The sequence below is a fragment of the Strix uralensis genome, chromosome 27 (assembly GCF_047716275.1).
Source record: "Strix uralensis isolate ZFMK-TIS-50842 chromosome 27, bStrUra1, whole genome shotgun sequence".
Classification (NCBI taxonomy): domain Eukaryota; kingdom Metazoa; phylum Chordata; class Aves; order Strigiformes; family Strigidae; genus Strix; species Strix uralensis.
This window is the reverse complement of record NC_133998.1, coordinates 1,783,240-1,844,187: the sequence shown is the minus strand read 5'-3', so window position 1 is coordinate 1,844,187 and position 60,948 is coordinate 1,783,240. Positions and strand designations below refer to the sequence as shown.

Here is a 60,948-nt window from a genome sequence, read left to right as displayed (position 1 = left end):
GATGAGGTGTCCAACACCAGGTGAGCTACAAGAAAAAGAACATTTACTGGTGCTCCCAGGCTGCTGTGTGATGGGTGAGTCAAGGAGTGGCAAAAACATGGCCCCCAGGGTGGCATCTGGTCATCGTAGCCCAAAATTACAGCTGACATGAATCTGCTGACTCCAGACCATGCGGACATCTTTAGAGAAGAGTGAGGGGCTGTTTGGGATCTTGTTTTAAGAGCAGTTTGTCACAGTTGTTCCCTTCCCCCTGCACACACTCGGGAAACATCAGAGATGTACGTCCACTGCATTTTTTTCATTTAGACACGTATGCCCAAGGGAACCTTTCCTTGGTTGGCTACACGTTGAAAGACACTGTTTTTCTTACGCACACATGTGCACCAGACACAGTGCCTGCAGGTAAGGGCGTCCCATAGAACAGGAAGGCAGCGTTAAAAAGTCATGTCTAAACGAGGAAAGTTGAAAGGACATGTAACTTTGGCAGACTAATGTGAACTTGCAATAAAGCAGGCCAAGAAATATGTTGAGAAACAATACGAAAGGCAATACCAGTCTCTGAAACATTGGAAAGACTGCGGGAGTCACAGAATCACAGAATCATCCGGGTTGGAAAGGACCTTGAAGATCATCTAGTCCAACCGTTAACCCAGCACTGACAGATCCCAACTCCACCAGATCCCTCAGCGCTGGCTCAACCCGACTCTTCAACCCCTCCAGGGATGGGGACTCCCCCCCTGCCCTGGGCAGCCCATTCCAACGCCCAACAGCCCCTTCTGCAAAGAAATCCTTCCTAAGAGCCAGTCTGACCCTGCCCTGGCGCAGCTTGAGGCCATTCCCTCTTGTCCTGCCGCTGGTTCATTGGCTCAAGAGACTCCTCCCCCCTCTCTGCACCCTCCTTTCAGGGAGTTGGAGAGGGCCAGGAGGTCTCCCCTCAGCCTCCTCTTCTCCACACTAAACCCCCCCAGTTCCCTCAGCCGCTCCCCATCAGACCTGTGCTCCAGACCCTGCACCAGCTCCGTTGCCCTTCTCTGGACACGCTCGAGTCATTCAATGGCCTTTTTGGAGTGAGGGGCCCAAATAGTCATAGATAATCGAGGCATATAGCAAGAACACGGAGACAAGATCAGGCTAGAACCAAAAAATTCAGTGAGCTGCCTGCATGTGACTTCCCTGCTTAGAAGCCCAGAGAAGATCCATCTCAGGCTGGTGGGTGAGAAGATGTTACATAGCAAACACACTAACTGGATAATAGCAAACCTGCCTGGCGTTCACTCAGGTGTCAAGAGCAAACTCGTACTAGAAGGAGTTAAACTGCCAACTGCAGAATGCCATTTTTTGTTTCAATCTTGTTACCAGAAAAATCTAAGTTTCCAAGTGGGAATGTGAAGAGGCACAGCCAGCTGTAGTCTGACATCAGAGCAGTGTAATAACCAGCAGCAGCGCTACAGGCTTGGGGAGGAGTGGCTGGAGAGCTGCCAGTCAGAGAGGGACCTGGCGGGGTTGATTGCCAGCCGGCTGAACAGGAGCCAGCAGTGTGCCCAGGTGGCCAAGGCGGCCAATGGCATCCTGGCCTGTATCAGAAATAGCGTGGCCAGCAGGGACAGGGAAGGGATCTGACCCCTGTGCTCGGCACTGGTGAGGCCGCCCCTCAATGAGTGGGTTCAGTTTTGGGCCCCTCACTCCAAAAAGGTCATTGAATGACTCGAGCGTGTCCAGAGAAGGGCAACGGAGCTGGTGCAGGGTCTGGAGCACAGGTCTGATGGGGAGCGGCTGAGGGAACTGGGGGGGTTTAGTCTGGAGAAGAGGAGGCTGAGAGGAGACCTCCTGGCCCTCTCCAACTCCCTGAAAGGAGGGTGCAGAGAGGGGGGATGAGTCTCTTCAGCCAAGGAACCAGCGCCAGGACAAGAGGGAATGGCCTCAAGTTGCGCCAGGGAAGGTTTAGACTGGCTCTTAGGAAGGATTTCTTTGCAGAAGGGGCTGTTGGGCGTTGGAATGGGCTGCCCAGGGCAGGGGGGGAGTCCCCATCCCTGGAGGGGTTGAAGAATCGGGTCGACATAGCGCTGAGGGATCTGGTGGAGTTGGGAACGGTCAGGGTGAGGTTCATGGTGGGACTGGATGATCTTCAAGGTCTTTTCCAACCTAGATGATTCTGTGATTCTGTGAATAAATGATGGAATTTGTGGAAACACATAATATTAGAGGAAAGAGTCCCCATGGGTTGTGTATGAGAAAATTATGTCTCACTCTGCTGGAGTTATCCCAAAGAGTCAGTGAGCACATGCAGAGGAGAGAACTTGCTACCTACTTCGCTTTACAAAGGCATTCAGAAAGGTCCCTCACCACAGACTTAGAGAAATCTCTCTGAGGCGTTACCATGAGACCAACAGGGATTTTTTTGCAGCTCTGTATTGTTGTAGGTGCCCCAAAAAAGGGGGAGGGAAAGGCAGATGGCAAAATTGGCTGATAATGAAAGTTACTCATGCTGATGATGCAGAATGACTGCGAGCAGAAGGTTTTATGGTACTGAGGGACTGAGTGACAAAACCCAAGTGAAACAATACGGAGGAGAGCAACGTGGTGCACCAAGAACGTCTCCTGAAGTGCTGGGCGGAGCGTCAGCACTTCAGAGTAGTTTTGGGGAGCGGCATATCCACTTAGTGCTCGGTATGTGATGGTTCAAAATGCAAATAGGATACGGGACGTTGCTGGGCAAGACGGAGGAACCAAAACTGAGACTGTTGGGGCCCTGAGGGTGCAAGAAGATCTTTATGGCTGTGGCCAGTCTCACCTGGGACCACACCCTCTGCCAGGTGTCAGAGCTGATTAGTAAGTGAGGGCTTCACAGCCTAAGGAAAAGGCTGGTGGAGCGAGCAAGAGAGAAGCCCCTGTTATTACTGTCACCAGGTGACAGTCATCTGCGCAGCAGAGTGTAATTGAAGTTAGCCACCTCCTTGACACCCACTAAATTACTTTCTTGTACTAGGACATCTTACCCCACCTCCAAGCTCACGGGCAGGTCAGAACAAGCGATGCTATTTCAACTAGTCTGAAGTAATGGGATCAAGTGAGAGGTGGGGAGTGTGACTGATGAGCTGTTTTGCTGGGATTCCTGATTTAGGAGTGAGTTTTATGCCTTACTGCTACCTGCTTGCTGAATCCCAGAGGCTCTGCTTTCTGTGCCCGCCGTCTCGACCAGGATGGGACTATCAGAGGGGTTCTGGCACCACGAATATTGGCTGCCGCCTGGAGCTACCTGGGAAGACATGAAGGAGTCTGCAGATGTACACTACCCACAGCCTCAGAACCTCCTGCTCTGCATCCCTGGTGCCCTGCTCTTGATCATTGTCCGATGCATCTTTGAAAGGTGAGTGCAGCCAATCTGGTTTCTCTTGCCACCAGTGTCTTGCAGAGTTGCTCCAGACTAATCCTTACCTCCTTCCTGGCCACTACAAAACGGATTGTCCCCAAGAATACTGAATCTCTCTGCTTTTTGTGACATGTGGTATTTCCGTGGCAGCTCTTTGCCCTGCCCTCCCTCTCTCCTGTACTTGTAACCTGTACCAGCAGCTGTGTAAAGACAAGTCAGTCAGTCACACCTCAGCTGTGGGTGGAGGGTCCCTCTGGAGAGAGGCCAAGTGGGAGCTTGCAACACAGATTTGCCGGGTACGTCAGTGTTGGGATCCCCCAGCTGAGCCAGGGCTCAGCCTGATCCTAGAGGATGCTCCCAAGTGAGCCCCCATTGTCAGCACAGAGGCAGGAGGAGGGGGTGTCCATGGCTCCTGGGGCTCACTGTGGGACCGCTTTGCTCACACCGCTCCTCCTTGCCCAGCTCTGCCCTGCTGTCTCCTCCCAGCACCAGAGGTCCCCAGTTCGATCAGGGGTGATGCACCCCAGTTGCCGTAGCTGTGGGCATTCACTTGGCTGAGGGAAATGGTACTGCCCAGGGGAGCCTGAGGACCCACTGGCACCTCCCCAGGACTCGCCTGTGGAAATGAGGCAGTTCCACATGGCTCAGCACAGGAGATGGACCCAGACTGGGCTTTGGGCCCCTTTTCCAGACCAACCCTCACGCACAGGAGCTGATGAGTTGAAGCAGGGCAGTGCTAGTGTGGTCAGAGCTGCTCAGATGCTTCCCCACCAGGCAGAGCAGGACTTTGGGCAGGGGGGGTTGTGAAGTAGCAAGGCTGTGCTCAGCAAACATCCCTCAGCTGGGACATGGGCTTTCTCCTGTGGCCTAATGGAGCTGGGGGAGCACTAGCCCATCTCCCTGGAGAGCTGGCTCCTGCCCGCTGCGCACAGCCATGGGAGAAGCTGTGACAGACGGGCTGGAGAAAGAGCCAGAATTAATTCTGGGGTCATCAGGTCTTCCCTCAAAGGTGTTGCACTTGATTGTCTTCCTAGAAACAATGAGATTTTTAGAAACCAGTGTCTTCCACTAGAGCCTTGCTGGATTTTCCTGCAAAGCCAATGTTTCCTGCAGGAACTAGGATGTCCCCCTGTGCTCCGTCCTTGGCTCCTGCTTCAGCCAGTGGGCACAGCACACGGGACAAACACTTGCAGACTCATTCACTCAAACACTTGCAGACTCATTTCATGGCACGGTCTGGACTGCTTGGGAACGTTGTAAAGGTGACCACCATGCACTCCAACGCAGAGAAATGCAAGGTGTCTCAGGGCCTTGGCGGAAGAATTAAAGTTTGCTTACTTTGTAGTTGTTATTGTTGTCTCCACTGCAGATCCAGCATGCCTCACCTTTACTTTGGTGCCATTGCATCTCTCTCAAGAAAGAGCATTGACCTGACAGAGGCGCTAGGCTTTGCGTGTGCCCCTGGAGCAGTACTGGGTCCCTTGGGCTGTGCATGCGTAGTTGGGGTGTGCTGGTGCCCTCGGGCTGGGTATGTGAGCACCCAGGGCAGGGCTGGGCCCCTGGTGTGGTGAATTCGTGCACAGGATACAGCGCTGGCAGGATCTTGCTCTTGGCTGACTCTGGCTCACAGCGTGGGCACACACGTCCTCTCCTGCCTGAACTCTCTTTCCTCTTTCAGAACTGTAGCTCTGCCCTTGGGCAGGAGGTTGGGTGTGAGTGACAAGCGGAGGCCCAAAGTTCAGCCCAATGCCACGCTGGAAGGCTTCTACGTTCTGCTGGGCAGGACCCCAAAGAAGGTGAGTGTCCCCTGTGTCCCGGTGTCCTGAGCGCTCAGGCAAGTAACACCTTCTCTCTGTCCAGATACCCCAGCCCAACCAAGACAGCCTCAGAGGCAAGGCCGTTACTGCTAACCAGCCTTCCAGGGAAGAAAAAAAATATATATTTATACACAAGTATCTCAGCATCTTCCGATATGTTCAACAGCTGCAGTCCCAGCACCCCCGGAGCTGCTGCGTATCGAATACAGCAGGTGGTGGTATGAGAGCTGCTGGCTCCGCTAGGGACGCAGCCATCGCCCCGTTTGGGTACAGTCTATGGATAAGGCTCTTTATTTTTAGCAGAACTGCAAGTCCTTCAGAATCATAGAATCATTTAGGTTGGAAAAGACCCTTAAAATCATAGAGTGCAACCATAAACCTAACACTGCCAAGTCCACCACTAAACCATGTCCCTAAGCGCCGCGCCTACACGTCTTCTAAACGCCTCCAGGGTTGGTGACTCAACTGCGTCCCCGGGCAGCCTGTTCCAAGGCTTGACAAGCCTGGCAGTGAATAAATTTTTCCTAATACCCAACTGAAACCTTCCCTGCTGCAACTTGAGGCCATTTCCTCTCGTCCTATCACTTGTTACCTGGGAGAAGAGACTGACACCCACCTCGCTACAACCTCTTCCAGGTAGTTACAGAGAGTGATAAGGTCTCCCCTGAGCCTCCTTTCTTCCAGAGTAAACAACTCCAGTTCCCTCAGCCGCTCCCCATCAGACCTGTGCTCCAGACCCTGCACCAGCTCCGTTGCCCTTCTCTGGACACGCTCGAGTCATTCAATGGCCTTTTTGTAGTGAGGGGCCCAAAACTGAACCCACTCATCGAGGGGCGGCCTCACCAGTGCCGAGCACAGGGGTCAGATCCCTTCCCTGTCCCTGCTGGCCACGCTATGGCTGATACAAGCCAGGATGCCATTGGCCTTCTTGGGCACACTGCTGGCCCATATTCAACTGACTGTGGACCAACACCCCCAGGTCCTTTTCTGCCGGGCATCTTTCCAGTCACTCTTCCCCAAGCCTGTAGCGTTGTGTGGGGTGGTTGTGACCCAGGTGTAGGACTCAGCACGGAGCTTTGTTGAACCTCACACAGTTGGCCTTGGCCCATCACTCCGGCCTGTCCAGATCCCTCTGTAGAGCCTTTTGACCCTCAAGCAGATCAACACTCCTGCCCAACTTGGTGTTGTCTGCAAACTGATTGAGGGTGCACTTGATACCCTCACACAGATCATTGATAAAGATATTAAACAGAACTGGCCCCAGTACTGAGCCCTGGGGAACACCACTTGTGACCGGCCAACAACTGGGCTTAACTCCATTCACTGCAACTCTTTGAGCCTGGATTATGACTCACACTAATCCATGGATTTTAAATTTTTTTTTTTTACTTAAATTTCTATGAAGCTTTGTCAGAATGATTAAAAAATGCTCATGAGCTCATTTTTACATTCATTTTAATCTCAGTTTGTAAATCTTAAGGCTGAGTAGTTTTATTTGGAATGCATGCATAAAACAGAGCATGTTAGAAATTATGCTTTTCAGCCTGTGAATGTGCAGTCACTCAGATGCTTTTTCTGACATTACTGAGTGAACTATGTGCTTGGGTTTTTTTATCATCACAAGCTAAAACTTATCTTGAAGTTTGCTATCTGTAGCTGATACTCAGTCAAAATTGCATCAGAGGTGGAAAAAAAAATTATTTAGACTTTTTTAGCAAAGACATTGAATCCCATTGTGTAAGCTGGCAAAATTTAACCAGGGAGAGCCTGTGCTTACTTCTGAACCTGCATTTAGATACGACTGAATTGCAGTTTTAACATGGCCAAAATGATTTGGGGGTTCACATATGCAAATAGAGCTGATACAATTATGGGTTTTTTTCCAAAGAAAGGTGTTCTTTGGGGAAACATGGACCCACAGCAGCAGAGGCAGCCTGCAGGGGCACAGCTCTTCCCCCTTCCATGGGGGCACACAGCCTTAGGAAGGCTGAGTCCTGCTTCCCTGCTGTTTTCTAGGGGGACCTGGTTTCACTGGCCAAGCAAAGCGACCTGCCAGTCAAAGAGGTGGAAACCTGGTTCCGGCACCGGCGGGCCCAGGACCGGCCCAGGCTGATGAAGAAGTTCTGCGAGGCCAGGTAGGTGGGCCAGCAGGGGCTTCTGGTGATGGAGACCTTCAGCAAGGTCTGCACTGCATCACCATCCCCTGCCCTGTCCGTAGCCCCAGACACACCCCCAGAGGAGCCTGCTGCCAGCTGTGGCTGCGAATGGAGACTTTGTACCACGAGACTGGGTCCCACCCCTGCACGCTGCCAGCTTCATCCTTCCTTCCTTTCCACTTTTAACTTTAAAAAGTTAAAGTTGCCTCAGAAGAGTCCACTGGCCTTGATGGAGGTCGGGTTTAAATCTCAGCTGCTGGAGGGATTTTGAGCAGCATTGCCATTTGCAAAACGTGTCAAACTTCTTCTCAAGATGATACGAAATTAAAATTTTAAAATATTCTCAGCATGGATCATAAAATAAATCCATAAAGTGCAGTTAGTAGGCAGTGCAAGCCGTGAACAGAGGGAGGTAAAACTGAAAAACGCCAGAAAGCATTCCTTTTCCTCAAGTTATTTGCTCTCTTGTATGAAATCTTCCTGCATATCTCATCCATACGTGGAGTCAGAAGGGAGAGAGGAGTCACCAAGTGTATTGACCAGAAGTCAGGTTACCTCTGGTTCTCAGCTTGAGGTCTAATGCTGTATGTACACAAAGACCCCTATCAGGTGTGAGATCTACTCTCCCTCCCCCTCTGAAAAATAAATTATTCAGTGCTTGAATCCTGTTGTTACGCTTTTTAAAAAATATTCTCCCGAAAAAACTTGCTTAGTGCTTCACACTGCAGCATTTCTGAAGAAACTCCTAAGACCCCTGGTATTCCTGTGCCATCACTGGGAAAAGTTAGGTGCCTTCCACAGGCTGTGGCATATAAACATTTGCATAGGTGATCTACAAACACCCACATAGCAAAGGGAGACAGGTAGAGGCATCTTGGTAGTCATGCTGCATCCTGTTTAATGCTGATGCAGTACGGCAGGAATTTGGGCACCGCGTGGGCCGCAGCGGAGCCTGGGTGGGCTGTGGATACCCTGTTGCCTTAACAACACACACGTGCATGTGCAAAAGGAGCTGAGGTTCTGCAAATCCCCGCCCAAACAAGCGTAGGTTCCCCTGTGGGCTTTGCAGCGTCCTGGGCACGGGCTGGGGAGCTGCTCCAACTCTAGAGGAAGTCATAATTTTTTTTTTTTTTTTTTTCTGTTTTAGCTGGAGATTTACATTCTATTTCACCTCATTCTTCTCTGGGCTGGGTCTCCTGTATGATGTAAGTACGTGAGCAGAGTGATGCTATGGAGTGACCCTGTTCAGGGCTTCCTCGTTCATGGCAAATGAGGCCAATGGTCCTGGGCCATTTCGGAGAGCCCATCCAAAGATCATGTGTGGCCACAGCTGTGGGTCCAAAGCCAAAGAAGGACAAATTCAGGGGCACGGAGCAGAACCATTCCCAATTCTGATTCAGCAGAACAGTCCCCCTTTCCCTGGGTGAACCTGGCCAGGTGTCTGTGACGTTACCATGGCTTTCCCTGTCTTAGATCACTGTGTGATTCCTCACCGATAACCCACAGACAGCCCCTGCACCTCAGCCAAAACCAGACCCTGTCCTGACTGTGGCTGCTGCCCACTGCATGTTGAGACCCTCTATGTGACATCCTGTGTGTTCACTAATGACAAATGCATTTTGCCAACCACTTTTTCCAAAGCTCAAAGGCGAATTGGATCTAACATGGGCACGCTGACTTCTTAAAGTACTTCTTCACATGGTCAATACGTGTCATTAAAAGGCTACGAGTTCTTACCGCTGCCTTCTCTCTGCACAGAAGCCCTGGTTTTGGGACCACACCGTGTGCTGGCTGAAATATCCACAACAGGTGAGCAGCAAGTGCATGGAATCACAGGATAATTCATATTGGAAGGGGGACCAGAAGGTCTCTTGTCCAACTTCCTGCTTGCAGCACTCAGCTGTGAGATCAGACCAGGTTACCCAGGGTTTTCTCCAGTCGTTTTGAAAACCTTCAAGGATGGAGAGAACACAACCTAGCCCACTGTTTGACTGTCCTCATGATGAAAAAGTTTCCCCTTGCACCCACCTCTCTTATTTCAACTTATGCCTGCTGTCTCTCATCCTCGCACCATGGCAAATGGCTTTGACTCTCTTCTTGACAAGCTCCTCATAGGTGCTCCGTATGATAGTGGACAGAGAGTCTCTGCCCTGAACAGGCACCTCCTCTCGATGAGATTCTCTGTAACCCAAGCCTGGCTGGAAGCAGCTCTGTGTATGCAGCCACAAAAGGGACCAGACAGTCAGGACATCCCTCAACCTCTCAAAGCAGGGATGGAGATGAGAGATGTCCCAACCCCCTGCAGAGGGGAGACCCCGACTCCTCTAAGTCCCTCTGCAGACTGGCCAGGGCTGGTTCTGCTTTTGGACCAGGTTTGTCAGCACATCAGCAAACAGTTCAGTCACAGGGAACATGAAAATTCAAGCCCTGCTGTCCCAAACACGGGTTGAATGAAGGGGCCTTGCCTGGGAAGACCCTTCCCCTCTCCCATCCCCCAGGGCTAGGGAGGGATGTCATGCTGCCTGTCGCTTGTCTCACAGCCTCTCCCATCTGCATTGGACTGGTTCTACCTGCTGGAGCTCTCCTTCTACTGCTCACTGGTGGCTACCCTGCCCTTCGATGTGAAGAGGAAGGTGAGTGACAGCAGCACAACTGCAACCCCCTGCCAGGAGGCTTTCCTCTCCCTCTGTCAGCTCCCCAGGAATACAAAGGACAGGGCACACATGCTGCCACAAAGACCCCTGAGCGCATGAGCTCCCTGCAGCTCTCGTATCCCACCATTGCACCTTGCGCTGGGTCCCACGTGTGTGTGGTGTGGCCTTCCCACCTGCTGGGCTGGGGAAGCACCGGGGGCTAATATGGGGTCCCCCCGCCTGGCCAAGGGGCATCATGGCCCTTCCCAGCTCTGGTCTCAGGTGTAGCCTGAACCAGAGGGCTGTGTCCTGATGTGATGAGGGTCCTGTAGATGCGTGGCTACATCTACATCCTGTAGATGTGTGGCTTTTCAGCATGTGATGAGGTGACCTCCTGGGACCCATGGACCCAGCACCCACCGTTGCCCTCGCCTCGTTCTGCAGTGGAGACTGCACAGAGCTGAGTTCAACTGCACAAGCTGAGGTTCAACCTCAGCTTCATTTGGTTGTTTAGTTTGATGATCACATCTCTCTTTGGAGATTTCATGCCTTTCCCCAGAGATGAGCTCTGCCCAGCTCTCACAAAGCATGTCTTGAGTCCCAGAGGACCCACAGAAACTCTATCAAAATTACCAACACTGCAGTAGTCTTTGTAGACAGGTCAGTTATTGGACACCTGCAATGCTTCCAAGAAGCAGCAGGAACCCACTGCCTGGCAGTGATTCTCCGTGGGCCAGAGCCAGAGCTGCCCTTCCCAATCCCACCACAGAGCACTCGGAGGTCATCGTCTCATCCCCCAAAGCACGGCCTTTTTGCACACACAGATTTGTTCACGCAGGCATGAACCACCCAGCAAGGTCCTCCCTTTACGTGAGGCATGTGAGAAGGCATATTCACTGCCTGCAGCACCTCCAGCCCATCCCATTGGTCCCTCTCCAGGGCCAGCATGGGGAGGTTGAAGAGCTGCCTCTGTTATGGCTAGTGGGTAGGACCTGCCCCAGGCCAAGGGCAGTCTGCTGTCATTATTAAAAGCTCTTCAATACACAATGGAGGGGTCTGGAAGGAAAATATAGGGTGTTAAGAAAGGAACTTTGTAAGGGCAGATTGATTCATGGAAAATTTATAAAATCTGTCTTCTAGCATGTTTGCACCCATGTGTACCTCACTGGTATTTATCCGTGTTTCCATAAATTGGGCATTCATTCTTCTTGGGAATGTGTGGGACCTCAGAGAGCTGTAGCACAGTGGGGAGGAGCACTGATGCCTTGTGGAGGTATCTGACACATCCTAGTGAGGCAGCAACATCCAGGAACGAGTGCTGCCAGGTCAAGGTAAGCCTGACAATCTCTCTTCTCATGCCAGGACTTTAAGGAACAGATCATCCACCACATCGCCACCATCACTCTGATCTTTGTCTCCTACTGTGCTAATCTGATACGGTTTGGGATGATAGTCATGCTGGTCCATGATGCCTCCGATTATATTTTAGAGGTGAGTTACCCTCACCCAGAAATGCAGAGCTGTGCTTGTGTCTGTGGGTAGCACTGGGCACTGTGTGCCTTGACACATGTGGATGTGTTGGCCCACACAAGTGAGCCACTTACGTTCCATAGTGCCAGAGCATTTAGGAAGTATCAGATTTATTGCTCTTGGGGAAAAATAAGTGAGTGCGCAGGGGCTGGAACACATCCCCACAAGCCTGGTAACCCTTGCAGGACGTGGGAAATCCCTCAGCCCCCTGGAAGGAGAACACAAGCACATGGGACATACGGCAATTTGTCTCTCTACAGCTTGCCAAGATGCTCCATTACATGAAATGGAAGCGGGTCTGTGAAGCAGTCTTTATTGTTTTCGCTGTGGTTTTCATCATATCCCGGCTTGTCATTTTCCCGTTAACGTGAGTTACGTTTTAATGTTCTCTGAACATGGGTGTTACGTGCTATTTGAGCTTCTGGAGAGATGACCCTCCATGCTGAGGGGAGGGAAGGCAGGGAGCAGGACACTACAGGGAAGCTCAAAGATTAATCCAACTGGAATTGAGGAACCCAAGAAAAAAAATCCAGGGTTTTAGCTATATTAATTATTTAATTAACTATATTAATTAATCCAGAGACACAGCCTCTGTCCTTCCATTCCCACACTCTCACTGTCTCTCCCAGGCAGGGCCTGTCTCACCAGGGGCTGTCTCATGCTGTGATGAGATGTTTACATGCAGCCCCAGCAGCTGACCTCTCACGAGCTATTGTGGCACTGGGAATGTTTTAGGTCTGTCTTTCTCCATCCTCCTAAAGCCAGCCCCACCACAGTCTGAGCGTAATCCTTCTCCTCTACTCCTGCTCAAGACCTGGTGTGACTCTTCCACTGTGTAGGAAGTTGCCTCCTTCTGTTGCAAATGCTGGTTCCTACAAGAGAAAGAAGGTACAAACTGTACTGGTTAGAATTTCTTAGCAGACTAAGAAAGGCCTGCTTAAAGCTCTCTTAACATAAAATTAATATAGAAGCAATGGCATAGTAATTTAAAGTGACCCATCATCTATTTGAAGTAAAAGAAGAAAATCATGAGTGCAAGCTAAGGATTCAGGAGGTAGGATACTCGACGTGCCAGGAGAGTATCAGCAATGATACCTCCAGCAGCCACACACAGTCTTGGAGAATGGCTGACCACACCCCTGACCACACTCCCAGCCTTTAACTAGGCTGAACTTGTTCCCCTTTCTTTACCACTGCCAAGTCCCCTGGAAAAGCTGATTCCAATGAACTTCCCAGAAACTCATTCCACAACACTTGTGTTATAGTCTAAGGTTTCTGTTTTCTTTCAAAACCAAACATTTCATTTATTAAACCCAGAAGAATTTTTTGAATGGGACATGTTACACACACATAAGCACAAGTGTGCATTGCTGTCCTCTGTTCCTGCCCTGGCTCCATACCAGCGCTGAAGATGCTGAGTTTTGAGTTTTGGTCCTGCTACCATTTAGTTTGGACACCTGTGAGGGTGACTTTGCATAACCAGTCCCAGATTCTGGCGGTGAAATGGCTCCCTCAGCAAAGTAATAAAAGCTTGAGGCAACTTTCCTGAGAAAGAAACTAGAATAACCATGACTGCAGTTGTCTCCACTGCAAAAACACCTCAATATCTCAACCTGCTGTATCGTAACATAAGGACAAAGAAGGTAACAGATGTCCCAGGTCAGACCTAGGGTCCATCTAGAGCAGCACCTGTCTGCATCAGCAGCAAGAAGCAGATGTTTAGGAAGGCAAGAACAGAGCAAATAGACGTAGTGTCTCTCCAACAATCCAGCTTCCAATGTGTCTTAGATTTCATGTCTTAGATAACTTGCAGAGGAGGACACATACTAGTGGTCATCATTCCTCTCCTGCGTTGAACTGCTCTCTGCTCTGTCTGCTCTACATTTCCAAACCTCCCTCCTTTCTGTCCCCATCTAACTGATGATAGTTTCTGCGACTTCTGCCAAAAACAATGCCCTGCCCAACTGCTCATCTGTACCCTCAACTCTTCCCTAACTTCAGTTAAAAAATTAATTTATAATCTTTTTATTTAAGTGCCAGTTGCCAGGTCCCCTTATGGTTTAATTTTTGCTCCTCTCCAGACTCATTTTAGGAGAAATGCTACCTGTTCCTGCTGCTTCTGGGAAGCATTGCATGTTTCTGATAACCAACCTGTCCTCAAAGACGATCGCATTGTTAGTGATTTTAATAGAGAGTTTCTGCAGGTCCTCTGGGAAGCGGGCCACGCTTTGTGAGAGCTGGGCAGAGCGTGAAGCCTGATGGTCAGTCCTAGCACAGCTCAGCTCTGCACTGGGGTCACACGAGCCAAGTAGTTGCCCAGAAAGACATTTGACCCTTGTAAGAGTGAAGGTAAATGCCCTGCTTTAGTCTTGGGTGTCCTGATTTGTCTCTCTTTCTCTCTTACCCACAGCACATACTATTACTTTGTGACAAAATTTCCGTTGTTCCTCATAAGCTGTCTGATAAACACTTTCCTGCTGATCCTGCAGTTGTTACACATTTTCTGGTCCTATCTAATCATCCAGATGATCTTCAGTGTCATCCTCTGTGGTGCGGTATGAAAAATCTTTGTCTCCTTCTGTGCCACCACTACTCATGAAAGACCGTGAGATCCCGGGTGACTCCTGCAGGGAAGGGGTGGGAGAAATGGGACCACCCAACAGGCAGAGCTTCTGAATTCATGTGTTGGGAGTTGTGTGGATACCTCTGCTCACAGAGACCAGAGCAGCAGCTCACTTATAGCTTGTGGCTGTGTGCTGGTGACATGGGAGCCATCCATGGTCGTTTCTCCTCACGGCCTAAACTGTATGCAGTTTGCAAGACTGGGAACCTGTTGGTATGGCCAAAGCAGAGTAAGGAAGGAGCAATCAGGTAAGCCTGGTAGATTCCATGCTGTGTATTTGCACCTCTGAGTTTTGGGTGCATTCCACAGGCTTTTGATGCATGCCAGAGTTTGCATAGGGATCATGGAAGAAACCTTGTCCCCAGAGATGCCCGTTCCCTGGCGTGCTTTGCTAACGTAAGCTGGTGGCATCTTGGTAGGCTCTGAGTAGTTTTGTGAAGGCTTTGGGGATCTGTGGCCAGGAGAAAAAAAAACACCAGTGTTGGTGTTACGCCTTCAGCTTACCTTGAACTACCCCTTCATTGAAGCTAAATTAAGAGAAAAACAGTTTTTCTGGAGGAAATGATGGAACATACGCTCATCAAGTTCGTAGATGACTGCAAAATGAGGAGACAGTCAATACGCTCACCGGGCAAACACGTGTTGACTTGCAGAGCTTTGACAGTAACAAACTGCACAGGGAAACATGCAAAATAACTATGTGTAGAATAAATACTAACTTATTTTCAGAAGGTCACATTACATTATGATTTTCAGAAGGTCACATTACATTATTAGGGTGACCAAAAAAGTGTCCAAAAGTTAGGTGAAACCATAACAAAGTCAACCTCTGGCAGTTTAAGGCAACCTCCCAATGCAGGGACAATTGCACCACTGGCTTCAGGGACGTGATCGCGTGTTATTTTTACTCTAGCTGTCAGGTTAACACACCAGTGCTGTGAATGAAAACAGGACTAGTCCCCTGCAGTATATACCATAATATAGGTTTTGCAGCTCATTTACATTGTCTTTCTTTCCTACAGAAAAGAAAAGATGCCAGAAGTGACACTGAGGAAAGTGACAGGAGCGAAGCAGAGGATCTGGCAAAGAACTAAATGTAATATGGGTCTTGCTGCAAAACACCAAGAGCTGGGCAGAGTCTTGAAAGCAGGGATGCTGAATCGGACCTGGGGGGAGAGGCCACACAAGCTCACAGATGGCTTCATAGTAGTCTGCCTGAGGCATCATCCAACATCTAGATGGGAATGAATTCCATCATAGCTTTTACAGGCAGTTATAAATCACTCTAGGAGATGATTTCACTTCTCCTCTTGCGACCATTCTTTTGCTACTACTCTTATGATCACTTATCCAGGGAAAAAAGGTCTACCAGCCAAAGTCTCCCTGTAAACAGAGCAGGGGTTGAACAAGCTGCTGAAGGTGTGACACCTAACTGGTTATCTCAAAAACTTCCCAAAGGTTCATGAGATAATAAACTGCAACTGCTGATGATTTAACTAACCTGGCATTTCAGAAGATACTAGCAGTTATTGCCAACAGTTATTGTCCTCAGGAAAGGCCTTGCACGTCAAAGACACTGACTTAAGTGGCAAACAAGTTTTCAGTTGTATAGTATAAAATGGACAGGCTTTGGGGAAGAATAAACCATTTCTGCAAACAAGGCCTGGCCAACAAGCTGTGTTTGCTGTATGAATTATACAAGATAGCTTGTGTGTCTAAAAGATTTTGCTAACGGAATGTCTACTTGGGGAGAAGGGTCCTAAAATTGAAAGAAACTGAAACTCTTCCAAATGCACACTTTTCCACCAGAAATTATAATTTAGTCTAAATGGCAACTTTCCATAGGGATGTATTCATTTTGTTGAGGTTTCATTTTGAAAATTGGAAGAGTGTTACAATACAAACATTTTAATGGGATAGTTTAGGGGTTGGATGACTTTTCACCTTGTAATATATTGTAATTATTGTAATAATTACATATTACTGATGTAATTTTCAGAATTTATCATAGAACATAAAATCAAAAGTCAATGTAAAAATGAATTTTACCTAAACCAAAGACTTGGCATGATGCTGCAGCTTTTTAGAATATGTTTATGTCAGTAGGAAAATCTTCTTAGAAACTTGCTGGAGGTCTGACATCACTGCTAATTCAAAGGCTCAGAAAACACAGAGGACAGATAAATCTACATATATGGATGTAAACAGTGTACAGAAACCTGCAAACACTGTCTTTAAAATGTGTTTTCTACTCAGGTTTTGAGTATGCTTCCAAGGGGTCTGACACATTTTACACAAATACTGGGGGAAACTGTTTCTGAGAAATGTAGAGAGGTGGAGAACGAAGGATGGTGTAAGTAGAACACACTGCTGTGAAGAACCGTGGTCCATCTCCCACGCCTGACCTATGCAAGGCAAAATAGAGTCAGGAAAGGTGCACGAGAAAGGCAGGAGGAACTGAGCCAGCGTTCCCTTGAAGGGCTTTGACATTCAGATCTGCTGGAAGCAATGCTGAAAGGCAGCCAGGCGCCTGTCTCTGCGGGTCGCTGGCCTTGAGGAGGATGCTGCCTAGCCCCAGCTAGCTGTACTCCGCTGGGCGTGCAAGACCCTTCATCAGGATACCTGCTGCAAGGGTTTGCCCAGGAATTATTTCACTGTGTCCATCAAGGATGATACTTTCTTTTAAAGTGCCAAATGATACATGAGAATCTCAGCTTTTTAAAGATTTATATCCAGGGCACAATAGTACAACTGGCCACTGGACTCAAAGAACAGGCCCAGCCTTTCATTGCCACCAGCTTCATCACAGGGGAAGCACCAAGTCTGCTCTCAGCTCCTGGAGCTGGCAATGCCACCGCCTGGCTGGGGGCTGATAGATGGACTGGAGTCAAGGAGTGGAAGCCAGCCTGAATTGAGAGGACTCCACATTTGCAGGCTTGGACAGAGCAGCTCCTGCCATCCTGACATAGTTCTCACAGTGGTAGGATTGCTTTTAAGCAACACCTCTCTGTTTTTAAGGCTTCTCCCCTTCTCCGGAGATCATGATCACTCAGCTCAGGAACTCTGAGTACGTTTTCCTTTCAGTGTTGCTGCATCACACCAGACTCTGCTGACATAGGTGACCGATAACACTTGTAGTGCAACCTCCCAGGTTGCACTCTCCCCTTCTCGTCCAGTCAAGCAGTCTCACAAGGCAGCCACTCCCTCAGCAGCTCCATCCTTGGGAAGCCTGAGCACCCTTGGAGATCCATCCCCTACTGCTGTCCTAAGGCCATAGTTCTGCTCATCAAACCCTCTTCCTCATACACAGTCTTTAATTAAGGCTATGTTCAGGTCCCTGCTCCTTGCACCCTCATTTCAGTGCTTTGGGATGGGAATTTTTATTCTGGGTCTGTACAGGAACAAACCCAAAGGGGACTAAAGAAACTGAAGCAAGACTTTTAAGTGCCCCCACTTGCAAATGGTTATCATCACATACCCGAATGCACAAATCCAGAATAGTCTCCCTCCTTCTGTGGTGTTCTCCAGCCTGGAATAAAGGTAATTTTAGCCATAATTACATAACCTGGGAAACTTGCTGAGTTCAGGCTAAAATGATACTGCGTATGGCTTGACTGCAGTGGTTGTCTGGGGTTCTTTTTTTGCTCTGTCCTACAGCACTAAGAGCTCATACACCCTGCTGAAGATTCCCTTGACACACACTTGATTTATTATTTCACTCCTACAGCATTTTCTAACACTGATGCAATTACTTTCCTGTCTCTGCCAGCTGTTCAAAGGACAGAGAGCCACAAAGGTCAAAGGTCAGACCAGCCCTTTATTTACGATCAACCCTGAGGAGTTTATGTACCATAACAATGCTGACCACTATTTCCAGTAATGATCTGAAACCTTTGTGTAGACATAAAGGCTTCACTGGCTTTTGCTTTAAGTTCATTTGCCAGGTAGGAAAAAAGACAAAGTTATGAAGGAACAGATTTATTTTCAAAATGAAAAAATTTCACAGACCAAACTTGACACGATCTAACTCCCATCAGCTGTAAAGCACGCGACTGTTTAGCTATGCTGGATCTGGCATCTCTCATGCCCACGTATCAAATCTTCGCACAGAGACACACCCATGAATAGGAAGGGGGCAAGGGAGTTTGTTATCTATGACCTCACACATATCAACATAGGGATCAAAGAGGACTACAACAGGGAGGGCACTGTTCCCCTTCCTCTGTCCAAGGAGATAAATTCGTCCATTCACAGTGCTGCATCCCATGAAGAACTTCCGAGTCAAGCATTCCTCATCCACCTGGGTCCATTCATCCGTCTCCACATCAAACCGAAAAGCTCCCCCTCCTATGGTGTACAGAGCACCGTTCAGTGGTGTGATGCAGAGGTCATACCTGGGAGGGAAGATCAGAATCAATAGGAAGATCTGGCCCCTGAAATATTCAGTGTGACCTTGGTCCTCATACCGAGTCCTGTTTAAACAGAGAACCACACAAGTGTTGGTGGGACAGGACTTCTGGATTTCTCCAGCCCAACCTCTTCTTGGAGCAGGACCAACACTAGAACTTTTTTTCTTCTGCCAGGTCTCAGAATATTATTTCTTACCTTGGAAGTGGGGAGAATGAGATGACATCCCAGCTGTCTGTCTCTGTGTTCAGCCTTTGCACTCCATCGTATACGTGTCCATTTTCATCCAGGCCACAGACCACATAGATCCTGGTTCCCACGCTGGCCGCATCTCCTCTCTCCACAGGCTGAGCCATAGGACTCATGCTTTCCCACTCTGACTCCACCAAAGCCATGCGCTCCACCGCTGGGATTATCCCTTCATCTGTGCTCCCTCCAAGGACGTACAGGTAGAGCCCTGCTCCTACCGCACAATGGCTATTGCGGGACTTCTTCATGGCAGGCCCTTCCAGCCAGCTGTTGTCCAAGCAGTTGTAGATGAGCACCCAATCCACACTATACCACACAAACTCATCCCGGAAATATCCTCCTGTCACAAAAAGGAAGCTCCCTGGAAAGACAGGAGAGAAAAGTATCAGTTACACAAAGGCTGAAAATCGCTCCTGAGAACTAGGGTTCTCATTTCTCCCTAGACTGTACTGATGAGGTGCAAGATGAGCAGAGAAAATTACTGCTCTTGATCAGTTTGCAGTATTTGACTCCTCATCTGCACATACATGCTGGGCCTACAGGATGCAGTAAGTCCTTCCAAGTCTGCTCCTTCTCTTGAACAGAATCATGGAAACAGTGGTTGGAAAGAACCTCTGGGGATCTCATGTCCAAGCTCCCACTTGAAATGGGACTGTCACCAACACTAAATATGGGAAGCCATTGTATTGAGCTGTCTTCAAAGTCTCCAAGCATGAGAATGTCACAACATCCATGGGTAAGTTTAACTTAACAGCAACTATAAACCAGAAGTCACCATCTGTCAAAACCACATGAAAGAGAAGGCCAAACAAATACGCTGCTTAAAGTGAAGCCGTTAGACTCACTCCAGATAAAGCTGATGTAAGGAGTTCAATAGTTTCTGCTATATGAAAAGAAATATTCAGCCTCGTCTAACGTTCTCCCAGGACTAAGGAAAACAAGACCATTCTTTGAATGAATAGGAACACAAATATGAATGAGGTTTTAGCAACACTGAACAACGCAGTTTTACAGGAGAAGCAGCTGAACTCCCTGCATACGAGTCTCTAAGCTCAACTTCTACTTGCATTTGCTCAGTCCCACTTTTCTGTGAGTTACCTACTGCTGCCACTGCATACTGGGTGAGGTTCCTGCGCTGCAGTGGAGAACAAGCCTGCCAAGTCCCTGTTTTCGGTTGAAAGAGAAATAATTCTTGCTGTTCCTTTTCATGCTTTCCGCCCAGGACATATAAGGTGTCATAGCTCCGACCAGCGTAAGGACACAGTTCCATATTTTGCCAGCTGGGTGGAGGACAGCTGTCTAACTTCTTTATTAGTCTGGAAAAGGTATCTGTCTCTCCAAGGCGCTTGCTGCGTTTCACCAAGATATCGAGGAAGGACAAACTCAGAAAAGTGACCCTGACTTCGCCCACCAAATCCAGAAAGTCTTCCTCTCTCGTTGCTGGGTCCTCCATTATCCACCTCATAATACTGTCAAAAACCACATCTTCTCGTGAAACGAAGAGGTCATCGCTTTTTAGGAGCTGCATCAGCATTTCTTTGGGTAGGGCCTTAAATTCTTCCTGGCACATCACATCCCCCCAGTGAGTGAGAGCCACGTTCATAGCAGACACATGCAGCTCTATAAAGGCAAATTGCTGCGAGTAGGTCATCAAGCCCAGGCAGTTGGAAACATGCAGCTCCCTCTCCAGAAATTTCTCACACAACAGTTTCACCCTGTCAAACTGGAAAAAATCAGCTGTTTCCAGTAAGCTGATCACATTTTCTTGACCTATAAGCACCTGGGCTGTGCGAGTGAACTCAAGTAGTGCCTGAAAAGGCACCGCATCAATCCCTCGGATCACTATGTGGTATTCAGAGCTCTCTCTTGCCCCCCCAAAAAACATGGCTTCAAAATAACGACTGTGTACTGAAAGTACCCTACGGCTGACCTGAAAGAGTCTCTCTCCAACCTCAAGAACTGTGTCTGTGATCATTTCTGTCTGAGATCCCAGCTCCTCTGGGTCTTGTGCAGGCTCCATGCTTGCTGACTGCCAGGCAGTTAATTTTAACTCAGCCCTTATGCAGCCTTTACTCATGCGAGGTCTCTGGAAACATTATCCCCCTAGCTAGGATAAATACAAGATAAGCCAATCTTGTCCTAAAAATAGAGCATGTTTTCTACTCTCCTGTTTTGCTTTTCAGTCTTTCCTGCTGCTTTCAGAGCAGCAATAGTGGGAAAGCTGTATGACCAAAAAACCACAGATTTAATTGGCATCTACCTAAGCCAGGTAAGACTACAGTGAATTAGGGGAGCTGTGAGCCACTCAAAGAGCCTGGACTACAATGAGGACAAACAGCCAAAACCTTCCTAAGCACTGACTAAATACCCAGAAGTTGTAGAACACTGAACCCATTTCTAAAAAAATATCCATTTTACAACACTTTTCACTTCTGCAAATCAAAACCAGGAAAGCTCGAGACTTTCTGGGAAAAAACACTGATTTCCCCAAAGCCACAGTGTTCATCAGTTCAAGTTTAATATCAAATTCCAGATTGCTCACAGCATTTAGTATATATTTAACTTTATACTTTAATAAGAGACAGGGGGAAGGAATGAGCCCCCATGCAAACCCAGATAGCTGTCACATATTCAGTCCTCCTCAATCTCGATGCACTACATAAACACTCATAGTACAAGCAACAGCTCACTGATTCCACATAGTGAATTTTTCCAAAGCGTTTAGACCAAGCTATTAAGGGGAGAGATTTGCACAGTGACCTTGAACTAGTGCCCCTTATCCCCAAGAGCCCATCCCAGCAAGACTCAGTCTCATCTCTCAGTGGAGCTCAGCAAGCAGAATAGGGCTATCTGGATTAAGAGCACCTTTTTTCCTCTAGAGGTTCCCTCCTGCATTTCTGGAAGAGGCTTCTGTAAAACTGCTGTTACAAATGGTTTTATAAAATGAGTCACATTTAGGAATTAAGTCCAATAGAAAAACATATACATGTTTAAAATTCAGCTATAGAATCACAGAATAGTTTGGGTGGGAAGGGACCTTTAAAACTCGTCTAGTCCAACCCCCTGCCATGAGCAGGGACATCTTCAACTCGAGCAGGTTGCTCAGAGCCCTGTCCAATTTGGCCTTGAATGTTTCCAGGGATGGGGCATCTACCACCTCTCTGGGCAACCTGTGCCAGTCTTTCACCACCCTCAGCGTAAAAAATGTCCTCCTATCTAGTCTGGATCTACCCTCTTTTAGTTTAAAACCATTACCCCTTGTCCTGTCACAACAGGCCCTGCTAAAAAGTTTGTCCCTTATCATTTTCACATTCTTATTTTCAGGTACTCGATTCCCAAATACAACCCACAAGTCTGCATTGCACAAAAGGACAGCCATGCATCATGCAATGAAGACTGAGCAACCCCTTAACTGAGCAGGAAATGCTGAAAACGTGCCCTTCTCCAGGTTGTGCACTCGAGACATGACTTCAGTCAGAGCTCTGTCCCCTCTCTGCATCCAGAGTGTGGAACCCACTCAGGAGCTCCAACACATCTGTTTCTGATGCTACACTTGGAAAACAAGAGTGCAGAGATGGTGCAGCGTGTTATTGGTACCAACAACCAGCACCCGCTCCCACCTGAGGGACAGTTCAAGACTACTCAGGCTGATGGTGAGCAAGTTCTGCTCCAAACACTAAATAAGGAGCCTCTTCTGAATTGAGCCATTGCATGAAGAACAAGTGTTGTAGTGTTAGGAGAAAATTATGTTGGAAGGAGCATGACTCTGTGAAGCACTCCAAGAACGAACCCCTAGGAGATTAAAATCCAGAAGCACTCAAGTTTACACAGGCACAGGTCCCTAGTTTCACAGCCTCCTGGAGAAGTCAGATATACTGAACTGGAATTTATTTACTTCAAGTTCCCATCCATTTCAGAGCTGACCCAGGAGAGGCTCTGAATGGGAGGACGATGCTGCTGCCAAAATGAACAGCCAATACAATCTGTCCTTGGCATGTTTTCTTGACAACCTCTAGGAACAAGACTGCTGCTGCCACCAAAACAATTTACTCTGTCACAGCCTCCTCACAAAGGGTCCTCAGGAAAAGCAGGTGGCAGAAGCACATAACAAGCAGCCTAGGGGCACGTATCTCCTACTAGTTAGTCTTTAAAATGCCCAACAGAAACGCACGAGTCCTCATCTAGGGACAGATGCCCTCAGTCATTCCTCACCGATTTTCTGTCTTGAGTGGAACACAGCTTCTGATCTGGTTCCTTCCAATTTTGCTGTGTGTACACACCTCCTGAACAAATTTCATTTACAACTGTGGAGAACTGCGATGTCAGCCATAGAGCACTTTTTCAGACTAAAAACCAGGACATTTAAGAACAGATTAATTTGTATTTATTCACTCAAAGGTCCTCAAATCTTGCTGTTTCTGCAGTATAAAAGAAATAAAAATGTTTACTTACAAATCAAGTTATAACAAGCATAACCACAAGTGGATAGCTACAATATAAAAATATGCAGTATTTCCAGACACTGCCTACAACTGAACATCAGGATCTTAAATATTCTTCCCCTAAAATTCCAAGTATCAAATAGATACTTCCATAAGGTTCATGTCAGCCAAGAATCGCCCTAGAAGTTAGTCTCCAGTTCTTCTGCAGAAGTGTGGGAGCATTCTGATACACAGATCACAGCCCACAAGATCTGGAACAGATGTTACGAAAGAACTTCTTAGCTTGTAAAGGTGATGACAAGGTACTATACAAGGAAAGTAATTTTCCTGCACACCCCAGAGCAAGCAGGCAGGAGACTGAACTCAACAGCAGGAAGACTACAACACAATGCTTCCCAGCTGAGTACTGACATTAAGAGGAAGAAAACATGTTCTAATGTATTTAGGCTTTAGATTAATTTAGGTTAAATACATTTCAATGTATTTAAAAGTGTAAACAATATAACCAATATTGAGGGCATTCTTTACTAATTTTATGTGGTTGTTTCAAAACTCAAAGATCAAGAGGGTCTCAGACAATTCCACAACATATTCTCTCCTGTCGGCTCTAAACAATGTAGTTACATATTTATTTGGCAGGGGTGGCAGGAATCAGAACTTACTTCTTACACACCATGCCCCATCCTCTCATCATTTATGGAAAGTCACAAAAATAGAAGTTGACTGTTCTTTCACACTAACAAATACACATTCAAACTCCTCCTCCAAAACAGGAAGTTTCTCACACACTGATAGTTTTCTCAGGTGATTTGCACCCTTGAAGTCTTCAGAGACAATCCAAAGAAAGCATTAGCCATCTTGCTGCTGAATGAAAGGGTTTGGAATCGCTTCCATTCCATCCTGTGGACAAATAAGAACCACTGAAGTCCCTCTGCAGACCACAAGTCCCAGCTGACGTGTGTCTTCTGTTAATTTGTATTGATCATCTGGATCTGAAAAGCAGAGATTCACAGTTACAATGGCAACATAAGGAGAAGAAACCAAATTCCATCAACTTCAAGAGGCACAGTCATACAGGTTTTTTCCAGGCATTTCTGCATTGTTATATTGAATACATGGACTATAAAAGGGATGCAGCAGTAATATCTGATGCCTTCAAGGCATTACTGATTTACTAATTTTCAGAAATAGCACATGCCACAGTGAGCAATAAAGAACTTCACTATGTATGTGAGGGAAAACACGTATCTTTTAAAGAATTCAAAGGTCTTTGATTATCTAACCAAAAGCATACATACAAGTGATTGAAAAAGCTCCTGATCCCATTTCAAATACCATTTTAGACAAACATTTTGGGAACAATGCGAATCAGAAAAAGACCCTGACTTCAGAATGCACTAAGTATGCAATGCACTGGTCCATTCCCAGACCAAGCCAAACCAGGCTGTGGAGGGGGACAAACACTTGACACAGCAATAGCCAATTCTACCCTCCAGGAGATGTCAATATATTCAATAAAAATGCACTACACTCATCTTTTAAAACTCCCTTCTAAGAGTAAAATTAAAGCTTCAGGTGCTTCCTTGTAAGCAGGCAAGAGAATACTCTTCAAAAATGGTGTCTTATCGTAAGATAAATTTTATTTCAGAGAGGAGAAAGGGAAATGAGAATATTTATCCTTGGATGGGAAAAAGAAACAAGTAAGAAAAAAACCCCTACAGCTCTATTAGCTCTAAGAAGCTAAAGAAGGCTGTAGTTCCACAAAAAGGCAAAGATGGCATTTACAGAGTTTAAGACAGTAAGATACTAGCTCTTGCTGAGATGCTTTTCCTGCTTTGAGCAAATCAGCAACCCTTGAGCAGTATAAACAAAGGCAAAGGCAACTGCCTTATCTGAAGGGACACACTACTTTGTCCAAGCTTTAGAGGACAAGAGCAGTAAAGGATTTATAGAGGAGCTCAAGAAAGGACTACCAAGAATGTTCGACCACAGGGAACGTGCTTAACCTAACTTCTGTTATCTTATCCCTCCCTTTACAACTTAGTTATCATGAACATGTCTCAGTTTGGATGATGTCAACCTGCAGTTTCTGGTTATTCACTCACCGATCTGTAAGATTTCTGTTAAGAAAATCATTCTTAGGGAGCGTTTTACACAGATAGCGCATTACTTACCTCGCATATATTCAATGGTACCATCAAGCACAAGGTTCAGAAGAGGGTCAAATCCCTTCAGGACACCACTTGCTATTGAAGAGCACACACAAAACAATGATTAGAGACCAAAAACAGGTACAAGACCACGTGAAGGACACGTTCAGTTCTCTGGCTCTTTTCCTCCTTCAATCAAGGCTATCAAGCAAATGAGACCAGAGATATTAAACAGTGCCCTCTTCATCACATGCAAATGCACAAGAACTGGTTTGTGTTGTGCCAACTGAAGCTTACAGGCTTTTTAACCAATTCTGCAAAATGCTCTTCAAGACATTGACATTTCTGTTTTCACCAATTTCTGGGGCATTTTAAGAATATTTCAGCATAACAAATCAATCAAGTCACATCACAAAAAAAAAGAAGCTAACCCCAAACCAAATAAATACCATTAGCAAAGGGATATGGCAAAAAATGAGGCAAGACTGCAATATTTTGAAGTGCTTTCCTCAGACAACCCATTTTCCAGGTGCCCTCCTGGAATATAATCTCTTTAGCATAAGCACTGCCTCCACAGGAGTGCACTGCAGACAGCCAAACACTTTGTCCTAAAACAGAACATGATTCCACAATTCTGGTCACTAAATAAATTGCAAGACTACACAGAATCATTCCCAGTTTGAAAAATACTTGCTGATTACCAGCATTACTATCCCTACTAACAGCCCAAATGTAAGAAGAGACTCCCACCATCCTATGTGTTACATGAAGATCATAAAAGAACTTGGCATGAATTTTTTGAGAAGGAAATCTAAACAAATGGATTCAATGGAATTGTCAACTGCCCCAAAACCCCCCTCCAAAACCCACATTTATCAGCAAGGAGTCCAAGTAACTTCCAAAACCTCACAAGCATCAGGTCCCAGTAGAGTTTTAAAAGAGATTTTTAAAAGCAGAGCAAGCTTGCTTTGGAAAAGCTTCTGCTGAGCATCTCCCACGCAGCAGGCTGTTAACTTTCAGACAAACAAGTGGTCTGCAGGATGGAGATGGCAAGCTGGGATGGAGAGTGCAGGTACGGCAAGGGAGCAAGAAAGGGGTGGGGGGCTGGAGGGGAATGACGACGTGAGAGTCTCGAAGGGGATGAAAAGCCATGATGAAGTATATTAAAACAATCTGTGAACTCCAGGCACATTTAGTATGTTAAGAGATGACAGGGGTATTAATCATAACACCCATAAAGGTTTCTTTGCTGCTTTAAGTGCACCCTTGCAATGTGAAAAAACAGTCAAAAGAAACAAGACAGTTGAAGACAACCAATAAAAGAAGATGAAAGAAAGGTGCACAGATGAAGCATAAAGATAAAACTGCAGCCAGAGAATTAATGGAAAAGTTGAAGAAGATAAGCTTCACACCGGTAACATCAAACAGTAATGAATAAAACTCATCGTCCTTCCTTGAAAGACAGCAACGACCACAAAGGACACAAAAGCCAAGCAAAGAGCGAGGAAAAACGCCAACATGCAAAGTAAACCTCACGCTGCAGAGGCACAGGCCGCATCCCCGGCCCGGGGCCGAGCCCTGACTCACCTTCTCTCCCACCTTGGAACTTCACTCGGATCGTTTTATCGATGTATTTGGAGAGATCCAAAATACTCTCCTTCTTCTTCTTCTCCTTATCCTAAAGGAGAGGAGCACAGGCAATCTGAATTAAAAAGAACCCTCCCCTGCCCCACCCTCCCCGCCGGTTACACATATACTCAGTAACGCTTCTTTTTATTACGCTGTTTGCAATACAGCTGCAGAAACCGCCCCAAGAGCTCCACGCGAAGGCAGAGCAGGAGGACCGGGCTGACTGGCGCGGCAGCGGGCCGGTATCCCGGGGCGAGCGGGTCCCTGCAGCACCGCCACGGACCCCGGGCCCAGCCCCAGCCCACCCCGTGCGGCCGCGATCCGCGGGAGGCGACTGGAGCCCGAGCCGCAGCCGCCTCCTCACAGGCGGCCCCGCGCGCCCGCCAAAGCCCCACTCCTCACCGCCATCTTGCTCGCGCCCCCTCCGCCGACGCTCGCCATTTCATTCGCCGGTGCCAGAAGTGACGTCGCACCTCGGCGAAGCCCATTGGCGGCTCACGGCCGCGTGGGCGGGACTTCCGGGGCGGGTTGCTGGGTTACCTGGTGCGGAAGGGGCCCAGCCCGGCCCGGTCGGAAACAAAGCGGGCGGGGCGCGGCGCGGCGCCGCGGGCCCGGGATGGCGGCGCAGCGGGCCCGGCTCCGCGTCTGGCTGCTCCTGCATTTCCTGTCGCAGGTGAGCGGCTGCGCCGGCCCTGGGAGCTCCCGCGCTCTGGGGGTGGGGGGGATCCCTGCTGGGATGGGGAGCAGCAGCCGGGCGGGGAGCGGTGACGGGCAAAGCCGGGTGCCGGCCCAGCGCTGGTCCCAGGACCCTGATGGGGTCTGTGGGGCCTCACTTGGTCGGACGGTGCTTCTCGGTCTGAGAGTCGCCTTTGGTGGCTAGTAACGGTGCAGAGCTGAGCCCGGGCTGCGCGGCAGCAGCGGGAGGGTGCCGCAGCCCTCCGTCCTGGGGGGGGACTCCTGCAGGGTATTAATGATCAAGCCGCGGCCCGCTTTTTCTGGAGGAAAGAAGACAGCATCGTTCGAACCCCAGGCTGCGCCCCCACCTCTGTGCTGTGTGACCTCCGCGATTTAGCGGTATCTTTATAGGAATATATCTGGATTTGCTTGTAGGGTTTTTTTCCTTTTTTCCGTAGTTAACACCGTGTTCCTCATAGTTCTTAAAACAGAGTCCCTGTCAGGCCAGCAGCCTTCTCCAGGCAGCCCTTCGGGAAGGGGGTGCAGGCCAGTGCTGGGATCCTCGCAGCAGGGACGACTCTTGGCTTTGGGTTCATCCCAACTGACAAGCTCGTTCTGAGAAAGCAGCCAGCAAAAAAGAAAGGCGATTTGTGCTGAACCTGACCCCATAGCCTGTCTGGAGTCTTGCATTCTCATTACTTACAGTACTAATAAGTTTTGTGGGATAAATATTTAAGGGTGTGACAAACTAGGTATATAATCCTGATACAGGAGAGGGTGGATTTTTAGTTATTGTATTGCATGGTACATTGTATTTTAAATTCAGGTGTTTTGTGTTCTGAAAATGTTGAAGTGTAATTTAAATTTCTTAATGGTTTATTAGGTAATTTGGAGGGTACTATGTCTTCTTGAGTATTATTGGTGTAACATCTTCACACAACAGTCTTAGTTTTTCCCTCTTCCATACCTGTGTCCTTACTGATTCCTTTCCAGTGATCTTTAGTTGCAGAACAGTCTGGTTGCCAATTAACTTTTATTTCTGCATCATCCCCTTTTTTCTTTGTCATCGTTTCCTGTATCATCCCTTCCTTATTCCCCATATGCCCTGTGCATTTTGGCACCTCTATTAATGCTTCAATTGGACTGGTAGTGCCAGCACAGGCCCCACAAATTAATAAGGTATAAGAATGGTCAAGGACTGGTATGGAACCAGTTTGATCCATCAGCTTAGAAAAGGTGAGCACATCACAGTGTGGAAGGACAGCAAGTAAGACATGGGTAGATACTTGGAGGTCTTGGCTTCAGCTGCATGCATTGCAGCATCCTTCCTTCTGTAAGCGAGTCATTTAGTATGTTTGTGCAGTGGAACAGTGTTAACATGCTTGAAGGAGCTTTGAACAGGCTGGCCGGAGTGCTGAAACAGTCCTGCCGCTGCAGCAAAAAGTGAATTTACTGTATGCTGCTAATATGTTTCTGTTACTGGAGCTGGCTCCTTTAAGATTTGCTTGAATACCTCATATTTCGCAATACATCTCTTGTACTTGCTCTTGTCCATAGGTAGTACATCATCCCCAGCTTGAGGCAGAGAGGAGTGCTGTGATGCACTTGTACTACCGTGATACACCAGTGACTGATGGATGGGGTTATTCTGGAGGACAAAGCTGACAGCTCTCACAATAAGCTGTTGTGTGCATTTGCTGTGTACCAGCTGTACTCATTATCAATGGCTTACTCCTGTCTTAGTGCTGTTGGGCATATTTGGAATATATATTTGTCTCCCTCCTTGAGATAGGATAATAGGATTGATTTATTTTTTCCCTGGGGCAGGGGGACATAGTGTCCACATTTGCTTCTAAACTCAGATTTATGTAGGGAGAAGGAACAGCTTGGCTAGTGAAGCATGGCTCGCCCAAATGTGGGCCCTCATTTGGGAACAGCTAAAGAGGGGTGTGATCTTAGAGGTCCGAGTACAATCTGCACTTAGATCATGCTTTGGTATCCAAGTCCTCACTTTTCATTTAACTTTCCTCTCATTCTCACCATTCCTTCACGGCATTGCTGCCTCTCAGTTGTCCTGTAACAATAGCAGATACACATGAGCCTTTGGCTAATGAAGAATACAGTAATATGATCTACAGGGAGCATGTTGGATCTAGCTGGTCTTTACTATGCTAGCTCTCCACAGAATATTGAATTGAGGTGATGATTTCTGTATTTAAAATCAGAGTGCTCTGATGTAGGTCAGAAGAGTTGAAAAGACCGAAATTCTGGATTAAGGTGCTGGTTGACAGTTTAGTCTCATGGAATTGTTGCATTCTGAATATGAAACTGTCTCTGCTGTACAGTGCTGTTAAAGGAGCGGTTTCTTTGTGTGCAAATTTGCTGTCTGCTGTTGATGGTCTCCAAACTGATCGGTGCGGTTTATGGGAAAGAATGCACCCCAGCTCTCGGGAACTTTGCTATGTGTTTTGTGCGATACGTACTGTAAGAGAAGGCATAGCTCGTTCATTCCTTCTTCAAGGAACACAGCTCCTAGTGCCTGTTAAGTCTCTCCAAGATTCAGGTGACCAAATCAGCTGATAGAGCTAATGAAAGTGGAGAAAGTGTATTGGGCATCCAGGTGAGTTTGGGGACAGAGGCAGGAAGGAACAAACAAGAATGAGCCGCTAGGTTGGCTCGGTCACTCACATTGCAGTTTCTTGAAATATGGGTGCACTGAATTCCTCCTCTCCACCTTCTTCCATCACTTAACTTGCAAGCTCCAGTGCTTGTCTCTGAGCTGCATTAATTCTCTAACATGACAAAAAAAAACTCATTAAAAAAACTGGGAAGTGTTCTGTTCTTTATATGCATTAAATAAACCGTGGAAAGGCCTGATGAGGTTCAGGGCAAACAATTAAATTGGCTCAGTTGCCTCTTAAGTTGTGCCCTCAGACTTCACACTTCTGTTGTGTAAAAGCCTTTTCCTTGTTTTGCAGCTATAAGCCACTTCGTCTTAATTATACAACAATCTTCATAAAGCTATGATTCTAGCAGATTTCCAGCTTTGCAGAAGTCTTGCTTGTGACATGTCACTGTTGTTGAATATGGATGTCTGATGGGTAACAATGTTTAAATGCAAATACTCTCTCCTTATTCATACAGGGAAGAGAGATAATTCCCTGCTTAACTGGGAGAAGTTAATTCCGCTGTTTCAGGCTGGGAAGCCCATTCCTGTTGAAGCTCGTAGTGCTTTCTAAATCATATGTGCTGTAAGAAGCAAGCATCAAAACACCTTATCGTCACAACAGCTGTTGTTTTTCTGTCAGTGTTTGAAAAAAGCTGGGCTCGATATCCAAACACTTGGAAAAGAGCCCTTCAGGGTTGTAAGAACAGTGTGTAGGATCTGCACAGGAGATTACATTTTCCCGTGGGTTAATCTAGGATATGGAGTGATCTCTAGGAACTAAGAACTGCCATAAATGTTGCCATCATCCCAGTGCATCAGCTGCACGGCTTTGAACTTACTTTTGTTGTCTGATACCTAGTGAGAGAAATAAAAACAAAACTGGAAGCATCAAAGCCCTATGGTACTGAAACAAGAAACTCCAGTGCCTATGGCTCTGCTTAGGTGAGAGGATAAGAACAAACTTGTAGTGGCTGTTAAAAGACTTCAGAACAGTGCTTTGATGCTGAGTGATAATTGCTTTGTAAAAATGTCTGTTAATCCACATTCTCCATGGACTGCATTCTGCACAGACTTTCTAAAACTGTACGCTCTCTTCTGCTTTTAGCCCTGCTCATATTCCCTTTAATTCCTCTCATCCATGATTTTTAACTTGGCTTTTGGCACACAAAACCACATAGCTTCTAAAATGTTCGGAGCACTTCACATTAGGAACCTTTTACTCCCTTAATATTTATTTAAAGAACATCCATTAAGTTGCTCAGAAAGCATAATTGTGTATTATTGTCTTCAGTGTGCCATTTGGGGATTATTACTGAGTTCCAGTAATGGTTGTCTAAATGGAAATGTAGAAACACACCTTATAATTATTCTCGTTTTAAAGGTGTATAGCTTATATCTTATAAATATAAAACTTTTAACTGCACAATGCATAAAGCTGTTCAACTACAGGTAGCAAAACTACCTGAAGATTTTGGAAGCAGTTGACATGTAGCATTCAAAACTGAGGTACTTGATGTTGGGATTTTTTTTAAGCCCAGTCAGACCATGTAACAATAAGCAGGAAACACTTCTGTTCTGGTCTTTTGTCTGTGTCTGTATTTGGATCTCTGTGGCTTCTTCCTCATGAAAGTAAAGTTCAAGATAATAATAATGGATTATTTTTTAATACTTCTTCCTTTTGTTGAAAGGGTTTTACGTGCTGTGGTTGAATAGCGGAGACATGAGTTGAAAAGCCCTCTGTAAGAGGACCGTGAGGCTCTGAAGCAGTAATTAAAGACCAGCAAGACTCCTTCTTCAAAAAGAAGCACTGATCTAGATTTGTATAATTGAATTTAGAAAGAAAACAAACACAAAAAAACCCCCCAACCCTCAAAAGTTAGTTTTTGCCCTACTTTCCAAGTATTTCTTTTGTATCTGAACATTTATTTTTTTTTTATCTGAAGCATTTAAAGCTTTCTGCAGCAACTCTGTAATGCTCAGATATTAGATTGATTTCTTAATGTGGTGGTGTCCAAACCTGACCCAATGGGTCACAGAACGCACATGAGCAAGTTTGGTACCAAGGAGCTGATGTTCAGTATTTTCCATGAAGAAAAGAGTTCTTGAACTTAAACTTTAACAGTTACTGGAGATGGTGCCTGACACTACTCCCAAGACAGTACCTGCAGCCCTGAAGTGTCCCATAGAACTTAATGGTGATGTTAAAATTAGATTCTGCAAGTCTTTTCGTTCCAGTGAGCAAAAGACCCTTTTGTCAGGGTGAAGCAATGCAAGGTACCCATTTGCCACTTACAAATGGGAAGGAGGATTTGCATCAGCACCCTTAGTCTGTGAATTTTGGTTCGCTTAATATGAGAATGAAGTCACCACTAATTAAAGTTAAATAAAACCACTAGTGGTAGGGAAGTTGCACATACTTCCACAGTTGCTTTGTTTGTCTTCCTGATTTCTGGTTGCCTGGATAAGTACCTACTAGCGCTTGGTGTACAAGCAGACAATGCCTCAATTCCACAAAAATACTTACTTTTGCAGATTCTATGTATGGTTTTGTAGGTGGTTTTGGTCTCTTTTTTGGGGGGGTAGAAGATGAGGAATATATCTGGTACTTAGAAAACTGTGTCAGTATACATGGGGAAAGGAAGAAAACATTTAAAAGAACAGAGCTCATCATGAAGAATAAGAAGATTGGTGAATAACTCTGTAATAAGGAAGTGCTTGCTTGTACCTGCTTGTGATGACCCTATGCTAGCCCCTAGGTCTTTTAATTTTGCTGGAAATTGGCCTAATAAAATTGATATAACCAAAATAATGAGGATTACTATGTTTGTGTAGTAGTTTAAGCTCAGAGGGCAACTGAGCACCACACAGCTGCTCGCTCACTCCTTACCCCCACAAAAGGCTGGGGGATTGAGACAAGGACAGGGAGGGATGATCACCAATTATGGTCACAGGCAAAAGACAGACTCGATTGGGGAAGAAAAAGAACATCAATTTAATTTGAACACAACCACCGCTAAATTTATCAATCAGAGTAGGACAGCGAGAAATACAACCACATCTTAAAAAACACCTTCTCTCACCCCTCCCTTCTTCCTGGGATCAGCTTTGCTCCCAATTTCTCTACCTCCTCCCCCTACCCCCAGCAGCACAGGGGAGCAGGGGATGGGGGTTGCGGTCAGTTCATCACCCCTTGTTTCTGTTGCTCCTTCCTCCTCAGGGGCAGGACTCCTCATGCTCTTCACAGACTTCTCCAGCCGCAGGTCCCTGCCGCAGGTTGCAATCCCCCCAGCAACAAACTGCCCCAGCGGGGGCTGCCCTCAGCATCCCGGCCTCCTCCAGGCACAGCCCCTGCTCCGCCGTGGGGTCCTCCCCGGGCTGCAGGTCGGCATCTGCTCCGCCGGTGCCCTCCATGGGCGCAGGGACAGCCTGTCCTCTCCCCACGGGCTGAGGGGGGTCTCTGCTCCAGCCCACCTCCCCCCCGCCACCTCCTCCTTCCTTCCACTGACCTCGGTGGCTGCAGAGGTGTCTCCCTCACAACTCCTCCTCGCAACTCCCACTCCTCCTCCCAGGTTCTCCTTCTTAAATACGTTATCACAGAGGCACAGCCGCCATCACTACTTGGTCGAGGCAGGTCCGACTTGGAGCTGGGAGAGTTTCGAGAAGCTTCTCACAGGAGCCACCCCTGTAGCCCTCTCCCCCCCTAACAAAACCCCGACATACACAAACCCAACACAGTTTGCTAGCTGTTATTTTGCAGGGATGGGAAGCTGAAAATATTTGTGTTAAAAGGAGCACTTCTTGCAAATAAATGTGGTTAGAATGCTTAGCTGAATAAACAGACTACATACAGTGTATCACAACAGAGAAGATGCCTTAAACTGGTGTATTTGCTGCATGTTACTGTTTACTTTTCTCTGCAGTCCTTATTCTCTTTCTCCAAATTCCTGCAGGAACTGGGTTTTGTTGCTTCAGTTTCCTGGAGTTCTTCAGGAGAATCTTGACATTTCTATGATTAAACCAACTAGGATTACTCTTGCTAGCATGGGCTGCTCCCAGTGTGGAGGCAGCTGCAGTAAAGGCTGGTGTAGCTCCAACCTGAGGCTGGGCTGCGTATGAACTGGAAATAATGTGTACTGCCTTATTAAGTAAATACTCAGGGTTTACGTGGAATCTTTTATTAGGTGAATACTCAGGGTTTGTGTGGAGTCTTTTTTATTTTTTTTGTACCTTTTGAAGCTTTGAGGAATTAATAACAGCTTTAAGAGAGCTCCGAGTGAAGAATGGTAGGGCAGGGTGTTATGTTTGAAACCCAGTCTGTGACTAACTGTGCCTGAGCTTTGAGTGTAGCATTCCTAGTTCTTCAGCTCAGGACTGCAGCCTGGGCTGTACTTGGGTGTAGAGTTCCTACGGTCTTCCACTGCAACTCAGCTCTGTTCCAGAGGCTGAACGTCAAGTTAAAGGTGGCCAGATCTCATGATTCATTATTCAGGTTAAGGGATTTTAGATACAAACAACCAGAGTGAAAGTGGTGTCTGCCTCTGACCTTGTTGTGGGTTAACCCTGGTAGGCAGCTAAGCACTACACAGCTGCTTGTTCACTTCCCCTCTCACACCCAGTGAGAGAGGGAAGAAGAAAGAAAGAGTAAAAGCCAGAAAATTTGTGGGTTGGGATGAAAATTGTTTAATAAGCAAAGAAGAAGAAGAAAGAAAGAAAACAAAGCAAGTGATGCAATCGCTCATCACCTCCCATAGGTAGACCAATGCCCAGCCAGTTCCTGAGCAAAAGATGGGTAACCTCCTTAAAAAAACCCTCTTTTCACTTTTCATTGCTAGGCATGACGTTATATGGTACTAATATCTCTTCGTTTAGTCATCTGCCTGGTTGTGTCCCCTCCCAACCTCTTGTGGACCCATCAGTCTATTCACTGGGGGGACAGAATGAGAAACAGAGAAGGCCTTGGCACTGTGCAAACACTGTTCAGCAATAGCTAAAACATTAGTTTATCAGCATTGTTTTGGTCAGAAATCTAAAACACAGCACCACACCAGCTGCTATGAAGAAAATTAACTCCATCCCAGCCAGACCTAGTACTACAGGCCTGTAATAATAACTTAGATATGTAATCTTGTAGCAAATATTGTTGGAGTTTTGAGAGCAGTGAAAAGTATATGCAGTATGTAGTCTTGAGAATCTATGTGTGCTACCTAGGGCGTAAAAAGAGCCGATGATGCTGTGGGGTCTTGTCAGACCTACAACAAAGGTGTCCTAGGCTGAGTTTTGGAGCAGTGTGACTCTGGAATTGATCATTGCTTCAGGCTGTGCTTTCAGGGCTTGGTAGGCAGCAGGCCTCTTGTTCTAGCTCTTACCTGTTCTGCAGTAGTCCAGCTTCTTTCTCTTGCTCTGGTTTATATACTTATATGCACCATTCTAGCTGTGGTGTTTGGACTGGTTGTTTCTTTTGGGTTTTCTTTTTTTATAAAGACATCCAGTAACATTCAGTGAGGTTTCATTTGATTCTTTGACCAGTTGCTGTGTAGGAGGGAATCTGCCTAATGTATCCAAAGTCTTTGTTTGAAGTATGATGGAAATAATAACAAATGCCAGTGTACTCCCTGCACAAATACTGAAACTTTGTAGAATCTTGTTTTTCTTTGAAATACAAAGCAGGCTAGTCAACAGCAAGTTACACCCATCACTTCTGCCATTTCATGTGACCTAAAATTCTCCTAGTGAAATTTTTGTTGTGTTTTCAGGTGTACTGTGAGTATGGGATGGTACATGTCCTTTCAGAGAAGGGAAGCAGCAAAGGAAAAGACTACTGTATCCTCTTCAACTCTCAGTGGGCCCATTTGCCACATGATCTGGGTAAAGCTGTAAGTACCTAGCCAAGCAATGACAGAAGAATGTATTAAAAAATGCCTTTGTTACAGGGAAACTTCTAATTTCTAACTTGGATTAGTAGAATTTGAAGCAACTCAGAAAATACCTTTATCTATTAAGATCACCTTAGGCAGTGCTGTGATGGCAGTATTCTTTTCCAGGCAGCATGCAGAGGCGATGACTGTTTCTGGTCCAAACCAAAAATCTTCTTTTTGCACAACGTGATCAATTAAATTAAAATGGCACTTACCTGTGGTTGGAAAGGAGTTTTTGTATGTCAGTATGATACAAAAACATACCACGTGGCCTTGCTAATATACTGAATTGTGACCTTTAGTGCTTTCTCGGTGGTTCATAGTTCTGGCAAGTGTAAGAATAAGTAGTCCCAAACTGTGTCAAGCTTTTGCTTCATTATCCAAAGCTGACAATTGAGTCACTCTATTCTGTGAGGAAAAAGTTACTGTCACTGAATCAGCAAATACACTTTGAATGAACTACTAATTGAGGAAGATGTGGAATAGTTGACTGATACTCTGTTCATTTTATTCATTGTATTCCTTAATCTACCAGCTGAGCGCTACACAGAATTATTAATGTTCCTTATCAGTGTATAATCAGATCTTAACTAGCCATGGTGGGATTATCACAACTGCAGATTACTCCCTAGATATGTAGATAGCTCAGATGTGGCAGCTGTCTTTGCCTTGCGTAGACCCAGCTGATAAACTCGTGCACTTGACCTGACTGTAACGTGAAGTCAGCGCATGGACACGCTGTATCCCTTTGCTCCAACAGCAGAAGTGGGAATGCAGAAGTGGGTGAAGCTGATTTGAGAGGCTTAGGGTCTTGTTCGACTGCATCCAGGCAGACTTCCCACAGAGTCTCTATCATTCTAGACTCTAGGATTTGTGAGAGCTGGGGACTCTACTGTAGGCATCTTGTTTCAACCAGTCTCATAAAAATTCACTGGAGACACGTTTCAGTAGCTCTGGAGGAGCTAATATAGTCTAGAACAGCTTGCACTGAACTGAAACACTCAGCAGGTTCTGATCTGCCTTCCACAGAGCACTTGGGTTGCCTATGCTATATCCATTGCCTATCCCTGTTTCTTTCCTCAACTCTCCTCTGCCTTTTCCTTCTTTCACATTCTCCCTCCTCCTTCCCTCCAGTACTCCAGCAGTTCAATTCATTAACTGAGGTGATGCAGTGTGCCAACCTGAGCTCACTGTGCATTTGTGTTACGCTCTGATAGAGCTGATAAGCTTTCCTCAAACCTGCTCAGCCTGCAACACCTCTGAATTGCAAGCAGCTTAGAATCCAGTCTGCAGGTGCTTAGGATCCAAAGATCTCAGCTAACTGGATATGGTTGGTTTCAAAATGGAAGTTTATTTTTGTACTTTACCCCAGCCTGTGTTTTTGTTTCTAGCTGTTCATACATCATCTCAGCCTGCCACCCTAGAATTATAACACTTTGCTGTACTCCTCCTACATCCTGGATACGCACATCGGAACAGCAACAGTGCTGAAGAAAACAAATGCAAGTGCAGATCATAAGCCAAATTTTTATTATCAGCAGAATTCTGTACAATAAGGTGAAGCAAGGCAGGACCCTGTGTAATAGAGAGAACAGCACTGTTTCAGCTTTCAAGTCTCTCTGAGTATACTCTATCACCTTGAAAGTTCTAAATTACCCTTTAGAAACTCTGTGGTTTCTGCTCTTGACTTCTTTTCTAATTTTATTTTATATGTATGTACTTAACTAATTATTTTTTTTTCAGTCACTCTTGCAACTACAGGATCAGACAGCATCTGTTTTGTGTTCTCCTTCTGATGTACCCGATGGGGGATTTAATAATCAAATCCCCATGGTGATGCGAGGGAATTGCACCTTCTATGAGAAAGTGAGGCTTGCTCAGATAAATGGAGCTCGTGGGCTGCTGATTGTTAGCAGAGAGAGACTGGTAGGTCTCCTATCTTTCTATATTAGATGATATTAAATATATTTCTATATTAGATTATATTAAATATATTTCTATGTTAGATGATATTAGATATTGTCTTGTCTTCAGTGCTCATTGCTGGTATTTGATGCTCCTCTTCAAAATATACATGTGTGTGTTTATGCATGTACATACATCACATAGTTATGTATGGAAATAATACATCTGAAGGAAGAATTAATGAAACGAAAGGAGGTACTCATTTAAGTAGGAAGAGTGGTGCATAGAGCTCATGTAACGTTCAAGTCAAGGGCTCAGAATTATCCTTGTGTCATGAAATACTGGAATCAAAGAAAGAGGTTGGTTGTTTCTTGACTTATACTACTACCTTTAATGAGATCTAGAACACAGTGAATCTGGTGCTTTAGATTTAGCTGGAGCATCACCAGTGTATGTTTTGTAAAATTAGTGGTTTTGAATACTGTAGTCAATACTAGAGGCACACATTGCTCATAAAACCATGACCCTGATATGCAAAAGATACTGCTTGAAGTTTGGTTGCTGCACTTTGCTGTTACAGTCTGTAATGACTTCTGTTCTACTGGAAACAGGCATACATTTTGACTTTGAGTTTTTGCTGTCATTATGTTCCTTTCTAGAGTATTTTCCAAATTAACAGAAACAAAACTTGCAACTTTAACCCTTTTGAAGTAGTAGAAGTATTTGCAGAAATTAATATATTCTTACCTGGTCTGAACTGTCTTTCAGGTTCCTCCTGGGGGTAACAGGAGTCAATATGAAGAGATTGATATTCCTGTGGCTCTGCTCAGCTATACCGATATGTTGGATATTGGCAAGGTAAACGTGATGCTAAATGCTCTGATTTATATTATCTCATTTAACTGAGTCACTGCTCAACAGTGTAAGTCTATCTTAAGAGCTTTGAATCTGTAGAGAGTTCTACTCATGAAAATTGCATTATTATATTTTGAAAAAAAAAATGCAGATCTCTTAAGAGGTTATTTCTCATCTTCAGAATAAAATCAAAATGGACCTGGTGCTGGAAATAAATATCACTAATAGTAGAGCCAATAGATTGCTCTTAAGCATTTATAATAAAGCTTGATTCTGAGGTTGCTGAGTGAAAACTAAATAACTGAACCTTTGCTAAGGTAGCTTTTTGGAAGTCCTTCATAACCTGTACTTACCTCTGCAGAGTTTCGGCAGCTCAGTGAAAGGGGCAATGTATGCACCAAATGAACCTGTGCTAGACTATAACATGGTGATTATATTTGTCATGGCTGTTGGGACTGTTGCAATTGGAGGCTACTGGGCAGGAAGCAGAGATGTGAAAAAGTGAGTAACTGGAATGTAGTGTATCAGTTTTCTTGTATTTTTCACAGGAAAAAAAAAAAAGGTATTTATCTAAAGATCACCCGGTACCTCTGCTAATGAAGTTTGGAGACGATATAACCAGAATGGGAAAATGTTGATGTGAGGTTTGAAAGGCCCTGAGCCTTGTATTGGCTTAGTCACTGTGTGAAATTATTAGAATATAATTTGCATGTAGAGTGTTTTAGTATTTTGTCTTGTCAAAAAGCCAAACATTTGAAAAACTCAGAAGATTGGGTAGTAATAGGTTTCCTGTTTGGGCTTTTGCAAAAATTCACCATAAAAGTCTTTTGCAAAAAAATACTAAAAATTGGTTTTACTAGTATAGTGCAAGACAAACTGATTAAATGCCTAACATATACTATGTTTATTATGAATCTTTTATTGAAATTTTATGGTTACTTTTTGCCCGTAAGTGGAGTTGGGGAGAGGAGGTCGTCTGTGAAACACTTATTTCTAACATTTGCTTTATATACACAACCTGACTGGGCTTCTTCTGAAGTCAGCAAATTATTCTGTGGTAATTTTTAGGATTCTGTTGAGTTGTTAGTGAATGAAAAATAGTGCTCTTGATAAACTAACGCAGCGCTTACTGTTTTACGCATTGTGTTATATCTGATATTCATACATCCATGTAAAATGTGGAGTTCCACTGACTTAAGTGGAAATCAGTGCAGACATTGGTGTCGTGTCATGTTTTCCAGCCCCACGTAGTTCTCTCAGAAGATTCAGTGACCTTTTACATCGTATTGCAGAAGGAATGGACTGATTATAGCCATGTTACTCTTTCAGGCGGTACATGAAGCACAAACGTGATGATGGGGCAGAGAAGCATGATGATGAAACAGTTGATGTGACGCCAGTAATGATCTGTGTGTTTGTAGTGATGTGCTGCTCAATGCTGGTCCTCCTTTATTTCTTCTATGACCACTTAGGTACTCTTAAAGTTGTGTTTGTATTGGTGTATCTTTACTATCACAAGGCTGCTGTCATTTAAAGATCATTTTTACTGTGAAAATAATTGAAATGGCTGTCTTCTGTTGAGTTTCTTTGTCCCAATATGATTTAAAACCCTGGAAGAGAACCCACCAAGTAGATTTCTGTACCTACTTTTAGTGAGGTTGGATTAGGTGATCACAGAGCTTCTCTCAAACATTAAAGCCTATTAGGTAGATACAGACTTAGTGTCTTCCACCTTCTATTTTTGTCAAAGATGTTCTCAAACCTATACTTGTCTTTCTACTATTGTTCAATTTGAAGTTGAGTTATGGAATCCGGGATCACTTATCAAATTGATTAACAAAAGAGCATGAGAGCCTCATGCGCTGGAACTTCCGTCCTCATATTTCTGAGGAAGTTATGAAAGATGCATCCCATCTGTATTAATTCATTTTGCTACTGAGTGATTTTAAGACTTCCCTGTAATGCTTGTGTACTCATAATGAGAAGATAAACACTTCACCATAAATAGCCTTTTTAGGCTCATGATTTAATGACTTTAAGAATATTAGTGCAAAGGTTTTGATTTGAAGTAGCTATCGCATAAAATACACCTAGTAAAATGAGCTAGAATTAGATGCTTAAAGAGCATAATCAACAATCCTTTGAAGTCTCTGAATTTAACTTTCCCTGGTGCAATGTAAGCCTCATTTCTCATTCATGCTTTTTGATTGTCTGGTTTTGATTCAGCCAGGATATGAAAAAAAACATCTCTTACCTTATCCTACTTGCACTTACTACTTTTTCTTTCTCAGTCTATGTTATCATAGGAATATTCTGCCTGGCTGCCTCAATTGGTCTTTACAGTTGTCTGTCTCCCTTTGTAAGAAGAGTCCCCTTGGGAAAGTGTAGGTATGTGGCAACTTCTAAAATTTTAATAGGCAAAGTTAATTTTTTATAACGTTGGGTAGGTGTGGGATTTACAAGGTGGTTTCATACTTCAGAATGTTTATAAAGGAGGAGGGTAACTACATAGACACTGTAGCTTTTGGTGTGTTTCATTTTCAGAATCCCAGACAACAACTTGCCTTATTTTCACAAGCGTCCGCAGGTCCGGATGTTGCTGTTGGCGGTGTTTTGTATCTCTGTCAGCGTAGTCTGGGGAATCTTCAGAAATGAAGATCAGTAAGTGTATATTTTAGTTTCTGCTCTACAAATTGTAATATGCTTTATTGTATAAGTAACTGACATCCGTAGAAGCCCAAATTTATCCAGAATTTAGGAGTGACAGGAAAGAAACTAGAGACTTGGGCAGAAATTCTTAATTGTTTCTTGTGTATTTCACCTTTGTCTTGTTGGTTTAAGTTACAGAAAACTGTCTCTTGTTAAGCTTGAACTTCTCTGAGTCCCAGTCCGTATTCTGATCTCTGACTGAAGACAGCTTTTCAGGAGTGGTGTAGAAAGTTGAATACAAGTTATCTAATTTATTTCTCCGTGGTCTGCATGTGCATTTGCTCAGAGAGAATAAGAGCTGTGAAGATTGTTACATCTTTAGTTTCTTTCAACTGTCTAGTAATAATTTTCTATGTAAATAATTATCTAGTAAATAACTCTCTATGTCCAGTATTGCTGCAGTACCCAATTATAGCACGTTCTCACCACTTTTGTTAGAGTTTTTTGTTGGTTTGGATTTTTGGGGTTGTTTTTTACCCCTCACCTCACTCCCAGATGCTCCAGTTTCCCCATATATACATGATGTGTTCACCTTCTTGGTCCCTCTATCAGGGATTTTGTGTTGGAACTGAAATCCTGACTTGTTTCTGCTGATGGTACCAGAGATGTCTTGCTTGTGCCCTGAATGCCTGTTATTGCCCTTGTGGGATCCATTTTCTGTGTTAAGGCTGTGGATCATTCACTGACAGAACTTATAAATCCAGGAAGCATCAACTCTGAAACACCTTTTAGAGAAATAAGTGTCAGTCTGAGGACTACAGAAGTACTAGAGAGCTATTCCAACCTGGGATATTTAGGACTAGGAATTCCCTTTTCTGCCTCAAAGCTGGCATGGACCTGAGTGTCTCCTGCACAAAGCTTCATCAGCAAGTGCTCAGGTATTGATCACAACAACATAATCTCTTGTTTGCATCTAGACCTTAGCGATTTTCAGGAAACCTTAGTGTTTTGTATCTCAAACCCTACTTCTCTTTGATCATAGCAATTGAGAATAAAGCAGAGAGCATTGGTACTTCTATACCTAACTTGCAAAACACCATCAAGGAACAGCTCCAACTGCAGGTTTCCCTCAGCACACGAAGGTGTACACATACACAGGCTGAAGGACCCCAGCGCTTCCTATTTTGGTACCCACTGACCTAGTTCAGCCAGTTCACAATCCACCTCACTCTCTGCTCATCTCTCTACAAGGATCTTATGGGAGATTCTCAGTGGAAAGCCTTACTGAAGTGTAGATAGACAACATCCCCGCTGCTCTTCCCACAGCTACCAAACTGTCATTTCATTGTGGAAGGTTAGCAGGTTGATCAAGCATAATTTCCCATTTGCAAATCCGTGCTGACAACAATGTTGACTTTGAGCAAGTACTTTTAATAAATTTTTTAGTCCCAAGGATGTCCTTAGTGAGGACAAGGCTTGGTTTGGCTTTCCTATTGTTTCCTGCAAAAATGTTACTTTCTTCTTTCTCTAGGTGGGCCTGGGTTCTGCAAGATGCTTTAGGAATCGCTTTCTGTCTTTACATGTTGAAAACAATTCGCCTGCCTACATTTAAGGTATGAAAGTTAAACAGATGTAAAAAGAGGATGTTTGCCTGTATATAGTTGAACGGAGGAGCCACTGACAACGGAGTACATTGGCTTCGAAATGCACTTCCCTTCATATGTAGCTTGGAAGAGAGTGATGTAATGGGTTATAATGTAGACCAGTAAGTGGCCAGAGTGCTGACTATTAGTAAATCACACACCACACACTCACTTGTGAGGTTTTTTTGTGGTTTGTTTTGTTTTTTTCCAAATTTGACGCACAATTGATGCATCATTCTGGTGGTGTTTCAAATCTTCCAGAACTTATTCAGTATCCTAAGATAAAAATCAGTATTAGTCATTTAGTTGCTCCTTAGGCAGCTCTTCAAACTCTGTTTCAAGTTATCTTCATCTATAAATTTGTTTCCCTGTACAGATTGGCCAAAGTAATGTGGATACTGTTTCAAGCTATGCCTATCATCCTGCAGAGAAAATGCAGAACTTCTTAATATTTGCTAACAAATTGAAATGGCACCATTTCCAGATTTTACATGATAAAGAATTTAGGGACTAACACGTAATTTTGTGTCTAAGAATTCCTTTCTTTTATATAGCGCAAGTGAGACCAATTCCTCCATCTAAAATATTTAGGAATTAAGAAAAATACATGGGTGACTTGTTTTAGTCCTTGTTAGCTTTTGCCTTGAATAGTCTTAAGTTGCTAATTATTAATTCTTTGCTGTTTACTAATGCATAGTATGTAAATACCAAGCATCTTGTCTCTTCCTTCAGGGTTGTACCTTGCTCCTCCTGGTTCTTTTTGTGTATGATGTATTCTTTGTATTTATCACACCTTTTCTAACAAAGGTAAGTGAAGTACTTCTCTGCTGCTCACAGAGCAAAGTGTAATGACCTGTTTCTCTGTGTGTTCCTAAATGATCCCAGACCTGCTGAGAGAAGTGCCAATTGACAATTTTCCCCTTTTTTCTTTAGACTGGGGAGAGTATAATGGTGGAGGTGGCTGCAGGCCCGTCTGATTCTGCCACTCATGAAAAGGTACTGTATGTAGTCTAAGAATATGGCACTAACTTCCAGCTCTTACACTTTCAACTTCTTTAAAATTCAAAGACCACAAAGCTGAAACGGAGATGCCAGTCTGAAAAGAATTTAATGTGAAAATAAGCACTCCTGAACTCTCTGGAAATCTACACCAAACACAGGGGTCATCACAACAGCTTTGGTCTTCCTTTATCTTGCCTTGAAAGGATTTCAGTATAAGGAAGCTGGTTAGCTCAGCTTCACAAAAACATGTGGCCATATTTGTAAATATAACTTACTGCTAATGAAGCGTATCCATTTTTACCTAAAGAGAGAAAACTCGTATGATTAGTCTCTCACTTTCTCCTCCAATCCTATTTTGATAATTGCTTTATGAAAAGCTGAGGCTGTAGGCAAAGGAGAGAAACACGAATTGGAGACAAAGCAAACAGAGGTCAGTATTCAGCGGTTCTGAACCGTTTGCCAGCAGCCAGCTGTATGCACAGAGCTGTACAACATGATGTAGCTGACTCGGGAAGGGAAGTACGTGAGGTGTAGGAGATAGTGAGATACAGTGTGCAAAACAAATAAGAAATTAATCTGTAGGAAAATGGGGTTTGTTATTTTAAGGATGATGGGTCTCTTTTCAGCAATGATTGTAATGCTGTCACGTGAGAAAATAGTAAAGAAAATAGTTGTTTGCAGGTTGAACTACGAGTGGATCAATCCATACTAATTTCTTTATGTTCTTGTATTTTGTACCCCTTTAGCTTCAGTTTTATGCACAGACTGAATTGTATAAAACGGTGATAGTATAAATAGATAAAATTTATTCTAGCACTAACATAAGAAAAGAAAAAAGTTTCTTTAACGTACTGTCTTAAAGAGAATATGTGTTTGCAACGAACCTTGCTGTACTGTGCCTCAACATTGCAACTTATGTAATAAATAGGAACACTTGGAGGGAAAAAGAAGTCTTTTAAAGTGATTTGAAAAATAACTTTTTAAAATTATTCAAGTCTACTCTTTTTGAGACTTTTATTACAACCAATAGAATGAAATATATATGGTTATTTCTTATTCATGTGGCAGCCTACCTAAATTTTTTACGTTCCTGCAGTTAAAGCACAGTTGATACCCTACTGCATGGGAGGACTTTGAAATTAATATGCTGGTTTGAGATTTCTGTCATGCAGAGTTGTCCTGGCTGTTTTTTTTAGAAAGTATTTCATCACTCCTATCTTAAATACATTTTGTTAGTTGTTGGTAATATTAATAAAAGATTTTAAATATAAGATCGTATTTGAAGTCTGCAGTTTCAGTACAACAGGAACAAGTTCTGGTAGATGGTGTCAGTATAGAGTGGAAACAGCTTTTCATAAGGCCTATGTCTCTCTCATTCCAAGCTCCCAATGGTTCTGAAGGTTCCACGACTGAATTCCTCACCATTGGCTCTGTGTGACAGGCCTTTTTCTCTCCTAGGATTTGGAGACATTTTAGTTCCAGGTATTTCTTGTTTAGCATGTTAAGAATTTTACTTGTTGCACTGTCATATTAGTTTATTCCTCCTGTACTTCCACTTCAACTGGGAAGCTTGATTTGGCTACTATAAACCTGATAAATTTGTAAGCGTATCCTTTATGTTCTTTTTTTCTGCACTATTCACTTTTTCCATAAAAAATTAATGCACATGCTTACGGTTCAGTTTCACAGGCAGTGATGTCAAGAAATGTAGAGAAATCTCAGGAGTTGATTTAGCTGATTTTTTGATTTAGTTGATTTTATAGAATAAAACATCTTTAATAGAGGAAATTATTTGTCCATTTGCACATGATTTGAGTGCACACATACCTGACCACTCAAAACTTCATAATTTTGTTAGTCACACAATATCTGGTGTTTCTGTCACACCTCTCAAATTTGACTTTAGGTAGTATGTAGAAGTATGCCTGGCACCACTGCAGGTGAAAACAAGTATGTATCTTCTGGCTTTCAGATTTCTTCTGAGAAATCATTTGTTTATTTTCTTGTGTTTTGGGAAATATGAACTGTGTCATCCCCATCTGTGTCCCATCCTCCCCCTGACCTATAATAGGTCATTATATAATAGTCGTTAGCCATAAATTCCTGCTGTCTTTACTAGGAGCTGGAAGGGATGAACTCTCACCCTTATTCTTGTCGTGAGCACTGTATTTTTACAACTGTTTACTAGGGATGGGATGATGTTTTGTATCTAGGATCTGTGTATTTGTAGAGGTTAATTTTATTATTAGAGTGCTTCTGTTGTACTGGGCTTGTGTTATCGTGTAACCGTTCTGTAAGCTGTGCAGCCTCCTGAACGATGCTGTCATAGTACTTAAACACAGGGATGCTCAAGGAAGTGTTTGGAAAAAAAATAATCTTGAGATAATTTGATAATAATCTTGAGATAATTTGATGGGTTTGTGTATCTTAATGCATGAGTGGGTTGAAAGCATGTTGTAATTGTTCTTTCCTTTCCTAGGCTTACTGGTAGCTTATTGCCATAGATTTGATATTCAGGTGCAGTCATCCAGAGTCTATTTTGTAGCCTGCACAATAGGTACGTGTAACAGTGACACCTGAACACAATACCTGTAGAAGTTGCTCCCTTTAAAAGCATACCATCGATGGTGTATTACATAGTTTGGGGTTTTATTATTCTCCTCCTTTTATTACTAAACAGAAATATTTTTAGGAAAATCCTTTCGAGGCTAGACCTTCCATCACCAAGTTATCTGTTGTGATTTTTCCTGAGCTGTTTTGTCTGCCTTATATAAGGGGAGCTTCTTCTTACCATAGTTTCTCACTATAACCCTTACATCTACACTATCTTTATACATACTTAGCTACTCATTCTGGTTTCTTGATTCATGAATCTTTGAGTTTATTGCATATGAGAATTCAGGTTCAGGGGTATCTTCCTTTGACTTTGTTCTTTTTGTGTATTCTAAAAATCTGTGACCTGTGATGCAATGAATGGTATGAAGGCTGTAACACCTCTAAAGTAGTTTTCTTTAGTTTGTAGGATTCACAGTTATATGCCATGGACAAGATGACTGATGAATAGGATCTTACAAATTACTGTTTGCTTTACAATACAAAGTATTTATGCTAGCAAAGACTTAAGATACTTGCAGTTAATATCATGAAAAATTTTAATGAAAAACTGCTTTAGAAATTCTTTTGAAAAAATAGCTAGGTTCTTGAAGACTTAGAGCAGGGTTAGAGAGATGCTTTTATACCAAATCTTAAATAATTTCCTCTTGTATATACTTAAATGAAACTGTTGTCTTACCCAGAACTTTCAAAACACATTTACAGAAATCGATAGGAAAATGTTGTATCAATGAAGAGTCAGCACTACTGTTGCAGCAGTGAAAACCACATACAGGGTTGTGTTAGTGAGATTGACTCAGCAGTATGAGAGAAGTGATTATTCCCCTCAGTTTGGCAGTTGGATCAATTTGGCACCAGGATGCCTGGTGCAAGACAGACACTGACGTACTGGAGTAAATCCAGTGGAGCCCATCAAGGTGGCTGAGGGCTGGAGCACGTGGTTTTAAAAGAAAGCAAAGAGGAGATTCTGTTGCTGTTCACAGCTACCTAATGTGAGGATGCAAAGAAGATGGAGACTTTTCTTACAGGTGCACAGGGATAAGATGTGAGGCAATGGATTTAAGTCACAAGAAGAAATATTTAAACCAGATATAAGGAACTCTCACTAATAACAACATGTGCCCTGAAAAAAACATTTTTGAAGAACTGTAGAAAGTTATTGAGTATTCTAATCATAGAATCATTTAGGTTGGAAAAGACTCTTAAGATCATTGAGTCCAGCTGTAAACCTAACACTGTCCTAACAAGTCCACCCCTAAACCATGTCCCTAAGTGCCGCGTCTACACGTCTTTTAAATACCTCCAGAGCTGGTGACTCAGCTGCTTCCCTGGGCAGCCTGTTCCAGCGCTTGATGACCCTGTCAGTGAATAAATTTTTCCCGATATCCAATCTAAACCTCCCCTAGTACAACTTTTCCTCTAGTCCCATCACTTGTTACTTGGGAAAGGAGACTGACACCCACCTCGCTACAACCTCCTTCCAGGTAGTTGCAGAGAGCAATAAGATCTCCCCCGAGCCACCTTTTTTCCAAAAGAAACCACCTCAATTCCCTCAGCTGCTCCTCATAGGAGATGGATTTAGCTTCATTGTTCTGAAAATGTCATTGAAAATAATCACAATATGAGATCCTAGCTGCTTCTGTTCTACTTAGTAATTTTTGCAGAATATATGCAGAAATTAAATAGAAAATAACAACAAATTGTAACATGCAGCTGGCTTGTTTTCTGGGTTTTTTTAGTGGTGTTGCAGCATAATAAGAAACAGCCAAAGCCAAGCCAAACAAGAAGGACATGTTATAATGGTCAAAATAATTGCCTGTATCTGTTGAATTCATTCAATATGAGGCACAATATTTCATTTGTTTATTTTGCCTTTCTCAAACTGCTTAAGGCAATGATTTAATTGCACAGTATGGACTAGGCCAATCACACTACTTTCACAACATGTTACTATCGACAGAAAGACTGCAGTACCTCTGTTAAGTAAAAAGTTCCTGTTAGAATGCTCATCTAGCTAATTATTTAGTTGTTCTTGATCAGACCTATATCTGAGTAACTGGGTTTTGCTGGTTTTGTTTCCTTCCAGCATATGGCATAGGCCTTCTTGTGACCTTTGTTGCCTTGGCATTGATGCAGATGGGCCAGCCTGCTCTCCTCTACTTGGTGCCCTGTACTCTCCTCACAAGCTTAGCTGTGGCTCTTTGGAGAAAGGAGCTCGCAATGTTCTGGACGGGCAGCGGCTTTGCGGTGAATACCAGTTTGATATGAGTGTCTTCAAGAAATACTAATATTATAAAAACCTAACTAAAATTAAAGTTGAGTAAAATACTGTAAAGTATTATCAAACAAAACCAGATTTTTCTTTTGCTTGATTGTTTGCTTTTTTACATACTTTTTTGCCTCAGTAAGGTTCTCTGTTTTTAATGTTTATGGCCACTTAAACTGGCTAGTGAAAAGTAATGTAGACCTTGTTTATCCTCCTTTATTCTGCCATAATTTTACTCATTTGATCTCTGTTGAAATTATTATTGAGTAAAATTAAATAAAACATTTTTATAATATATAAAGTATATCCTTACAATATTTTTCTTCATATTTTTTCATAGCCTACTGCTTATGAAGGTAGAAATCTAGTTCAATATAGTAAATTATCATTTTGTTTCACTGTCGTACAAGTGAAATTAATTTGATTCCAAAAGGAGTAATTGTTACTGTGATGCATGTTGATAGATTTTGAGTAACTACTTGAAGGCCAAATCTCTCAAGCTAGAGGTTCTCTGCAGTGAGTGTTTTGTTAATCGACTATTTGTGATAACCTTCACAACTTTCCTTTAGAGAACTGAATTTAATTGGTGGGAAAATATTTGAGATCATCTAAAATGTGATGAAAAGTTGCCAGTTGTACGCTGATAGTAAAGGTGGGCAAAACCAGAGCGTGACAGAGTGCCAAAGTGCTGTTTGCCTGTTCCTGTGTAATCAGCAGAGCACATCTGAAATCAGTGAGGAATGATCAGGCAGAAAGCAATTAAACACATTTCTGGAAGAAAAATCCCCTTGTGTACTATAAACACAAAGACGGGATAGCTGTATGCATGTGTCCACTACTGGAGAATGAGAAGAGATGATGGACTTTTAATCTTCATCTTGTATGACCATCACTTCTGATAACTGGACACGATAATTCTTGCTTTCCAGCTTTCTGACTGTGATCTTCTATTTACAGAAAGACCTACCTCAGCCTCCCGTGGTGATAGCTCCTGTCAACTGCTCTGAGCTTCCCAAAGATAGCAGTGTACCAGCCTCTCAACAAGACACAGAGCAAATGACCAATCCTACCCTCCATGTGAAGGAGCTGCATGGCCCCACCTCAGCTGCAGAGGAGCTGGCTGATACCGACACAAAGATGGACCAGTCAGAAATTTCTATTGCACAGAGTGAGGAACCAGCTGGTCAGAATAAGGACGACCTTGAAAGCAAATGCCTAAATGCAGAGCAAAAACAGCTGGAATAAACAATGTGATAAGAACTCCTTATTTTCCCTCACAAACATATCCATCAAAAACCAGTATGTATTTAGGACTGGTTTAGTAGTGTTTGCATTCATTGAAGAACCTCACTGGGAGTCTGATCATCAAATCCAACAACGAATGCTCTGCCTCCAGCTTCAGTACAGCTATACACTTCAAACATCTTTCTGAAATATGGTGCTCTATAAGGGTTCTGTTGTATGGATTTCAATGATCATTTTATTAGGGAATGCCTTTGACCGTTCCATTTTCATTATGTATTAAGAGTCTTTATTTACACCGTACTGAGTGCTTGTGTGGCTATTTTGCTGCTTTAGCATAGTGTAGGTTAACATGGAGGAAAAGCATTGAACAAGTCTGCTACAATGCTTAGTTGAGAGAAATATGATAGTTTTTTTAGCACTTTCCCTATTGTCACCTTTTACTTTACTTTTCCCTACTTGTCAAAGCCATTGATAGGTTAATGGTTGGACTGGATGATCTTCAAGGTCTTTTCCAACCTAGACGATTCTGTGATTCTGTGATACAAGGGAATGCTTTAGTATAAACTGACATTCAGGAAATGCAGAGAATGGTTAAATTACCAGCCTCTGAAAGGATTTATACTACCACGGTGCATTAAATGCATCTCTTAACTTTTTTGTCTTTGTTTTTACTTCCAGGTACCTGGGTTGGCTACTAGTCTAGTTTAAAAGGCAGGATGAGTGGAGCTACAGGAAGCTTTCTAAGCACTCGTATGAACTCTAGGGGCTGTCTCTGAAAATAAACAGTGTTTGTCACAGAATTCTGTCAGGAAGCAAAAGCATATTAAGAATGTTTAATGTTTGAGAAATAAAATACAAGCCAAACGGGTAAGAAAATAGGTAGTAGCACTATATTAAGCTTAACAGGCAGTATTTTTATTGGGGAAAATGTTAAAGCATTAAAAGTTCATATGTTTGGCGTTTTGAGCTTCTACTTGTTACTCGTTTAAGGAATATAATTGCAATTTCTAAATCTGAAGAATATCTAAGTCTGAAGAATATGTTTTCATTCCCAAGGGAGCACATATGGTGCTATAGTCAGTTGTGATTTCAAACTACTTGCTGCTCAGTAACTAATCATCTGCCTCAGTCATGTTTTGCCTGTCCCAGGAGTAGCCAAAGCATGGCTTGTCAGGTTCTGGAATGAGGCTATGATCTAGCCTATTATTTTGCTCCTCTTGCCACGTGACATTGGGAAGGACTAAATTTGCGAATTTAAAATTTTTTGGGGTGCAGCTGGTCTTGCTTTGTATTCCTGAAATTGTGCATTTTCTTGTATAACATAATTGAGCCTTTTATGCATCAACTTTAGTACACATAGAGGGATGATGTGATTTGCACATTATTTATTCCATCTAAGAACATTTGGCTTTATCAAAGTTGTCTGTTCTACACTTAAATTGCAATCCCAGAAAGCCTCAAACACTTCACATTAAAACTGAAATAGGAAATGGAAGTATTCTAGGATCCTAGAATATGATTCCAATTTGCATGGAAGAAATACTCTTTGGAGTATACGAGAGCCCAAAATGTCATTTACAGAAGTACCATCACAGTGACTTGAGCAGAGGCAATGCTTTTAAATTAAGAGTCTCCAGTTGGCATGATGAGTTGGATTCGGAAGGGCTCTTTTTTAATGTCTGTCTGTTAAATTTCAGCCATTGTCTCTTTGGCTGGATCTTCCAAAAGTTTGCCCTTGTGCTTTTTGGATGATAATTTCTGTTTTAACCTGTTTCACATTGGGTGTATACTGTTCTTTCTCTAGAACGTGAAAGGCTTTCTGTAAAACCACACTATGGCTTCAGAGTTTTACCAGCTTCTGCTTAAAGCCTCAAGCCCTGTCTGATAAGTTGATTTAATGGTGAGTTTCTTGAAAGGCTTCCCTAGTCCAAAGGCCTGCGCTGCATTTAATTTAAAAATCACACTAATGGAAGATAGTAGTACTAATCTGTTTTTCAATCTCCTCTTTAATGGACTATGTTACTTTTGCCAGCAGTAATCTGAACCAATTATTACTGATAAAAAGCAACAGAGACATTTCACTGAAAACTTCAGCCAGCTGGATTATGCCTTAATTTAAGCCATTGTATAAGTATGTATATTAAATTAAGAAAACAATCTTGTGTTTCAATAATGAACTTGACAAATAGCAAGAAAACAAATTTGGAGACTGACTCAAAGTTCTATGGTTTTTTGCCTTGATTGTCTTTCAGTCATAATGTTATTTGGAATAGCTTTTTATATACTTAAAAGCTAGTAGCTTTCAGATGATGAAAACATTAAGTTTTATCATATACTTGAAAGTGTATTTTAATTGTTCTCATATGCTGTGGGTTAGGAAACAGTTTATTTCTGAAATTGTTTATAACTCAATTAAAATGAAAGAATTTATAACACTTAACTTGTAGACATTTAACAGTTGCTTTGTTCACATTGCATCTAGATAGGTCTGCTTGGAGCACGTCCTTCACCTTGTTTCTGGGGGTTTTCAATCTAGTTTTCAGTGTGACTTTTTTTTTTTTTTTTCCTCCAAACTACAAAGATCAATGTGGGGGGAAAAACCCAATCGCTACTCAACGCAATATCTCCAGTTAAAGTGTGTAAACTGGCAGTGAGTTGCATACTTTGACTATTCCAGTACTGTACAAATTGGGTGACCCTGGTGCACCAGTTTGGCTGCGACTGTTTGTACCATGATCCTGGGCAGTTCAATCACTTCCATCAAAAAACCAAGGCTGTGCTTTTTTGTCTTCCAAAAACCTCCTTGACCAGCTTAATGTAAGACTTAATGTTGTGTAGGAAGATGTGAAGATGTGTTTAGTGTAGCTGACTCCAATTTTATTTGATGATTGCAGATATACATCCCACACCAGACTTGAATTAAAATGCTCAAAGTAATGAAAGTCATGTTAAAAGTAATGTTGATGTGCTTTTTATTTACATCTTTCACATACTAACCTTTAACTAACTATCTAAAATTCAATAATTAGGATTCTATTTCTCAAAACTTGTATGTGTTCAGGGGGAGCACCTGTTCTAGTCAAAAAAAAACCAAAACAAAACACCACAAAAAACCCAGCAACAACCAACCCCACTTAAAAACATTTAAAAAAACCCAAAAAACAACCCGAAAAGCTCTTTCAATCACAGTAGTGAGGAGCAGATTCTTTCCTGGGTCTGAAATTACTAAATATCAGTGTGTTGGACCAAGTGTTTGTTCTTGACTGTGTCCTCCTGAAGGGTTGCACAAATGCAGCTGAAGGTAGAATGCGACCTGAAAGACTTTACTAAGGGTGACAAGGAAGGAAGAATTATCCAAAATTCTCTTTTAATTTTGGTGATTTTTTTTTTTCTTGTCACAGATGAAGAGCATTTTAAATGAAATATATCCAAAAAAAAAGGACAGAAAAAATATATTCAAAAATGTATTCTGTTTTTACCAGTGGCAGTAAAAGAGCACATCCACATATGCAAGTATTATACTTGTGAAAATATTTAATGTTTTCTGTAAACTTGGACAAATGCCAGAAGACAGAAAAATCTGCAGCACAGCATGTTTTCCAATAGGTGGTTTTAACATGTCTAAAAGAAATCTTCATTTAGAAAATTGTTGGTTTCGCTTTTTCCTCTTCCTTCTTTCCTATTAACCATACCAAATTTCTTGAGCTTTTACCTACGTCTTGACCTCAGATAATCAGTCAAGCTTTTCCTTCAGAAGCTGCTCTTTTCTTACAGTAGCCCTCAGTATGTCTGTTGTTAAGAACGCCTTGCAAGTCCTGATAGCATTTTTCAGACGTGCCCGTTTCTGTGTTGCAGATCTGGTTTTTGCGTTCATGGTGCATCGCTCAGACTGAGAACATACCATGACTGCAATGGTAGTGCCTGTAGACTTCTAAATATGCTGGGAAATAGCACTGACTGTGGAGCCAGAAAGAAACTATCTAGTGAACTGCACTGAAATAATATCATTTTGAGCTTTAAGAATGTGGCTGCGTTCATTAATGAATTAATATGCTGTCTGAGAGATGCTGTGTATTTTACCTGCAGCTCTTTGTTCTCTAGGGTCTGATGGGCAACAGAACGCTTAGAGAATTTAAGGGTGGTTTTCTACTTAACCACAAACCATGTTCTCCTATAGGTTCTTGCTTTGAAAGCTCTTTCAAAAGAAGACCTGAGTCCAAATATATGCTCAGTCTCCTGGACATCTCACCCTACAGTTTGTAGAATTTTTCCTGGCTAGACAATTTAAAAGAAAAAAAAAAAGCCTATATTGGGTGTTTGGTAACAGTGTTGCCTTGAAGTAAATGCTTACATGCAGCTATTTTAGTGCAAGATCCTGCAGTTTTGTTCTTGTCTTTCTCCTCCTTAGCCCCATGGTTGGGTAGTGCATTTCTGGTTTCTTGTACTACACTGGATGTTGAGGATGTAAACCCCTGTAATATTTCTTTTTAATGGCGGCTTTGCTGATTATCAACTAACAAAACAGTATTTTGTTTATGTTTTCATGGTTTGGCATGTTCTTGGTAGTATGTTCATGGGTAAATAAGCTGGCTGAGCAGTAACCTGCAACTAGTGCATGTTGACACTTGACACGCATCACATTGACACAAGTGTTTGAAATACAGACATACCAGCAGATACAAATATTTGTCAAAAACCTGCAGAGACAGTGCCTTCTTCCATGACAAATGTAATCTCTGATGTTTTAAAATAAAATCTGTAAGGGCTGCGTCTTCAGGAAAATGAGGACGTTATTATTAGAGTCCAGAAGAGAACAGAAATTCTGATCAGAGGTCCAGAAAACAGCAGCAGCAAGGAGAGATTAATCTTTAGGTATTTTATCTAGAGTGTGGTTTCCCAGCTGGTTGGCAGGATGTGAAGCATGGCCTCAAATTGCACCAGGGAAGGTTTAGACTGGATATTAGGAAGCATTTCTTTACAGAACGGGTAGTTATGCGTTGGAATGGGCTGCCCAGGGAGGTGGTGGAGTCCCCATCCCTGGAGGGGTTCAAGAGTAAAGTTGACTTAGCGCTTAGAGATATGCTGTAGTTGGGAGCTGTAAGTGTTGGGTCAGTGGTTGGACTGGATGATCTTCTGGGTCTTTTCCAACCAAGACGATTCTGTAATTCTGTGAGTTGTTCTAACAAGCTCTTTGGCTCTGTGCCAGCGGTGCTAGGTAGGATGGAAAGGGAAAGGATAAGAAAAAAAGGTGGCTCAGAAAGCGTGAGGAGATGCTGAAAAAGAATGGCAGTGGAAGAGTTTACTCCAGAGGGGTCTACTACTCCAAAGAGAAGACTTAGGAGCTTGTGTGATAAATATCCAAAAATCTGAAATGCTGTTGCAAATTGGAAAAGCAGACAAACAATTTTTTTCTTTTTCAAGTAGGGATGGCATTAGAATTAAGAGACTTAAATGACAATAAGGTAGTTTTGGGGCTGGTGGTAGAAAATTCTCTAAGAATGGCTAACAACTTAAGTGGGTAGCCGTGGGAAGCATGTGAAAGCTCTGTGGGGTAGGGCTATTCCTGCCACTGCTGAGCTCATCTTGAGAGTCAAGAATTTAACCACGTAGACAAGAGCCACTTGCATTAGGGGCCAGCAAACAAGCCCTGGCCCACTTTAGCCCAGGTGTAGTCTGAGGGTCAGGCTTTCTATAATTTAATGCCAACTTTACCACAGAGCAGTCCGTTTATATCTTGTGAGTGCTGTAATGGAGTTTTGCAAGCATTGTGACTGACAATTCAGATCTTATTACAAAGGTTTTGTTTTGCTAATTTAAAGATGATAAATCCTCTGGAAAGAAACCACATCAAAGCACATGTTAAATAGATGCAGCGCTCTTTCTACTGAGATAAGAAATACTTTTTTTTAATGTATGTTTAATTTGTTGAGTTCCATTGAATGTTTCTGGCACCCTGGAACGTGCTCAGAACAGCCTTGCGTGCTGCCAGAAGCTTCCTTTGGCACTGGCACAAGAGAATAGTCTCTTCACTGAGCCTCTGTACCTTCTGTATTTATCAATGATATCCTCTTCTGTGAGTGTTTCACCTTTGCCTTTTCCTTTTCCAGTTTTGCAGGTAAATATTCAAATTATCTGGAGTAAAGATGAGGTTTTGCCATCTGTAGATTAGTGATAGATGATAAATAATATGCTTAAATTGGATTTTCTAGAATTGGGAGCTAGTATACTGTGCACAGAGTGATCTATAATTTCAGGAACTAGTAGAGGACTTAACTGTGTGTGATGCAGTGACTCTGTTTCAGTTCTGTTTTCCCAGCAGTTGTTGGGAATATTGCAACTCACGGTCCTGTTGTTGATCTGGTAGCCAAGGGTTACAAGTGTGCATGCTCCTGGGATAATTTGGAGCCACCTTCCTTAGCTGAAGACAGCATTACAGTTTATCAAGTTTCTCACAATATATTCCCGCATTTTAACATGCAAGTTCAACTCCAGATGCCAAACTTCATCCGGGTGTTTGTCTGAGAAATCTTTGAGATGATCTGTAGGCTAGAAAAGTTTGAAAACTGCTTACTGCTGACACACATGTGCTGTATGTTGTGAACTTTCGTTGGGTGTATAATAGAAACATTGGTTAGGTGAAAATGTGCAGAGATGTGGTCTCAAATTAAACAAGCTTATCATAGCTCCTAAAAAAAAAATAAAAAGAGCTGGTAGGGTGCCCTGCAGTCGCAGATAGAGCACAATAATTCCCTAACAGTCAAGAAAAGCTGAAAGATTTCCAGTACCATGAGTGGGATGCTCTTTAGGACCAGCAATGCCCTGCTCAGTCTGTGCCATTAGTTCAGTGGTGCTTCCAGGAGACCAGCCCTTCAGTGTTATACACAAGAATCATAGCTGATACTGTTCCCATTACAATAACCTTTCCTTAAGCCAGAAGTTTGTAAAGGATAGAAATAGCTCTCTTCATCTTAAAGGTGTAGCTGTAGTCAGGAAAATGCCCGAAACCTGCCACCTCTCCATTGTGGATCCAAGCTTTAAATGGCTGGGACGGTAGGAAGCTGGTGAGGTATGGGAGGAACGTAAGCCATGACATGCATTTTTCACAGCAAGAAACCAGTAGGGTTTTTTATTATTCTGCTTTGTCTGAAGTTGTTCCAGTTCATGTTGAGCAAAGACTTCAAAACAGTGGTTCAGGTCTAGTTTGACAAGAAAAAAAAAAAATAAACCCTCGAGAAAAGCGCTGCAGTTCAGTCTGGTTTGGGTCAGAATCTGTTTTTCATAGCTGACAGTGGAGACTTCAAAAAAAAAAAAAATGATCGTGTCACAGGTGTTAGCACATACTCTAAGGTGGCAGCAAGTCTGTGCAGGGAGAGGCCCATTAACTGGCAGCGAGAGAGACGTACGGCTGCGTGTGCTGGTGTGAACATCTACTGCCTGTTTGTCTTCAACTCGGGCTTTGTAACTCGTCCTCTCCAACAACCTTTTGATACTCAAAACTTTCACAGAGCCAGCACAGGCTGTGGGAGAGGAAAATTAAACGTCAGTGTCACAGTGCACACCTAGTGCTGTCTGAAAGCACACAACTGGGCATCGTAGCCCAGCCTGATGCCTGGACGTGTGTGGCATTCATCAGGGGGGTGGGTCTCACATTTTAACACTTAAAAATTAATCTTTTTGATCCTACAAGCCACTGATAGCAAGTACGAGCTCCTGTACTTTCAGCCTGGCAACATATGAAAGCAAAACCTACCTCTATAAAGAAAAAATACTTCTTTACAGCCCTGACCACGGCTGGTCTGTTCGTTATTTTTTAACGTGTTCCTGCAGTTTCTCCCTCCAGCCCAGTGCTGGAGGAACTGGGGCTCTAAAAGCATCCTAGCAATGCGCAAGTCCTGTTTGAACAATGCTAATGTTAGTTTTCTAAAACTGAATTAGTGATGCTTTGTATGTGGATCAGATGGCGACAACTTAGAGCAGTATAAAGAGGATTTAGGAGATGACACCTATTTGCTTAGTGGTAGTTTGGATGCTTGGTAGTAGTGAGGGAGCTTATTCTTGGGAGGTAACATTTTAAGTAGAACAGGTTTAAATGTCTTTGTGGAAGGACTTTGTAATAATGTTCAAATAATAGTATATAGGCTAGTGTTATGAAAAGTGCAAACTCTAAAGGTTCTTAATTTTAGCGCTTGCGAATGCATACGTCTAACTACATATGTACGCATGAGGAATAAACTTTAAGCTCGTTTCATGTGGTGCTGAAGGAAGGATTTTCTTGTGATCCAAAACCTATGATGTATTTTTGCTGTTTTAATATCATCTATGCAGTTTGGCCCCTTAATTAAAAAACAAAACAAAACAACCCACCAACCAGATGAAAAACAACAAAAAACAATACCCCCCAAAATAATGGCTAAGAAAGTTGGCCAGTGTAGGAAGACTGGTGTGAAAACTCAGTTCAAGTATTTTTCCTGCACGGAGGCTACTGTTGCTAAATGAACTGAAGCTGTGGAAACAAAGTATGGATGGGATGTAAAGAATAAGGGATTTAGTTCTCTGTAAGGATGTAGTCAGTCATCAACAGCTGTGTCAGGGATGCTGATAAAATGAATATCCTTCCCTGATTCCCTGATTTTTATCTTGCATCTCATTTACCTTGTGGGTTAGTCACTCCCGTACACTGTGCATATTAGTTTCATAGTTTTAGTCCACTGGCTTGCTGAACTGTAGAGCCCCTTGTGTGAAGAGGGTGACTCTCACACAGGCTGTAGAAGGTGTAGTTTTTCTAGGTGATGGCTTGCAAAATGGGTGCATGGTACCTGCAAGGATAGATAAATCAGTTATTTTGTGACTTTTATCTATGATATAAGTATCTTATATCTATGGTACAAGTAAGATTATTTTTTGTTATTATTTGCAAGTAATAACAAAGAACTGAACATGTCACCTTACTAATATCTTCCTGTGCTGACAATAGGATAGAGCCATCGCAAAGACCAAGAGAAAAAGCAATGTCATTTCCAACTAGTAAAGGACATTTTTGGTAAACATTTCTGGTTTTCCAAAACTGTAGGTCTTGCTGTAATACATGCATCAGATTTTCAATTCAGTCTGGGTGGGTTCTTTCCACCCTGTGTCTGTATAGCTCTTCATGGTTTTGATATCAGCCCTCCCTCTGACTGAATTACAGCCTTGTATCCAATTGCACAGCGTATCATAATATATATTTTTATATATGTAAATACATTGTAATACATAGCATTTCCAGTGACCAAATGTAGATTTGCTTCTTCCTCCTTCTGTGATGTAACATGGGAAAAACCTCATTTCAAAATTAACAGTGGGGGGAACAGAGTCTTAGGACAAGAGATGAGAAATATCCCAAGGGTTTCTGCAGAGTGAATTTTCCATGGAGTCGTTAAGCCTGTTTCAGGCACGCATAGATACGGTGAAAGAAAACAAACTTGAAAATGACTGGTCAACTGAAATCGCAGTAGGGTTTTTTTTTTTCTGTTTTGCTTTTAAAAAACACTGGAATTTACTTTCCTTTAGCCTGTTTTAGTTTAAAACTGTAAAAATTTTCTAAAACTGTAAAATAAAGATACTTAATTTTTGAACTGAATTTTGCTATTTTGTATCATCTTTACATTTGAAATCCATTTCATTACATCTTTTTCTTTGCACCAGGACGTGATAAAATGTCTTTTATGATTTAAAAGACTGCTGTGCACAGCTTCCATCTTGAGCTGGATTCCATGCAAATTCCTAAAACTTGCCTGTGGCTTTTTCAAGTTTTCTGTTGATGTGCAAGACTTGATACCAGAGCCAGTGTTTCACATCCCCAAACAGTCCGTGCAAGTCATCTCTTTTCCCTGCTTTTATAACCCTGATGTCATCGTTGTGCTGATACAATCAGTTTTGACTAATCTGTTGCATGTTGTAGTGCTAGTGCTTGGGAAGGAAGATGGTTACTAACAGTCCCTTTTTTAAAAAAATACTAAATTTCTGCTGAATTACAAGGCAAGTCATGGATGTATCCCAGAATGGTACAAACTGAAAACATTTCCACTCCATGACTTTGTGCTCATGGTTTTTTAGTATGTCCCACATTTCACTTCTAGATATGCAATACAGTCAGGAAGACAAAAATTGAGAAATTTCTTGTGTTACCTGGCTTTAAAAAAAGAAAAAAAAATTCAGCAAGACAGCCTTTCTCTTCGTGCAGTTGCTGGGGAATCAAGAGACAGCTACTTCTATTCAGACAAAGAGGGTTCAAAACCAGAAAGACTGGTTTTGTGTTAAATAAAGGGTAGTAAATATTAAGATACAGTCTGGCCACAAAGCTCTTCCTAAGGTATTCTAAATCTCATCCTATATTAGTTGAAACAGTACCTCGTATTCTAGTTTTAAACATACACTTGTATACTTAGAACAAAATTAAGCATAATGAACAAGTTGTATGACTTTTACTTTACTGTATCTGTTGCATAGAAATAGCATTTATTTAAA

At 43.3% G+C, this 60,948-nt stretch overlaps 4 protein-coding genes across 5 annotated transcripts; 2 read left to right on the top strand and 2 right to left on the bottom strand.

Moving 5' to 3' along the window:
- Nucleotides 1–2,612: 2,612 nt before the first annotated feature.
- Nucleotides 2,613–15,876, top strand: LOC141935319 (ceramide synthase 4-like). The gene is made up of 11 exons (XM_074851441.1): nt 2,613–2,667; nt 3,122–3,367; nt 5,049–5,166; nt 7,204–7,322; nt 8,491–8,548; nt 9,102–9,152; nt 9,884–9,976; nt 11,339–11,467; nt 11,767–11,873; nt 13,917–14,061; nt 15,152–15,876. Exons 2-11 carry the CDS (start codon nt 3,201–3,203, stop codon nt 15,221–15,223), a joined length of 1,059 nt encoding a protein of 352 aa, XP_074707542.1. The 5' UTR covers nt 2,613–2,667; nt 3,122–3,200; the 3' UTR covers nt 15,224–15,876.
- Nucleotides 15,877–18,091: 2,215 nt separating this feature from the next.
- On the bottom strand, nt 18,092–22,991 carry LOC141935318 (kelch-like protein 23). The gene is made up of 3 exons (XM_074851440.1): nt 19,884–22,991; nt 18,735–19,146; nt 18,092–18,523 (listed from the first exon to the last, which is right to left on the bottom strand). The coding sequence occupies exons 1-3, from the start codon at nt 20,860–20,862 to the stop codon at nt 18,211–18,213; spliced, it is 1,704 nt and encodes a 567-aa protein (XP_074707541.1). The 5' UTR covers nt 20,863–22,991; the 3' UTR covers nt 18,092–18,210.
- Nucleotides 22,992–23,152: 161 nt separating this feature from the next.
- LSM7 (LSM7 homolog, U6 small nuclear RNA and mRNA degradation associated) lies at nt 23,153–27,470 on the bottom strand. Its single transcript, XM_074851442.1, has 4 exons — nt 27,409–27,470; nt 26,965–27,055; nt 25,402–25,473; nt 23,153–24,219 (listed from the first exon to the last, which is right to left on the bottom strand). The coding sequence occupies exons 1-4, from the start codon at nt 27,445–27,447 to the stop codon at nt 24,077–24,079; spliced, it is 345 nt and encodes a 114-aa protein (XP_074707543.1). The 5' UTR covers nt 27,448–27,470; the 3' UTR covers nt 23,153–24,076.
- A 66-nt stretch (nt 27,471–27,536) lies between these two features.
- On the top strand, nt 27,537–52,882 carry SPPL2B (signal peptide peptidase like 2B). Of its 2 annotated transcripts, none has more exons than XM_074851249.1 (15): nt 27,537–27,679; nt 36,103–36,222; nt 38,008–38,190; nt 38,938–39,027; nt 39,386–39,525; nt 40,354–40,496; nt 41,316–41,412; nt 41,569–41,685; nt 43,205–43,286; nt 44,049–44,123; nt 44,250–44,312; nt 45,701–45,800; nt 46,798–46,875; nt 49,018–49,178; nt 50,155–52,882. In XM_074851249.1, the coding sequence occupies exons 1-15, from the start codon at nt 27,623–27,625 to the stop codon at nt 50,440–50,442; spliced, it is 1,794 nt and encodes a 597-aa protein (XP_074707350.1). In that variant the 5' UTR covers nt 27,537–27,622; the 3' UTR covers nt 50,443–52,882. The 2 variants fall into 2 exon arrangements, with proteins under 2 accessions (XP_074707350.1, XP_074707351.1); XM_074851250.1 differs by having other exon boundaries at nt 49,018–49,246; nt 50,155–50,267.
- Nucleotides 52,883–60,948: the final 8,066 nt, after the last annotated feature.

Bases quoted from the DNA above. Each gene is read 5' to 3' on its own strand.
- LOC141935318 (XM_074851440.1), bottom strand. From the start codon at position 20,862: ATGAGTAAAGGCTGCATAAGGGCTGAGTTAAAATTAACTGCCTGGCAG. The intron at 19,147-19,883 runs GTAACTCACAGA...CTGTCTTTCCAG, and splicing joins GTATGCAGTGGCAGCAGTAG to GGAGCTTCCTTTTTGTGACA. The intron at 18,524-18,734 runs GTAAGAAATAAT...CTTCCCTCCCAG, and splicing joins TCATTCTCCCCACTTCCAAG to GTATGACCTCTGCATCACAC.
- LSM7 (XM_074851442.1), bottom strand. From the start codon at position 27,447: ATGGCGAGCGTCGGCGGAGGGGGCGCGAGCAAGATGGCG. The intron at 25,474-26,964 runs GTGAGTCAGGGC...GCTCTTCAATAG, and splicing joins GTTCCAAGGTGGGAGAGAAG to CAAGTGGTGTCCTGAAGGGA. The intron at 24,220-25,401 runs GTAAGTAATGCG...TCTGCTTTTCAG, and splicing joins TACCATTGAATATATGCGAG to ATCCAGATGATCAATACAAA.
- LOC141935319 (XM_074851441.1), top strand. From the start codon at position 3,201: ATGGGACTATCAGAGGGGTTCTGGCACCACGAATATTGGCTGCCGCCT. The intron at 9,977-11,338 runs GTGAGTGACAGC...TTCTCATGCCAG, and splicing joins CCTTCGATGTGAAGAGGAAG to GACTTTAAGGAACAGATCAT. The intron at 14,062-15,151 runs GTATGAAAAATC...TCTTTCCTACAG, and splicing joins GTGTCATCCTCTGTGGTGCG to AAAAGAAAAGATGCCAGAAG.
- SPPL2B (XM_074851249.1), top strand. From the start codon at position 27,623: ATGGCGGCGCAGCGGGCCCGGCTCCGCGTCTGGCTGCTCCTGCATTTC. The intron at 44,313-45,700 runs GTACTGTATGTA...TCTCATTCCAAG, and splicing joins ATTCTGCCACTCATGAAAAG to CTCCCAATGGTTCTGAAGGT. The intron at 49,179-50,154 runs GTGAATACCAGT...TTCTATTTACAG, and splicing joins GGACGGGCAGCGGCTTTGCG to AAAGACCTACCTCAGCCTCC.